This window comes from Homo sapiens, chromosome 13, assembly GCF_000001405.40.
Source record: "Homo sapiens chromosome 13, GRCh38.p14 Primary Assembly".
NCBI classification, from domain to species: Eukaryota; Metazoa; Chordata; class Mammalia; order Primates; family Hominidae; genus Homo; species Homo sapiens.
Window position 1 is genome coordinate 65,546,722 of NC_000013.11, and position 72,089 is coordinate 65,618,810.

General features: G+C 34.8%; 2 annotated features.

Moving 5' to 3' along the window:
* Positions 37,150-37,956: an enhancer, noted in NCBI's record as "OCT4-NANOG hESC enhancer chr13:66158003-66158809 (GRCh37/hg19 assembly coordinates)". NCBI's record gives its function as "activates a minimal SCP1, AML or CMV promoter by ChIP-STARR-seq in primed H9 embryonic stem cells {active_cell/tissue: H9 hESC(primed)}" and the evidence as "EXISTENCE:reporter gene assay evidence [ECO:0000049][PMID:30033119]".
* Positions 38,727-39,288: an enhancer, noted in NCBI's record as "H3K4me1 hESC enhancer chr13:66159580-66160141 (GRCh37/hg19 assembly coordinates)". NCBI's record gives its function as "activates a minimal SCP1, AML or CMV promoter by ChIP-STARR-seq in naive H9 embryonic stem cells {active_cell/tissue: H9 hESC(naive)}" and the evidence as "EXISTENCE:reporter gene assay evidence [ECO:0000049][PMID:30033119]".

Here is a 72,089-nt window from a genome sequence, read left to right on the forward strand (position 1 = left end):
AGTTGGTAAATAATGTTTAAAACAACTTATAGCTAACATCATAATTGTGAGACACTGGGCTCTTTTTCCCTAAGGTTAAGAAAAAGGCAAGCATGTTATATCTCTCTGCTGTTATTCACCTTGTACCAAAATTATAACTAGAATAATAAGATTAGAAAAAGCAATAAAACTTACACAGATTAGAAATGAAGTATCAAAATTGTCTTTATGCTCAGATGACATTACAGTCTATGTAGAAAAATCAAAGAATCTCCCAAAACCTCCTGGAATTAGTAACAAGCTTTAATATAATACTTTCTGACAACTTTGTACTTCTGTAAATGTGTCCTGGCTATTCTTCGACATTAGTATTTTTCTCATTTCTACTAAGAGAAATTTACTCATTTCTACTACTTAATTAAATGTTCTCATTTAATTAAGAACATATTGATTCTATGTGTGAGCTGATATCTCTACATTAATTCATTTAATTCATAAACAGTATATCTCAACAATGGTTAATAGTTTTCTGTGCTGCTATATCTAAATAATGGGTGATAACTTTTTTGTGTATCTTTTGTCAGATTTATTTCTAGATGGTTAGTGTTTTTGATATCACTGCTTAACGACGTATGATAAAACATAACATCTATGTAAGCAACATCAAGATGAGGATGTAATGGAGTACCAGGATCTGGAGCTACCAAAATATCCTTTTCACTCATTATTTCATACTTCGTTCTCAAAGTAAACATTGTTCTTACTTTTAATCATAATTATTTGATTTTTAAATACTATTACCAAATAAGCATGTATCCCTAAACACTATGGTTTAATTAGTCCTATAGTTTGCATTTGTATAAATGAAATTCTTTATTTTTTTTAGATTTTAAAAATTTAACTTTTATTTTAAGTTCAGAAGTACATGTGCAGGTTTTTTATTTAGGTAAACTTGTGTCATGGGGGTTTGCTGTACAGATTATTTTGTCACTGAGGTATTAAGCCTAGTACCCATCAGTTATTTTTCTTGATCTTCTTCCTCCTCCCACCCTCCACCCATAATAGGCCGCAGTGTGTGTTCTTCCCCTCTATGTGTCCATGTGTTCTCATCATTTAGTTCCCACTTATAAGTGAGAACATGCATTATTTGATTTTCTCTTCCTGTGTTAGTTTGTTAAGGATAATGGCCCCCAGCTCCATCCATGTTCCTGCAAATGAGATGATATCATTCTTTTTTATGGCTGCATAGTATTCCAAGTTGTCTATGTACCATATTTTCTTTATGCAGTCTACCACTGATGGGCATTTAGGTTAATTCCATGTCTTTGCTATTTTGAATAGTGCTGCAAAGAACATATGTGTGCATGTGTCTTTATAATAGAACAATTTATATTCTTCTGAGTATATGCTCAGTAATGGGATTCCTGGGTCTAATGGTATTTCTGTCTTTAGATTTTTGAGGAATCTCCACACTGTCTTCCACAATGGTTGAACTAATTCACACTCCCACCAGCAGTGTATAAGCATTCTTTTTTCTCCACCACCTCACCAACATCTGTTATTTTTTGACTTTTTAATCAGCCATTCTGACTGGTGTGAGACAGCATCTCACTCTGGTTTTGATTTGCATTTCTCTAATGATTAGTGATGTTGAGTTTCTTTTCATATGCTTGTTGGTCGCATGTATGCCTTCTTTAGAAAAGTGTCTGTTAATGTCCTTTGCCCACATTTTAATGAGGTTGTTTGTTTTTTTTTCATGTAAATTGTTTAAGTTCCTTACAGATGCTGGATGTTAGACCTTTGTCAGATGGATAGTTTGCAAACATTTTCTCCTATTTGGTAGGTTGCTTACTCTGTTGCTAGTTTCCTTTGTTATGCAGAAGCTCTTTAGTTTTTAATTAGATCCCATTTTCCAATTTTTGCTTTTATTGCAAATAGTTTTTGTTATCTTTGGCGAGAAATATTTGCCCACATCTTAGTCCTGAGTGGTATTGCCTAGGTTTTCTTCTTAGGGTTTTTATAGTTTGCAGTTTCACATTTCAGCCTTTAATCCATCTTGAACTGATTTTCATATAAGGCGTAAAAATGGGTCCAGTTTCAATTTTCTGCATATGGCTGACCAGTTATCCCAGCTCTGTTTATAGAATAGGGAGTCATTTCCCAATTGCTTGTTTTTGTCAGGATTGTCAAAGATCAGATAGTTGTAGGTATGCAGACTTATTTCTGAGTTCTCTACTCTCTTCCATTGAGCTTTACGTATCTCTTTTTTGTACCAGTACCATGCTGTTTTGGCTACTGTAGCCTGTACTATAGTTTGAAGTCAGGTAGCATGACACCTGCAGTTTTGTTCTTTTTGCTTAGGATTGTCTTGGCCATTCAGGGTCTTGTTTAGTTACATATGAATTTTAAAATGGTATTTTTCTGGTTCTGTGAAGAATGTCAACGGCAGTTTCATAGGAATAGCATTCAGTCTACAAATTACTTTTGGCAGTATGGCCATTTTGAAAATATCGATTCCTCCTCTCCATGAGCATGGGATGTTTTTTTCATTTGTTTGTGTGTCATCTCTGATTTCTTTGAACAGTGTTTTGCAGTTGCCTTGTAGAGATCTTTCACCTCCCTGGTTAGCTGTATTTCTACATATTTTTGTGCATTTGTGAGGACTGTGAATGGGATTGCATTCCTGATTTGGCTCTCAGCTTGACTGTTGATGGTATATGGGAATGTTAGTGATTTCTGCACATTGATTTTGTATCCTCAGACTTTGCTGAAGTTGTTTATTGGATTAAGGAACTTTTTGGCTGAGACAATGGGGTTTTTTATATATAGGATTATATTGTCTGCAAAAAGGGATAGTTTGACTTTCTCTCTTCTTATTTGGATGTCCTTTATTTGGATGTCTCTTATCCAATTGTCCTTTCCAGGACTTATAGTACTATACTGAATAAGAGTGGTGAGAGAAGGTATCCTTGTCTTGTGCTGGTTTTCAAGGGGAATGCTTCTAGCTTTTGCCCATTCAGTATGATGCTGGCTGTGGGTTTGTCATATATGGCTCTTATTATTTTGAGAAAATCATGTGGTTTTTGCCTTTAGTTCGGTTGATGTAATTAATTTCATTTATTGATTTGTGTATGCTGGAACAAACTTGCATTCCAGATTACTTGATTGTGATGGGTACGCTTTTCAGTGTGCTGCTGGAATCAGTATATTGTTGAGGATTTTTGCATCTGCATTCATGAAGAATATTGGCCTGAAGTTTTCTTTTTTGTTGTTGTGGCTCTGTCAGGTTTTCTTATCAGGATGATGCTGGCCCTGTAGAATGAGTTAAGGAAGCATCCCTCCTCCTCAATGTTTTGGAACAGTTTCAGCAGCAATAATACCAGCTCTTCTTTGTACATCTGGTAAAATCCAGAAGGAATTTGTCTAGTCCCAGGCTTTTTTTCGTTGGTAAGTTATTTATTATGGGTTCAATTTCAGAGCTCATTATTTGTCTCCTTATTGGTGTCATTATTGTATGTGTTCAGGAATTTATCCATTTCTTCTAATTTTTTCTAGTTTATATGCCTAGAGGTATTATAGTATTCTCATTCTCTGATGGTTGTATTTCTGTGAGGTAGTGATAATACCCCCCTTATCATTTCTGATTGTGTTGATTTGAATCTTCTCTCTTTTGTTATTATTAGTCTAGCTAGCTAGTGGTCTATTTTTTTTTTTCAAAAAATTTCAAAACCTGGCTCCTGAATTTGTTGGTCTTTTGAATAGATTTTTGTGTCTCAGTCTCATTTAGTTCAGTTCTAAATTTGGCTATTTCTTGTCTTCTGCTAGCTTTGGGATTTGTTTGCTCTTGGTTATTTAGCTCTTTTAGTTGTGGTGTTAAGTTGTTAAATTAAGATCGTTCTTTTTGATATGGCCATTCAGAGCCATAAATTTCCCTCTTAACACTGTCTTAGCTGTGTTCCAGAGATTCTGGTATGTTGTATCTTTGTTCTCCTTAGTTTCAAAGAACTTCTTGATATCTGCCTTAATTTAATTTTTTACCCAGGAGTCATTCAGGATCAGATCACTCAATTTCCATGTAATGGAATGATTTTGAATGAATATCTTAGCCTTGATTTCTAATTTGATTGTGCTGTGGTCTGAGTGATTGTTTGTTATTATTTCAGTTTTTTTGAAATTGCTGAGGAGTGTTTTACTTCCAATTATGTGATTGATTTTAGAGTATGTACCATATGGAGATGAGAAGAATGTATATTCTGTTGTTTTTGGGTGGAAAGTTGTGTAGCTATCTATCAGGTTCATTTGATACAGTGCTGAGTTCAGGTCCTAATATCATCAGTGGCCTGTTAAAATCTCCAGATATTATTGTGTGGGAGTCTAAGTCAATTTGAAGGTCTCTAAAAACTTGCAATGTGAATCTGGGTACTCCTGTGTTGGGTACATACATATTTAGGATAGTTAGATCTTCTTTTTGTATTGAACCCTTTACCATTATGTAATTCCCTTCTTCGTCTTTTTTGATCTTTCTTGGCTTAAAGTCTGTTTTGTCTGAAACTATGATTCCAACCCCTGCTTTTTTGTTTTCCATTTGCTTGGTAGATTTTTCTGCATCCCTTTATTTTGAGCTTATGTGTGTCATTTCATGTAAGATGAGTCTCCTGAAGACAGCATAACAATAGGTCTTGGTTCTTTATCTAGTTGCCACTCTGTCTTTTAATTGAAGCAGTTAGCCCATTTACATTCAAGGTTAGTATTGATATGTGTAGATTTGATCCTACCATCATGATGTTAGATGGTTATTTTGCAGACTTGTTTACATGGTTGCTTTATAGTGTCAGTGGTCTGTGGACTTCAGTGTGTTTTTATAGTGGCTGGTAATGGTATTTCATTTCCATATTTAGTACTTTGTTCAGAAGGTCTTGTAAGGCAGGTCTGGTGGTAACAAATTCCCTCAGAATTTGCTTGCCTGAGAAGGATTTTATTTATCCTTTGCTTATGAAGCCTAGTTTAGCTGAATATGAAATTCTGGGTTGGAATTTCTTTTACTTAAGAATGTTGAATATCGACACCCCCCCATGTTTTCTGGCTTGTACAATTTCTGCTGAAAGATCTGCTGTTAGTCTGATGGGTTTCCCTTTATATGTGACCTGACTTTTCTCTCTACCTGAGTTTAACATCTTTCTTTCATTTCCACCTTGGAGAATCTGATGAATATGTGTCTTGGGGATGATCATCGTGTGAAGTATCTTACTGGAGTTTTCTGCATTTACTGAATTTGAATGTTTGCCTCTCTAGTTAGGTTGGAGAAGTTCTCATGGATGATACCCTGAAATATGTTTTCCAAGTTAGTTCCATTCTCCCCATCATTTTCAGGTACAACAGTGAGTTGTAGATTTGATCTCCTTACATAAAACCATATTTATTGGAAGTTTTTTTTTCATGATTTTTCTTTCTTTTTTCTTTACTCTTGTCTGACTGTCTTATTTCAGGAAGTCAGTCTTCAAGCTCTGAGTCTTTTCTCTGCATAATCTTTTCTGTTATTAATACTTATTGCATTATAAAATTATTATAGTGTGATTTCAGCTCTACCAATTTGGTTACATTATTTTCTATTCTGGCTGGCTCATCTGTCAGCTCCTGCATTGTTTTATTATGATTTTTTGCTTCCTTGGATTGGGATTCAATGCACTCCCACAGCTCAGTGACCTTTGTTCTTATCCATACTCTGAATTCTACTTCTGTCATTTCGGCCACCTCAGTCCAATTCAGAACCCTTTCTGGAGAGGTGATAAAGTCATTTGGGGGAAGGAAGGTACTCTGGCTCTTTAGTTGTCAGGGTTTTTGTGCTGATTCTTTCTCATCTTTGTGGGCTTATCTACCTTCAATCTTTGAAGTTGCTGGCCTTTGGATTTTTTTTTTCCTATTTGATGACCTTGAGAGTTTGATTGTGGTATAAGTAGATTCGACCAACTGGCCTCATTTCTGGAAGATTTTAGGGGAACCACGCTCAGCTCCCCACATCAAGACTGCATGCTCTAGCTCTGGAGGACTTTTATTGAGACCTGACTTCGTCTTCTGGCTCTTCGAGGTTAGGAATCCACTGTGCTTGGTGGGCTTAAGTGCTCCCAGATAACTGGTCACTCCAGTGGTCACTCCAGTGGTGCTCTCAGACCACTGGCCACTCCAATGGGTGGTGTCAGCCAAAGTGTTTTGCAATGAGGTGACTGGAGATCCATCCTCATTTACACGTACCAGTAGCAATGGCAACAGCAGCTGTGGTAGAGTGCTAGCATGTGCTGAGGTTCCTTCCTCCCTGTGGGAAATCACTACAGTGGCAGAAGAAATACAACTGGGGGCGGCGGGGGGGGTGGGGGAGCGGTGGGCTGCTTCGACTGTGTATGTAGCCACACTAGAAGTGGTGATGATTTAGGGGTGAGGCACGGGCAGACACAGGTTTGGATGTCTTCTCCATGTCCTGCAATCAGGAGTGATTGCTTAGAGCAGGGGAGGATATGCTGTTGTCTGTTCAGTGTTAGCACAAGGGGAGAGTGCTGGTTGGGGAGGGCCTTGCTGGCTCTGTGCCCTTCAATGGTGGTCGGTAGGGAGAGGGGGATGAACTGCATTCCAGAGAGCTGGTGAGGCAAGAAAAGTAAACAGTGGCACAAACACACACCAGCAAAGTGAAGCAGGGCAGCCCTGGGGGAAGCTGCAGTATGGGGACAGAGCATGTGCACTGGTGTGTGGCCATAGTGGCTGCCCGCCTGGAGCTTTCTACCAGTCAGGCATGGTCCACCAGTGCAGAGGCTATGGTGTGGCCCCCAGGACACCCAAGGCTGCCTGAAAGCAGATGTGTCCAGGGTGGGGCACCAGAAGAGGCAGCAGACCAATGAGTGCTCAGGTCAGACCAGCCCCGTCTGATGGGCGAGACTGCCCTGCAGAGTTTATGTCTGAAAATTTTCCTAGGGCTAAAGTCTCCTATGGAAGCAAGTCAACCATGGAGGAATGGCTTTCTGTGGCCATGCTCTGCTATAGGTGCTCCAGCACCAAACCCTCTGGGCTCCACATCAGCTGGCTTGCAGCCCCTACCACTTCTTTAAGCAGCTTTCCCTGCCAAATTGAGTGTCTGTTGTGGTTGAGGGGTCTCCCCCTACCAGGGTTCCAGAGGCCTGTGGTGAGAATATATTACTCCTTGCCAGTTCAGCTCATCTGTTGCCCCTGAAGCAGTTGGGAATCACGAATGAGTTCTGGTGTACAGCAGCCACATGCTGGGTTCCCTCCTGTCTCTCCCTTGAGCCTAGCTTCTGTGTCTTTCCTTTGTCCACTCTTGGTTCTTTCCCTCTGAAGATATTTTAGGAGCACTCCAGTAACCTCAGTTGCTCGATGGAGCTGTTCCACCTGGCTACAGAATGGAATGGAATTCTAAATGTGAATTATTTTGTTCAATTTTGTGTTGAGTTCCCATCTATGATTTTGTGTGTTCATGTAGTTTCTTCATTTTGTTGCTATTTAGTTTGCAGTGCAGTTTCATTCTTCAGGCATGTTTTCTGCTTAGGGATAATATAAACAATAATGTTTTGTACTTGATTTGTATGTCTTTTGATGCACATATACATGCATATTGAGTATACACTGAGGAGTGGAATTTCTCTAACACAGTGAATCCTTATCTTCATTTAAGTAAATGTAAATTAGTTTTCCTCTATGGTTGTGCATTCTTTCTGTTAGTTTTAAGGTTTCCATTTCTCCACAATTTCACTGGCTCCTGCTACTGCTATTGTGGGAGAGGGCGTTATAAAATATGGTTTTGATTTGGGTTTCCTTGTGGACTACTAGAGTGAGAATAGAATGTGCTCATTGATCTTTTGACTATGTTATTTTTAAAGTGTCTAAGTCATTTGTCTATGGTGTTATTTGTTTGTAATTCATTATCTTATTGAATTTTAACATTTTAACATATATTTTCAGAATATCAGGCTTTATTATCTTTGCGTCTTGTGAATAACTTTTCTCACTATGTTCTTTGTCTTTTTTTTCTCTCTGAATAATGAGTTATGGTGCTATGAGTTTCTCAGTTTAATAGTCCAATGTATCAAGACACTTGTTTATAGTTAGTATTTTTATTGTAAGAAACTCATCTTTCAAAAGATAAGAAATATTCAACTATATTATACACTCAATGCTTAATTGTTTTGACTTTCACATTGAGGCTTATAGTCTAACAGGATTTGATTTTGTATATAGTATGAAATAGAGGCCAAATATTTTATATTCTATAAGAGTATAGAATTGACCCATGCTGTTTTTTGAAGACAATGACTTTAACCACTTATGTGCAGTAAATATTTGTTTATATTTTTATAAATCAAATATGCAATCATCCACTTGACCTCTACTTTGCATTAATGGTCTTTCTACCCATCCTTGTTCCAAAACTATGTTGTCTTAATTGCTGACACTTTGTAAGAAATTTTGATATTTGGTTAAATTAAAAATTCCATCATTTCCTGAACAATTGCCTGGGCTATTCTTTGTCCATTAGATTTACATATAATGTATAATATCATTTTTCCATTTTAACACAAACACACACATACAAAGACTTCCGTAAATGTCATGACACTTCCCAAGATGTATAAATTTGTCGGGGCCAAATTGAAAACTTTACAATGTTAAGTGTTCCAAACAATGGACATGATATGTTCCTCCATTATTTACATGTTCTAATAATTATTTTAATAATATTTTACAGATTCTTATGTAAGATCATACTCATTTTCATTTATATTTATTTTTAGATATTTGATATGTCTTAATGCTATTTACAGTGGTTTGTTTTCACTTTAGTTTTCTCAATTTTTGTTGTTATTGCTTAAAATAAAATTGATGACTTTCTTGAAACAAAGTTTTAGCTCTCTTCCACATATGTATTCCATGTGTCTGCAATCATATAATTTTATCATGGATATGGCAATGGAAAACAGTGAAATGATAAATACACCAATTAATAAGTGTTTTTCAGGTCTGATTGTGTCATTATTGACAAGTTCCCACTAGGCAAAGTAAGTCACACAGAAGAGCCCTCCCACTTTCTAAATCAAACACTTCGTAAGAATCAAGGATTCAGTGCAATTCATCTACCACAATTTACTTTCTGGCAACAATTACTTACATCCATCCCATATGTAGTATATATTAACAGTCATCCAAGGGCTACAGAAGTCTCATAAAAGCAAAGCACTAGGACTTGTGAATCCAAGATCTTGTAATTTACATTTGGTTCAGATGTGGCACCACGCATGGTGTTCCTGTTGATCTGGATACTTATGAATTTATAAGACCAATTATCTGCTCCCCACAGACACAAAGAGCAATGGGGACTAAGGGAGAAGATAATTACATAAACACTCTGATTGAAAAGGGAAAAATGGGAGACAAATAGTATTACTGGCACAGAGCCATTCTGCAAACCAGCAGGCACATATTGGCAGATACCCAAACTACATGGGCAGTGAATGCTCCTTAATTTGGTTCTGCCCCTCAAAAGCAGACTCTCCAGACCACTTTTCTTTATAATTTTTGCTTCTGTTCTCTGAGGTGTCCTTTTTGTTAACCCTTCTTGGACACTTAAAAAAATAATTTTAACTTTTATTTTAGATACAGCGTGGGTGTATACATGCAGGTTTGTTACATGGGTATATTGATTGATGCTGAGCTTTGGAATATGGATCCTGTCACCCAGGAAGTGAGCATAATACTCAATAGGTAGTTTTTCAGTGCATGCCAGACTCCCCTTCTCTAGTAGTCCACAGAATCTATAGTTCTCATATTTATGTCCATGAGTACCTGATGTTTAGCTCCCACTTATAAGTGAGAACATGCGGTATTCGGTTTCTACTTTTGTGTTAATTCACTTACAATGATGGCTTCCAGCTGAATCCCTGTTACTTCAGTGGACATGTTTTCATTCTTTTTTTTATGTTTGTATAGTATTCCATGGTGTGTATTTATCACATTTTCTTTATCCAATTCACCATTGATTAACATCTTGGTTGACTTCACATCTTTGCTATTGTGAATAGTCCTGCAACGAACATATGACTTGCATGTGCCTGTTTGGCAGAATAATTTATTCTCTTTTGGCTATATGCCCAGTAATTGTATTGGTGGGTTGAATGGTAGCTCTGTTTTAAGTTCTTTGAGAAATCTCCAAACTGCTTTCCACAGTGGCTGAACTAATTTACATTCCCGCCAACAGTGTATTAGGCTTCCTTTTACTCTGCAGCCTCCCCAACATCTGTCATTATTTGACTTTTTAATAGCAGCCATACTGACTGATGAGATGTAGCATTTCAAGGTGGCTTTGCTTTGTACCTCTCTGATAATGAGTGATGATGAGCATTTTTTATATGTTTTTTGGCCACTTACATGTCTTTTTTTGAGAAATGTATCTTCATGTACTATGCTTGGCCACTTTCGAATAAGGCATTGAGTTATATGGTCTTTGAACAATATTTTCAGCCTATTTACAGATGGGTGAAATGTGGGGGCCTAAGGCAAAGTCCATTTTGAATAGTTTTAGCCCATTTTAGTCCAATCTGGCAGACTTTTGCTAAGACAGTCTGCTTGAAAATGTGAGTTTTCTATAAATCTGAATTTATTTCATTCCATGTGTCAAAAGCCTCACTCACAAACTTTTAAAGTCATGCCTGCCAATCTGTATATAGCTACTGCTACTCTGATCTTGTGATACTTCTGTGACACAGTGTACTTAAGTTTCCTAGAAGCCTTTGCCTGAGAGGGCATATCACCTTAACTTTTTCAATGGCATTAATGAAGGAACTTACATCTATGCCTTTGATCTGGTCTTTGTCCCAAGTATATTTCACTTTGAGAAATCATTTTTTCTTGGAAAGAACTGGAGATAAGAAAGAAGAAGTCTTATTTTTTTAGTACTGGTAGTCTTGAGCTCTTTATATTTTTCTAAATTTTGCTAGCAATCTTTTCCATTCTCTCTTTAGTTTTCTCTTTCTTCTGGTATCTTATGGCATGCAGCTAGTAAAACCTATATGATATGTCAACATTCTGCTTGGAAATTTTGCTGCTCAAATCTTAAAGTTCATTAAGTGTCCTTTTTTCCTACCCTCCAAGGAACCACAAGTGACAGCCTTATCATTCATTTCACAACTATATCCTATGGGTTACTATTTATCCAGCTTTATAACAGTTTTCTCACTATTTTTATGCTCTGCAAATAGATTCCTCAATACTTTGCCAGATTCTATGAGTGACCTGGTTTCAAAACATAGATCAAATGATTTTCCTTTTTTCCAGTAGTACCACACTTCTATTACAAATTTAGTTCTCACTTACCTTTTGCAGGTTAAAAGAACACCTCAGAATTCCTTTTTATAATGTGTGTGTTCATGTCTGTATTAGTCTCTTCCCATGCTGCTGATAAAGACATACCTGAGACTGAGCAATTTACAAAAGAATCAGGTTTATTGGACTTACAGTTTCATGTGGCTAGGAGACCTCACAATCATGGCAGAAGGTGAAAGGCACATCTCAAATGACAGCAGACAAGAGAAGAGAGCTTGTGGAAAAAAACTCCCATTTTTGAAACCATTAGATCTCATGAGACTCATTCCCTATCCTGAGAACAGCCCAGGAAAGACCCACCCCCATAATTCAATCACCTCCCACCACATGTGGGAATTGGGGGAGTTACAATTCAAGATGAGATTTGGGTGGGGACAAAGCCAAACCATATTATTCCACCTCTGACCCCTCCCAAATCTCATGTCCTCACATTTCAAACCTATCATGACTTCCCAGCAGTCCCCAAAAGTCTAAACTCATTTCAACATTAACTCAAAAGTCCACAGTCCAATGTCTCATCTGAGACAAGACAAATCCCCTCTGCCTATGAGCCTGTAACAGCAAAAGAAAGTTAGTTACTTCCTAGATACAATGGGGTACAAGACATTGGGTAAATGCAGCCATTCCAAATGGGAGATATTGGCCAAAATAAAGGGGCTACAGGCCCCATGCAAGTCCAAAATCCAGTGAGGCAGTCAAATCTTAAAAGTTCCAAAATGATCTTCTTTGACTCCACATCTCACATCCAGGTCACACTGATGCAAGAGGTGGGTTCCCATGGCCTTGGGCAGTTCTGCCCCTGTGGCTTTGCAGGTTACAGCCTCCCTCCCAACTACTTTAACAGTGTGGTGTTGAGTGTCTGCAGCTATTCCAGGTGCAAAGTCCAAGCTGTCAGTGGAGCTACCATTCCAGGGTCTGGAGGACAGTGACCCTCTTCTCACAGTTTCACTAGGTGGTGCTGCAGTAGGGACTCTGTGTGGGGCTCTGACCCCACATTTCTCTTCCACATTGTCCTAGCAGAGGTTCTCCATGAGTGCCCCACTCCTGCAGCAAACCTCTGCCTGGGCATCCAGACATTTCCATACAACTTCTGAAATATAGGCAGAGGTTCCCAAACCTCAGTTATTGATTCTGTGCACCTGCAGGCTCAAAACAATATGGAAGCTGCCAAGGCTTGAGGCGTGCACCCTCTGAAGCAAGAGCCTGATCTGTACCTTGGCCCGTTTTAGTCATGACTGAAGTGGCTGGGATGCAGGGCACCAAATACCTAGACTGCACACAGCAGAGGAACCCTGGGCCCAGCCCACAAAATCATTTTTCCTCCTAAACCTCTGGGCCTGTGATGGGAGGGGTTGCCATGAAGACCTCTAACATGCCCTGGAGACAGTTTCCCCATTGTCTTGGTGAGTAACATTCAACTCCTCATTTCTTACGCAAATTTCTGCAGCAGGCTTGAATTTTTCCATCAAAAATAGGATTTTCTTTTCTATTGCATTATCAGGTTGCAAATTTTCCAAACTTTTATGCTCTGCTTCCCATATGAAACTGAATGCCTTTAACAACATCCAAGTCACCTATTGATTGCTTTGTTGCTTAGGATTTTCTTCCACCAGATACCCTAAATCATCTCTCTCAAGTTAAATGTTTCACAAATCTCTAGGGCAGGGCAAAATGCCAAGAGTCTGTTTGCTAAAACAACAAGAGTCACCTTTGCTCCAGTTCCCAACAAGTTCCTCATCTCTCTCTGAGACCACCTCAACCTGGACTTTATTGTCTATATCACTATCAGCATTTTGGGCAAAGGCATTCAACAAGTCTCCAGGAAGTTCCAAACTTTCCCACATTTTCCTGTCTCCTGAGACCTCCAAACTTTTCCAGCCTCTGCCTGTTACCTAGCTCCAAAGTCGCTTCTACATTTTCAGGTATCTTTTCAGCAATGCCCCACTCTACTGGTACCAATTTACTGTATTAGTCTGTTCTCACACTGTGATAAAGACATACCTGAGACTGCGCAATTTACAAAAGAAAGAGGTTTATTGGACTTACAGTTCCATATGTCTGGGGAGACCTCACCATCATAGCAGGAGGTGAAAGGTACATCTCACAGGGCAGCAAGTAAAAGAGAGCTTGTGCACAAAAACTCCCATTTTTAAAACCATCAGATCTCATAAGGCTCATTCACTATCACGAGAACAGCCCAGGAAAGACCTGCCCCATAATTCAATCACCTCCCACCAAGTTCCTCCCAAGACACATGGGAATTATGGGAGTTACAATTCAAGATGAGATTTGAGTGGGGACACAGCCAAACCATATCAGTCTCTACAATAGCAGTTCTCAAAGTACAGTCTAGACACTTTTGAGATTCCCAGTACCAGTGGTGTCTGTAATGTCAAAATTATTTCCACCATAATTCTAAAATATAATTTGCTCTTTTCTCTCTGAATATCTAAAAAGTATAATTTTACAGAGGTCATGTGGCATGTAATGATACACTTCTTCTAAATGCTAATGGAATGTGTAGGTGTGTATTCATGCTTTTCCATAATTTTCTAAGTAGAGTCAGAGTATAAATCTGTGCATTTTCAGAGACCGAGTCAGTGTTAGTACTTCTATTGTCCTCTTATAAGCAATGTTTGCTTTACTTGCTATAACCTCTGTAAATGTGTTATAGTCCAAAAATTTTGTATTTTTAAATTGCCAATTTCCCATAGGAATAAAACATAAAATAAATATGCTATTTTTGTCCTCTTATATTTTTCAATGACACATTAAATATTTATATTTTCTATTATAATATTTGTTATGTTTTATAATAATATTTCATAATATTTTAAACATTTCTTAAAAAGTCTTTTCATTCAGAGTTTTTTAAAACATTTAAAATGAATCTAACATGTATCTTAAATTGCTTATTTTAGAATTCAACTATATTATTTTGGTTTAATTTCAATTGATTACCTTATTTTAAAATTTAATAATCTAATTAAATTATTTATTTTAATTATTAATTAAAATTTAAATATTTAATTAAATTATTTTATTTTAGAATTTAATAATCTCTTGATCATATCAGCCTTCTCTGTAGCTTAGCCCACTCACAGTTTCAGGAATATCCTTATCCAAAGACAGCAGATCCATGGAGAAATATCCTGTGTTTCTGAATCCCGCTAATACTCATGGAAAGCCATCAAAACCACTGGAAAACAAATTAATTTTCATACATCTTTGCCTAGTCCATCTTTTAAATATGAGATTGAGAAATACTTTGTATTGATAATAAATATATTGTTGGAAATGTTTTTCACCTTTTTTTGGTTGGGAAAGGTAAAAGCACCTAAATGCAATTTTTAGTTCATTGACAAGGCTTTTGTAGTTACAACTTTAAAATTCATTTTCCATTTTCTTTAAGTAGCACTTATTTTTGCATCTCTGTGAATAATGTACATTAGCAAAAAAGATAGTAAGACAGGAGATAGAATATAAAAGCTGAAATATATTATTCTCCAAATATGTGATCTGTTTGGTTGATTCTATCTATTAAATTTTATCCTTAGTATATTTGAAAATGTATGAGACTTTATTTGCTTTTTAAATATGCCCATCAAAGATCCTGAGAAGAATAAATCTTTTACTAATGGATACCAAAGTATACTTATTATTTCACTATATGCCACTAGAATAATGCTGCTAGCTCTTATTTTATGATTTGACCATAAAAATACTTTGCAACTCCAAGTATAAAATGACATTGAAATGCACATTATATAACTTTTATAAGATTTGTAACATGGGAATTATCTGAAAATGATTCACTTCTTCATGGAAATTAATATGAGTTTGGGTGTTGAAATTAGCTCATAAAGAACTGGCTTATAGTCAGAAGGATGTTCATGTCAAATTTCTCATCAACTCTTTAATACATCCGGTTCTCTCCCTCCACTTCTATCTTCATAGCCTAAGTAACCCTAATTTCTCACCTAACCAATTGTAAGAGCACTATTAACCAGTTTTCCTAAATCTATTCTTACTCCATTCTAGTATTTTTCTATAGATCAGAGTGATATTTGCAAACTGCATTTTTTTTCATCTCAGTGCTCCCACTTTCCCCATTTTACTTTAATTGGTTTATATAGCAATAAAAATTAGGTTTGGCCAAATATAGCCACAGAAATAAGAATTGTCATGTCTAAAATGAAATGCAATATTAGTTTTTTTCTCATAAAGTAAGTTTTGAGGTAAGAATATAGGCCTGATTTGATAACTTCATGGTGTCATCGAGAAACCAAGTTTTAATTTCGACTCTACCATCTTCAGTACTGACTGCCTTCTCTAAAACCATTTAATAATACAAAACCGCTGCTATACCATTAGCAATTACATCTATATTCTAGGCAGCTGGTAGAAGAAAGTGTGCTCTTCAGAGCTGAGTCAGCTCCTTTTAAACAGATATTCTGAATTTTGCACCAATACTTTTTCTTACCTCCATTGACCAACACTTAGTCATATGATCACTTAATATTACAAGCAACATTGGGTGAAATCTTCAATCTGTTTCATTAAGACACAAGATGAGAATGGATAATTACTAGGCAATTATTGAAAGCTGCCACAGTTCATGTTTTTTCTAAAATAGGATCAAAATTTCTAATTGTCTGTGAAGCCCTGTAGTTCTAGATCCTGCCTTATTTCACACATCATTCCTCCAATTTCCCTCTGTATTTAAGGTATATTGGCTTTCCTTAAGATTCCCAGGATGACACATTCACTCCTCTCATCATATGTTTCCAGATATTCTTTTAAGATACTTACACACTTTTTATTTTCCACTTAATTTAAAGATTTCAGCCAAGCCCGTTTTTCAAGGGAGTGTTCCTTGATATGCTTATAATTAACTCTCCTTGTTGAATATTCTCACTGTACTACCTAAATGTTCTTCATATCACATATTATATATTAATTATATTATAACTTTTGTGATTATTTAATCAAAGGGGAATTGGTTGTCAGCTAGCAATGTGGTTGATTTCTTCACAGGAGAATAGCAATCAATTAGATCATCCTTTATATGTGTTTACAAGGGGATTCTCTCAATCTCTTCCACTAGTCCTTAATATTTTCCCCGAAAACTACTTATGGCCAGTGCAAATGTCTCTTAAATTAGGGCAGAATAACGTATTAACTCACAATTTTCTCCAATGTAATTATATATCCAAAGTCAAAACTATGGCTCTTTTTATCTTTCATCCAAATTTTGTCAAACCACATTGTCCAATATATTTAATCAAAGGATTTGCAAAACATCAAATGCAATGTTAAGTTATTCCAATAATAAAATGTCATCCATAGGTTATTGTCACGTTTTAATATAAGACTTCTAATCAAATTCCTGGGAAGGAGGAGTCTAAAAATTCAATTATTTTGCAGATGAAAATATAATAATAACAAAATATGAATAAATTAAAATTCAAAATTAATATTGAGCCTTATTTGAGTTAAAATGTCAAAGAAATTGGAATCTATTAGAATGTCATACTCTGCTCACTCTTATTCTGAGAACCTCTTGTTGGCGATCACAAAACAGGTTACTTCAGAAGCTGCTTCTCAGGCTACTTTATTTATTTATTTATTTATTTATTATATTTTAAGTTCTAGGGTACATGTGCACAACGTGCAGGTTTATTACATATGTATACATGTGCTATATTGGTGTGCTGCACCCATTAACTCGTCATTTACATTAGGTATATCTCCTAAAGAAATGGGGAAAAGATTCCCTATTTAATAAATTGTGCTGGGAAAACTAGCTAGCCATATGTAGAAAGCTGAAACTGGATCCCTTCCTTACACCTTATACAAAAATGAATTCAAGATGGATTAAAGACTAAAATGTCAGACCTAAAACCATAAAAACCTTAGAGGAAAACCTAGGCAATACCATTCAGGACATAGGCATGGGCAAGGACTTCATGTCTAAAACACCAAAGGCAATGGCATCAAAAGCCAAAATAGACAAATGGGATCTAATTAAACTAAAGAGCTTCTGCACAGCAAAAGAAACTACCATCAGAGTGAACAGGCAACCTACAGAATGGGAGAAAATTTTTGCAATCTACCCATCTCACAAAGGGCTAATATCCAGAATCTACAAAGAACTTAAACAAATTTACAAGAAAAAATCAAACAACCCCATCAAAAAGTGGGCAAAGGATATGAATAGACACTTTTCAAAAGAAGACATATATGCAGCCAACAGACACATGAAAAAAATGCTCATCATCACTCGTCATCAGAGAAATACAAATCAAAACCACAATGAGATACCATCTCACGCCAGTTAGGATGGTGATCCTTAAAAAGTCAGGAAACAACAGGTGCTGGAGAGGATGTGGAGAAATAGGAACACTTTTACACTGTTGGTGGGACTGTAAACTAGTTCAATCATTGTGGAAGACAGTGTGGCGATTCTTCAAGGATCTAGAACTAGAAATACGATTTGACCCAGTGATCCCATTACTGGGTATATACCCAAAGGATTATAAATCATGCTGCTATAAAGACACATGCACACGTGTTTATTGTGGCACTATTCACAAGAGCAGAGACTTGGAACCAACCCAAATTTCCATCAATGATAGACTGGATTAAGAAAACGTGGCACATATACCCCATGGAATACTATACAGCCATGAAAAAGGATGAGTTCATGTCCTTTGTAGGGACACGGATGAAGCTGGAAACCATCATTCTGAGCAAACTATCACAAGGACAGAAAACCAAACACCACGTGTTCTCACTCATAGGTGGGAATTGAACAATGAGAACACTTGGACACAGGGTGGGGAATATCACACATTGGGGCCTGTTGTGGGGTGGGGGAGGGGGAAAGGGGGAGGGATAGCATCAGGCTACTTCTTTAAGAATTGATATAGTTCCCCCAGAATCTCAGAAGTTGACTGAGTTTAAAGTGCCTGATAAGCCTCATGTTTGAAAAAGCTCAAAGAGTTAATAGAATACACTTGACTTTTCAAGCTATGGCACTGCCACTGCCAAGTATGAAAAACAAGACAGTTTCAAACCCCCATGCAGTTGTTCCAAGCAGAAGTTTCCTCTCTGTCCAAAAAACATAAACCCAGTATTCCAACCTAGTATTAACCCAACGATCATAAAAGAGACTCAAGATCTGAAAGAAAAGAGTGGACTTCAAGAATCAAGTCAGTATATGCCAGTGTGAATTCAAAGTTACATGGAGAAATATCTAAGCAAATAAATAATTTTAACATTGTACATTTCTGATTACGGCGTTAGGTGTTTATTTTTCTGTACTGCCTTTCTTCCTTCAGAGACGGACATTAAAAATATTGCTACTTTTTCACAAGTATTAGAAGTGAGTACTAGTGATAATCTTAGCCAATACATTTGAATGGTTTTTAATTTACATCCAATGTATTCAAATCTTAATTTTTATTCCCTCCTTCCTGTCCATGTTTTTGCAATCCTGATTCTAAACTGTGGACTTCAGATAATGTCATAGCATCTGCACTTCCATGTGAACATACCTGTTTATTTTTTCCTCTAGTGGTTTATGCTCCTCTCTAGCTATGAATTTGGTTATTTTTTAACTTTCTTTTCAAATTAACATTATTTTAAATTGACAAATAGTCACCTCAAATCTGTTAGAATGGCTTTTATCAAAAATAAAAAAGATAAAAAGTGTTGACAATGATGCGGCAAAAAAAGAAACCCTTGTAAATTGTTGGTAGAAATCTAAATTAATACAGCCATTATGGAAACCAGTATGGTGGTTCCTCAAAAAACTTAAAATAGAACCTCAAAATGATCTAGCATCTTATTTCTGGAAATATATCCAAATGGATTAAAATTAGTATATCAAAGGGATATCTGCATGCCTTTGTTCATTAAAACATTATCACAATAGCCAAAATATGAGTTTGTTTAGGATTAAAATGACTTCCTTTATTCTGCTTATGCTACTAAGCAATATAGCCAATTTAAGCAGATAGAATGGAGCTGTTCAGCCTGAGAATCCTGTTAGTTCCTACCTTGGCCCAAACAAAATAAAATTTGAGCAATTAATGATACTACCTAGGCTCAAAATATACGTTTTCAAGAAGAGTTTTCCTAGTGTTCCTCAATACTCGTCCTAGTATTCTAGAAAATTCAGCTGTTTTCAAGGCTAAAGGTAACGATTACAGCTGCCAACTAATACGTAAATTTGTCTCAGTCAGCCTTAGCTTAGTCTACAATGTTAAGCCAACTTGTAGTTCAAGATCAGCAGCCTGAGAATTAAGATTGTCCTTGTCTGCTCAAAATCCATGCTAAGAATACAGTTGTTGGCCAGGCACGGTGGCTCATGCCTGTAATCCCAGCACTTTGGGAGGCCGAGGGGGGCAGATCACCTGAGGTCAGGAGTTTGAGACCAGCGTACCCAACATGGCGAAACTCTGTCTCTACAAAAAATTAGCCAGGCTTGGTGGCGGGTGCCTGTAATCCCAGCTACTCGGGAGGCTGAGGCAGGAGAATCGCTTGAACCCAGGAGGTGAAGGTTGTAGTGAGCCAAGATCATGCCACTGCACTCCAGCCTGGGCCATAAGAGTGAAACTCTGTCTCAAAAAAAAAAATATATATATACAGTTGTTCCTCAGTAACCATGGAGGTTTCATTCCACCATCTCCCCCAGGGGTAACAACATCTGCATATTCTGAAGTTCTTAATATAAAATGGTATAGTATTTGCCTATAACCTATGTATATCGTCCTATAAACTTTAAATCATTTCTAGACTAGTTATACTGCATAACACAATGTAAATGTGATTTAAGTAGTATTATGCTGTATTGTTTAGGGAATAATGACAAGAAGAAAAAAAACCTGTACATGTTCAGTCAAACACAATTAAAAAAAATATCTTGCAACTGCAGTTGGTTGAATTCATGGATATGGAATCCATGGAGGTAACAGATTTGCTGTTGTATCACTAGTGGGCTCATTCTACTTTTCTCTATGCTAATACATAAAGAATCACGTCTTCTTAATAACACAGAATGTTTAAATTTGGGGGAAAGTAAAACCCTTGAATTAAATCTGTTGTATGTTAGCTTTATCTTATATTTTTACACTGGATGACACCTTGAATATAAATTTAACCCGTATTTTCTTGTTGACAGGGATACAATACCCATGTGGCATAAGCTTTGGGGAAGTAAACAAACTGTCAGTATCTCAATGTTCTCATATAATTATCTACATCATATCATCGTTGTGAGAATTAACCTTGGTTTATTACTGGCAGATTTTTTAAAATTTCTGTCATTATACTTATCTTTAACAGTGTATGTTGCAAAGTGCTGAACTTAGGGTCAATAAAAGTAAAAACCTTTCTCAAAACAATATTTAAATTAAATTAAGTTAAATATTTTAAATATTTATTATTTTAATCTCCTTTGAAGAAGGCAAAATTATTGATACTGAAATTCATGAAATAAGATATTTAGTTAACTTCACATTACTGGTGAAACTGAGGTTTTCTGACGTATGTGGGAGATTTAATTTTGCAAAAATAAAAGAAAATAATGCTATATTTAAAGAACTTTCTCTGGTTAGAGAGATTGTGCTACTCTAGACTTTTTACCATAGCTTCTTACATATGAAACTTTACCATCTACAAATTTACAGAGTACTTTTTCTGAGATCCTGTCTTGCATTTTTCTTTGTACATTCCTGTTTCAGGAGATCTGTTTGTCTGGTTTCCTACTAGAACGCAGAACTCTTAATTATGCTGCTCCTTTGTCTCTTCTTCTCAACAGTGCCCATGTCATGGGAGAGCCATGGGAAGAAAGAGATACAGGGAAAAAAGCAATAGGTGTATGCTTCATCCTTCTGGGATCACATCTTCTTTGAAAGTAGGAAGAGATGTCCCTTCCTTAGAGTTTTTAGGGCCCTGAAGACCACATGATTGCTTGGGAGCTGAGGTTAATGAAATGGGAGCTTTTTGTTTAAATAAAGAAAAATATGGCTGATTTCTATACCCTCTCTGTGACCTCTTTGTCCCTTCTTAAAGCAGAACCATTGGGCTTCTCCTGGCGCCATTTCTGTTTATGATAATCTCACTTTTGAATTTTATAGATCCAATCAATTCAGCTCGGGGATTGCTAGAGGGGGAGAAATGATAAACTCAACAATTTTTCATTGTTACTTTGAATGATGGTCATTTTTTCTATAATTTGTCATCACTTTTTTTTTTTTTTACTTTTAAGAGGCTTCAAATAGCCATTCTATTTATTCTGTTCAGGTTTTATAGCTGCACTTAGTTAGAGGCAGTGTACTGTGTAATAAGTCCATCTTATCTGGAACGGAACTTCACTGTAACAATTTTGAAAGTAAAAAATAATATTTATTAAAAATTAATCGGCCGGGCGCGGTGGCTCACGCCTGTAATCCCAGCACTTTGGGAGGCCGAGGCGGGCGGATCACGAGGTCAGGAGATCGAGACCATCCTGGCTAACACGGTGAAACCCCGTCTCTACTAAAAATACAAAAAATTGGCCGGGCGTGGTAGCGGGCGCCTGTAGTCCCAGCTACTCGGGAGGCTGAGGCAGGAGAATGGCGTGAACCCGGGAGGCGGAGCTTGCAGTGAGCCGAGATCGCGCCACTGCACTCCAGCCTGGGCCACAGAGCGAGACTCCGTCTCAAAAAAAAAAAAAAAAAAAAAAATAATTAATCCAGGCAACAGGTGCAACCTAGAAATAGCTCAGATAAAAATGGATATATAAACACTCTACCTGAACAACATTTCTTTAAACAATTTTCTATATTCTTTGTCTCTCTCCTTTGGCTTCTATTTATATATCAGCTTCTTAAATCTCATTTTTAATCCATAAAATTCCACTGAGGCATTCATGAAAAATCTTATTTAACTTCTGGACAAAATTTTACATGACTATTTATTCTTTGACCCGGTATGTTTTTTTGACTTCAGGGTGTGAGACACAGACAGTTTTCCACCTAATTCTCTGGCACATCTTCTCAGGTATTTTGAGAATCTTCTTCTCTTCCTTCCTTCAGTATGACTCATATTACATTTCTCACTCTGCCTAACATTCCTACATGATTTTATTTGCTCCCATAGTTTTAATTACTAGTTGGCTCTTAATGACTCCAAAATCAACATCATCCACCATCAGTAGTTCCCGTTTTAATTCATTACAATATATTGAATTATGAATAGATATTTTGATTAAAATTCAACAATGAAAAATTTGAAATATTCCGACCTAGATTTATAATCATTGTTCCCAAACGTTTTCTTTCTCTGTCTTTCCTGACTTAATAAAAAGTATTACTACCAGCAACTAGATGTCCAAGTCAGAAACCTAATTGTCATTTTGAGTTTCATTTTTCTCGACTTTCACTCTACATTCAATAATTAACCTTTAGATTCTAACTCCCAAATATATCTCAATTATTATTTTTTAACTTCTCTAAAAAAATAATAATGCTTCTCTGAGACAAGCCGCCATAATGTCCACCAGGATAATTATAATAATCTAAGTGGCATGTCCAACAGTGGTCTTGATTTTTTCCAATCACTTCTCTCACTGAAGACAGACTAATTTTCTAAGGTGTGAATATGATCACCTGCTTACAATTCTTTATCAGTTATTCATTTTCTTTATAACAAAGTAAAAAATATTTAGCAGAGATTAAATATCTCTTCATTCAATGGCCCCTGCTTATGTATCCAGTCACATCTCTTAATTCTGCCTTTAACCTGAATCTTAACACATTTTTAAACCCTTACCTGTGCTCATAATATTATTCAAGGATATCAACACAAGTTGTTACTTCTGAATCTTTATGTATACATTTTTCTTGGTTCCAGAATAAGGAAATGTTTTTCAGGGTTTAGTTTCAATATCAGTTTTTCCATGAATATTACATTATTCCTGCTAAAGCTATTTTAGAAGTATTGTCTATGTTATATAGTACTATATATTTCTACTACTCTAAATTTCATATATCTTTTTGAAAAAATAGATTATTTATTTCTATTGGGTTATCAAAAAAATCTAAACTCCATCAAAGTCAAGATTCATGCTATATTGTTCACTGTTACTATCTTCATCATCAATTGCAATGCCTGGCAATTATAATTTAAATGGAGAGATTAATAAATTAACACAAAAGGAACTATTCTCAAAACCCCAAAAAAGATGGCAAAAATATGTCCTTTCATCAATAGCAAACTTATGATTTGGCAAACTAAAAAACGAAAAAAAATCATAATTTACACTTGGTTCTTTCCAGAAAGCAATAAAGACTTTACCAGCCTGGAAATATATCATTTCACAGAAGAGTCAAGAATATGCAACTTCTAAATAATGTCAGTCCATGCTAAGAGAAAAAATAGTTTTCCAGATATTAAAACTTGTAACAAAGTTCAAACCACATCAGAATTATTTTTTCTCATTTTCCACACGTGTTTCAGTTGTTGAAAGTACCGAGGGATATAACAAGGGAGACAACAGCTCATTGTTAGTGAGAACTTGCTATATAATGTGTACTTTCATGTAAAATAGATATATAAACTTATAGAGCAACTGTATTTGTTAGATAATGAGGGGCTAAGCGACATGGTGATTCAATGCATAGTTAGAGCCAGACTGCTCTAATTGAATCTAGACTTTGTAATTTAAGAGCTGTATAATCACTCTCTGCCTCAGTTTCCTCATCTATAAAAGGGGCATAACAATATTACCTACCTCCTATGTTTGATTTTTAAGGATTAAGTGAGTTAACATATTCAGAATACTTAGAGCATTGCCTTCTTTAGTAAGTACTATATAGTTAGTAAGTACTATATATTTAGTAAGTAATATTTATATACAATATACAATTATTATTCCTATTTTACATATGAGAAATATAAAATTCAGAGATGTTCAGTAATGTCCCTATTATCACACAACTGGTTAACAGCTGGTAAGTAGAGAAGCCCAGCCATAAATCTTTTTCTTTTTGATTCCAAAGTTCATGATATATCTACATTCCATGAGCAAACCCAGTAGGTATGCCAACATTTATATATTAGAAAATTTTATACTAGGTATATTTAAAATGAAAAGTCTAAGCCGAGCACAATGGCTTGTGCCTGTAATTCCAGCACTTTGGGAGGTTGAGTTGAGAAGATCTTTTAAGCCAATAAGTTTGAGACCATCCTGGGCAATATAGTGAGACTGTTTCTATTTTAAAAAATACAAAAAATTACCCAGGTGTGGTGGCTCACACTTGTAGTCCTAGGTACTCAGGTGACTTAGGTGGGAGGATTGCTTGAGGTCAGGAGTTTGAGGCTGCAGTGAGCCATGATTGTACCACTGGACTCCAGCCTGGGTGACAAAGCAAGACCTGTCTCTAAAATAAAGAAAAGAAAAACCTACATTAGTATAATAAACTTTTATTTAACCATCATTACTTTAAACTATGGTCAACATAGTATCAGTCTTATGTAATTTACAATCTTACTCAATCCTAAGACTTAGATTATTTTAAAGAAAATCCAAAATGTCATATTCTTTCTACACAATTTTCATTTTTAAGTATTCTTGAAAGGACTAATTTTTAACATGACCATGATAATATTATAAAACATAAAAGTTATTAATAGTAATCCTTGAATACATATCCAGTGTTCAAATATTCTTGATTACTATATTGCCACTTATTTGCATGCTATTTGTCAATAATTACTTTGTAAATTAAATTTTGAATGTCACAGTTCCTCTAAATTCTGCTCTATCATCTCCTTTTGAGGTTTCATTCACTTCTGTGACTTCAATGGCCACATAAATTAGATTTATTAATAAATACATAAAGATGATACAAATAATCATTTATTTTATTTTTATTTTACCCAGCATTCTATTTCATAATGATACTTTATTCTTAAAATATTATTTTCAATGTATTATAGATAAAAATACATCTTTATGAAGCCAGTGATTTCTAATCTGCTCTTATGAGTATGTCCAGTTTTACACTGAATTGTAGAAATAGTATTAAAATGAGAGATTCAGCATCTTACTGATTTAAATATAACAATAACAAACAAGAGTCATTGAAAGGATAGTCTGAGAGACTTTTTACCTTGGTACTACTTAGTGTTGCAATGAAAATGTCAATAGATACTTACAGTCACATTTGAAATTGTCCTACTAGTGTATGGAAAAAATAAATTACATGGTAATAGAGTTGCTAGAAACGTTAGAGTAAGAAAACATTAGTCAGCTTTCATGTGATATTTTAGGAGTAAGAAAGAATGAAATAAAATAGAAATATGGATTAAAATCACAAGTGTTAAAGATAACTGAATTTGTCTCTGTGCCTAGATGAAAATACCAGCCTGAGACAGAGAACTAGATATGAAAGATGAAAAAAAAATCCCAGCTGCACTGTAACCATCAAAATTGAGCAGTATTCTACCTTATAATTGAGTCTCGGTGGCACAATTCTTACATCATTCACTATGACTGTTCCAATAAGCCCCTGTTAAAGTTAACAGACTTGAACTCCACTGAAAATTCATCATCTAAACGTAAGCATTGGCTTATTAGAATGGAACAGACGGATTTTTATGTGGGAAAGGGACAGTCAATTCTACAAATTTTAATTAATCAGAAAGTTTTATGTCAGCACATTGTCTAGGATGTGTTCTAAAGAAAATTAGTGTGACAATATACATATATGAAAAAATGTAAAAAGAGAAATAACCCAACTATTCAGAAATTCTTTTGTAGTATTTATTCATAATACATAATTCACAAAACATAAGCAAATATGAAGGAGTATTTGAAACTAATGAAATTTCAGCATTTTTTTATGGTCAGTAGAATTCAGTGGTTATTGCTAAACGTTTTTTTTGAGACAGTCTCCCTCTTTCGCCCAGGCTGGAGTGCAGTGGTGCGATCTAGGCTCACTGCAAGCTCCGCCTCCTGGGTTCACACCGTTCTCCTGCCTCAGCCTCCAGAGTAGCTGGGACTACAGGCACCTGCCACCACGCCTGGCTAATGTTTTGTATTTTTAGTAGAGACGGGGTTTCACCGTGTTAGCCAGGATGGTCTCGATCTCCTGACCTCGTGATCCACCCTCCTTAGTCTCCCGAAGTGCTGGGATTACAGGCGTGAGCCACCGCGCCCGGCCATCGCTAAACTTTTTATATCTTTGATTAGAATACTTTTCAGGAAAAATTGAGAATAAAAGTTTAAATTAAATTGAGAATAAAAGATGTAAATTTGATACAAGTTTTTAAATTATAAAATATTCATATGGGTTTTATTAATTGAAATTACAATATATATTCATACAATATAGAAATAGCAAAAAATGCAAATAAGCACTTTCATATCTGGTGAATATAGATTAAAATTTCCAGTTAACCTAGTAGTTACTTATTTTGCTCTATCTTATATGATTTTCCTGCTGAAAATAACATTGAAAATAATGGCTATTGATTTGCTCTCAAATTCTAAATTCTGCTGCTCGAATTAATATTTCATATGTGTAAGTGTACATTCATATATGCACGCATTTACATATCTTATATGTAATTAATCTTATAATTTATATTGAGACTTTTTAATAATAATAACTTTGTATTGCTATGATCATAGTCTTTGACATAATGTTTTCTCAGACAAACACAATAATTAACTTAGAGAAAACTAAACATTAGAATAAAATCTTCCGGATACTGGAAGTTTTAATCATACCGAGAACATTGCAAAAGCCCCTCTTTCTTTATTGACCACATTTGATATAAAGATAAGGAGATTATGAAAAAGGTTACCAGAAAAAAAAAACTTTAAGGGAGGACAACCTAAGAAACTGAAAGAAGAAAAACAAATGAGAGGAAAATATGAAAGGAAAAAGAGTATATGGAAGGTGATAAGGTGTTTGTTTCTCCTTGGGAAAGATGGAAATAATTTTTAAATTCTTGAGTAAAACTAAATAAATGCCTTCTCTTACTAATCTATAGCAGTATCGATGTCATGCATGTGATAATAGCTGCACAGTCATGGAATGCAGCAGGGAGTTATGGAACTAGGAGAAGGTAACATTAAGGTGGAGCAATCTTAGACCCTGGGGAAAGTTAGTGACACAAACTAGAAAATGCATATGGCAGGTGAATGCCCCTCATGCTCATTGCTGTGATTCAAAGTGGGATTATCAGATTTGTGGGCCAAAATATCAGTTTAAATAGTCTATCCAGAAACATCCAGTCTCTAAGAGGTTAAATAAACCAAGGAGTAATAATGTAGATGAAAGAAAACCAACATACTGATATGCATAACATGATGATAAAAAATGATCCATAAAAAGTCTTCAACACCTCAGACAATGTTTACAACATGCAATCAATCTTTTATTGGTGAATTAAAATAAACCACAATTACCAAGTATACCACTTTCTGATCATTGCCTTCTGTTCTATAAATGCTCTCTGTACTGTAATATTTAAATAGGGATAAAAATATCATTACAATTTTCATTGGTGAGAATGAACTCACAGCCTGGAGAATCAAAAGAAGATCAAAATAATTGGTATAGTAAGGCTAAAAAAAAAAGAATCAAATACATATGTAGAGAAACACGGCCTTGTGTTTTTACTTTTTGAATCCTGAACTACTAGATGACATGTAAAACCCATATATTCATGCAATTAAATATTAAAAGCATATTATATTTTTTGACCAGCATCTCCCTTAAACAGCATTTCTCCAGTTATTGTAGTTGCTGTTTTTTAAGATCTATGAGCTGAGCCCCAATAAGAGAAACAGTTAAAGAGAGTGAAGGAGACTAAAAGAGTAACATCCGTACTCGGATGGAAGAGTCTATGGATAAATTAGGAAGCTCCCCTTTGAGGGCTACTTATTTCACCAAAAACAAACCCATGCTTGCTTAATTTTCTGTAGATAATTTTGAGAGAAAGACAAGAGGGAAAAATCTAACTCATAAAAATAGATGTAGTCATAGGGCAAGAACAATTCTGAAAGGTTAAACTTTACTTACAAATCTTTAGTATTTAGCCCTCCAGTAAAAACCTAAAGTTATAGTTAAAATGTTCAAATAAATTTATTGGAGACTCAAGGAGGACTACCTATATCATTTTGGGGAGAAACTTCCCTTATTCAAATGGAGATTTAAATAAAAATATTTTGATTAATAAGCAGAAAATAAACAAAAACCAGGTGAATAATACATTTTGGAAGGAGAATATTCCAGGAAACAACAATAAAAAAATTCAATATCCCTAAAAAATTAAAATGGCAAGTATAAACTGAAATAAAGGACCATAAAAGTAATTAATAAAACAGCACAAATTAACAAGATTATTCTCTTCCATTTCCAGAGAAAGATTACAAGGGAAAATATGAAAATTAAAAATATATAAAATATTAGATTTTAAAAATGTAATAAATAGACATCAAACATACTACATCAAAGAAAAAATTAAATTATAAATAAACTTAAGTCATAAAATAAATTTTATATTTGAATATATTTACTTATTTCACCTTTCACTACCACTAACTTTTCTTTCTTAGGAGATAAATCCAAAGATTTACTAATAAAGTTTACTAGCATTTTACAATTTCGTTATTGATAATATTCATATATTTTCATATATAAAACTTGAAGTATATAAATGAGGTGTGTATTCAACTCAATAAGCTGAAAAGAAACAGAATGTGTGACTTATTTGGACTAAACTCTGTGTTTAATTAATGAATATAGAAAGGAAGCTCAACCTCACAGTGGCTCAGGGTTATGATTTCCGTACCTCAACAAATTATGGTTTAATAACTAGTCCAGATGTTTGATACTCTATGACTGTAATCTCCATGATGGCAGTTTAAAGTTTTTTTATAATTGTATATTTTTCACTTGGCATCAGGTTGTTATTTTCTATGTTTATTTCTTTATTTTTCAAAATTTTAGCTACAGCTAAAATAACAGCTTTAAAAATTGCTTATCCAACATTACATCACCCATCATCTTATCACTGATTCATTGACTGTTTTATAATATTGTTAGGAATATGTTTTCATATATTTAGTGGCTTCACACATGGTTTGTATTTAAAGGTATTTTGGATTGTGTAAGTAGTAAGCTGTTCTTTTCTGATTATTTGACAGTGATTTCCCTCTTTGTCTAAATCCTTTTGTCCTCGATGACTTGGCATGCTCTTTATTTATGCCTGTTACCCCAGATGTATAAAACATACACATTACTTACATAAGAAACAAAATAGCCATGCATATATCATCACTCCCAGAATTCTTATATCATTTGAAATAAATTCATCCAGCTGTAACTTTTATAAAACACATAGCCTTTTTACACTGTATATTTTCTCTTGTAGTAGTGATGGTTGTGATAGTGGTTTAACTTTTAATTTTTCACCTTGCCTCTTCAAACAAACTCTAACAACCTCAAAAGCATTCAGCATTTCTAAATACATCTGGATTTTTTTCTTCCTCTGAGACGTGGAAATAGCTATTCTCTAATAGGTGTCAAAAATGCTGCTGGTTTGGGGTCATTCATTATTTTGGATATCTATCTATCTATTAATCTGTCTATCTAGTAGTCATATATTCTTTTAAAGAAAAAAATTACTTGGTGACACTTGTTAAGCCACTTTAAGAAATACTTCATTCAGTACCATTGTGTTAGATATAGGGACCAAGGCAATGGTATTTTTTACAGTGGAGCAGAGTTTGGGCTCTACTTGAATACAACAAGAGCTAGTGGCAATCTATAGCCAAGGACCAGGGTGATCAGTGGATTTCCAAAGAGGAAACATTAGGGTTGAGGGAATTCTAGTTACTCTGAACTAACCAGATTCTTACTGAAGACAGGCCAGGGTGATCAGAGAGCGGAGGCCTGGAGGATGGCGTAGGATGAGGAACTTGATCAGATATTGACACTGATCAGGAAATGAGGCTGGGAGTGCTTGCCATAGTGACTTAACCGGGTTATTTGCTAAGACTGGATTATACATGGAAGTATTCACATGGTTCTTGAAGAAGTTTCAGAAGCCTGACTAAAGTTTCTCCAAGCACAAAATCTTTGTCAGTTCATACTGATTTTTCAAAAATAAAACCTTATATTGCTGCATCATATTTTTATCTCAGAATATTGTTTAATACATCTCTAAGAAATTTTATTATATTTGCTATACTTTTCTATAAAGAAAATACAGTTTTCTTGCATTTTCTATACTTGCCTGTAGAAAAAGTGGTAGACTTGAATTGATGAGAAAACTAGGGAAAATATAATGTAAATTAATTTGAGGAGGATATAGCCACGGAAAACCTTAACATACTATTATCAAGTAAAACAGGAAGGAGTGAGTAAATAAATAATGGTTTACGAAAAAAATGAGGCAATAGGCCACTTAAATTCTCTGTGTATGAGTGGCTAGGAGTGAAAATGTTGAATTTCTGTTCATCTATTTCCTTGAGATGCTATGTTAGGTTGTTAATGTGTGATCTTTATATTTTTTTTATGTAGGCATTTAATGCCATAAAATTCCCTCTTAGCACTGCTTTTGCTGTATCCCACAGGTTTCAGTATGTTGTGTGTCTATTTGTTTCAAAACATTTTTAAATTCTCTTTTTAATTGCTTCATTGACCCAGTTCAGGAACTTTTTGGTCAGTTTCCATGTATTTGTATAGTTTCCAAATTTCTTCTTGGTATTGATTTCTAGTTTTATTCTGCTATGATCTGAGAAGATATTTGATATGAGTTTGATTTTTAAAAATTTGTTGAGACTTGTTTTGTGGCCCATAATATAGTCTAATATATATTCTATCAATGGTGAAATAATAATACATAGATATCAATACTAAACAATGTCCATATCCATTGTTAATGGAAAGGCAAAAAACAAATCAGTTTTAAAACATTAGAAATGGTTTCTATAAAATAATCATCATCATCATGTTAAAAACAGAATCTTGATAGAAAATAGTAAATATGTGCAAATATAAATCAAATTGTTTTTCTCTGATAAGAGCCTCTTAGACTTGAATGGAATTTTTACTTTCTATCTATGATAGTTCTATTTGCTTTTTAAAAAATTGTGTATCTTATTCTATAATTAAGCATTTGATCTAATATAATTTTCAAAAATATTATAAAACAAGTTATGAAACGAGCTAGATTATAAAAGGAAATGAAAATGTTTTACATAAAACCTTTAATAGATCATAGTGGGAGATTATGAAGATGTGAGAAGGAGTAAAATAACTTTGTCAGATTTCAAAGTAATTTTTTGAGATGTCTCATCCTCTTGCTGCCCTTTTCCTACTTTCCAGCATCTTTATAATACAGGCTACATATTTTACTCCAACTATGGACAGCCTATGTTCTGGTTGTAGTCACAACATTTATGCTTCATATCTGAAAGCAGTGAAGTGAATCTAAGAGAAGCAAGAAGAAGCTAAAGAGCAAGCTTCTCAAAATGTGTCTGCAGCCTTTGGGAAGTTGACATGAAGAAAGGTACATGAAGTAGAGGGATACATGACTTTTTTTCAGTAAATGAAAAGGTTATAGTCCTTGAATCAGAGCATATGATTTGACAGCAGCTGTTATAATTTTAATTTTTTTGAGACATGATCGCTTTGGGTAAAAACTAATTATGTTTAAGAAACTTAATTATAAGTTTCTAATTTATTTTCCAGTTTTTCTGGAATAAAAGACTCCTTACAATCAGTCTATTAAACACTTTTAGATTCATATTTTGAACAAATTTATATTATATGAAAAAGTAGAATATCACCTGTGTATCCACTGAAGCTTCAGTTTGTTGTGGCCAATGTTCCTATCTTTGATACAGAAATAAAAGTTTACTCTGTCCATCTTAATTTGATTAGTTCTTGCAAAGTTAATCTTATTTCCATCACTCTCAAATTATTGGGAAGTACCCCATTATTTTCCAAATCACAGCCTGTAAATCATGTGACATACATTTATCGGCAAATCAAAAGTACAGAATAGCTTTGGTAATTGTGACATTAATAAACCATTTACTATTAAATAATATGTATATGTTATTATCTTTAAAATAGTCCGGGAGTGAATTTAAAACTACTCTTTTCTTTGCATTTGGTAAATATGCTCTACACAATGTGATTTCTTTTTTGGCCATTGTCTATATATTTTTTTCTCAATTTGAATTATACCCTCTCTTTAGGCTTGAGATACACTTATTTTAGTATTGAGACATACTAATTTTTCAGCTTCAAGCAAGAACCATACTATTTCTCACATTTGTGTAAATTGTTCTTCCATAGCCTTCAGTAGATTTGTTTCCCGTTCCATAACCATGTATAGCACTTTACATGTAATTGAAGCAGTCGTAAGGCTGATTTATTTGTGAATTTTCCGTACTTGTTTTATTTGTGAATTTTCCCTAGTATTTACATGTGATGAGTGTTTGTCCATCACTGTATCCCCAATCAGAAGCTAACATATAGCAGACATAAAAATATATAAAAATAAAATAATATATAGGGTGAAACACTCAAAATTATCAAGAAGGAAAGATAAATATTTTAACATCTATTTTTCTAATGTATTTAATGGCCAATATTTAGTTATTTATATTTTTAAAAGAATATATTGCTTCCAATAAGATAGTGCATCAATAACTAGGATTGATTCTCTTTTTTAAAAAGTGAATACTACTTACAATAGATTTTATAAAATTAGAATCATCAATGATCTTGAAAGAAAGTTAAGAATGATGAAGAGAGGTTTAAGCAAAGGTTTAAATTTGCATATGTAAGAGGAAAATGACATAAAACTTGCACACTGAGAATATTTGCTGAACTCAATGAACTCTAGACTTGAGACCTCATTGAGCATGGGGTAAAAATATAAATTCAAGAGCTCACTGAAAATAGGAAAGCTAATAAGATATTCTCTCCTGTAAAGATATCAGTACAAGGGTACAATGAGAACAGTGATCATCTGCAGGCTATGAGAAAACTTATATATATATATATGTATATTTATATATATAAATATATATAATTTAGCACTGAACATATAGCGAAATTTGCTTAACTATATAATCTGATTTTATACTTTTTGGTGGCTTGGTACCTCTGGTAGAAATTCAGCTTAACATAATCCCAGCATAGTATCTCACCAAAATAAATTAGAAGAAATAAAAACAATCTTTTCTCAGGAAATACTTTTACGTAGTAAAGATTTTAATGAATAAAATTCCCAGAAAAATTAGCGGTGCATGAAAAGAATGCATCTATATATTTCCATATGTATATTTCCATATACGTGGAAATAAGGTACTATGATCTAGAACCAAGATAAACAATAAACAAAGAAAATAGATTTAAATGTATTTTAAGTGATGACATTAGCAGACACAGATTACAAATAAATAAAATATGAATTTTTTTAAAAATAAACATGCTTGACCATATTCACAGGGAAGCAAAAACTGCAAATAATGACAAGCATAATTTGAAAAAACACTGGAGAAACATGCAATAATAAACAAAAAATATATTATTTGATATGAAGAGTCTACAAATTGACCTAATTGATGTATTATGTACAACATCTGGCAAACATACTGAAAACATAATTGGAGGAAAATTACACAGAAGAAATTACACAGAATGAAACCAGAGAGAAAAATAAGAGAAGAAGATATGAATAATTGATTAAGATACATAGAGTATGGAGGGAGAAGACATAACATAAATTTTATCTAGAGTTCCAGAAGGGAAGGAGAGAGAGAAAGAGAAGAGGGAACAAAAAAAATTGAAAACATAATATCAGGAAAATTCATGAAAAAAAAATGAAACCACGGATTCATGAAGCTGAACCAGTTCCAGAAAGAAAAATAGAAAAGGAATATAAATCACACTAAAAATAATTACTGCATCTCTAACAAGGTAGTGCCTATACTGCTGGTCTGGAGATGACACTTTAAGAACCACAAACATAAAGAAGATATAGCATGGAAGAGACAAAGAGAAGATCTAAAATCAGCTTCATGTAGAGGAAAATGGTTTCAGAAAAATAAGATATAAAGTACACTGGAGAAAAAGAACAAAAAGAGTGCTAAATGTATAGGTAAAACTAAATGAACATTGCCTGTATAAATTGCTAATAATCACTTACTGAGGATCTTAAAATTAAACAACCTAACATGAAAACATACAATAAGAGAATATGTTAGAAAACTCATAAATTCAGATATTGTTTTATATTGTTCATAAAGAGGATAATCATTTACATTGTACTCTAATTAGATCAACATACTTGCTGTAATTATTTAGCTATTTACTAAAGAAATTGTCTTAGAGAATGTAACTCAAAAGAGTAGTAGGAATAATTGAATAATTAAATGTATAATTTTTCAAAATGAGTGCAAGAAAGAAAAATATATATGAAACAAGAAGACAGGTATATAAAATATGATGCCAACTAAACAAAATAACGTATTAATAATTATAATTAATTGGATGTACTCAATGCTTCAGTAGAGAACAAATTTAATGAACTACCTTAAAAATTCAACTATTAAAGGCACAAATGAAGCCTAAGTGTAAACAGTTTGAATTCAAAGCATTAGATCAAATTGCACCATTCTAAACCAAATTCTAACCAAAAAAGGACTGGTGGGTTAAGTGTATCCTAAAGTTACCTCCTTACATATTTTAAGCTGAGCCTAAAGGTTTCTTGGTACAAAGTAAGCTGAAACCTGAGTGTGTAAACAGGAGGTAACCTACTCTTATGAGGATCACCAAGTTTTGACCAATCAAAGTGGCCAACTATTTAAACCACGTTCAAATAAGGCAAATACCAAGTGGTAAGCCATCTAGCTGTTTCTGTACCTCAATTGTATTTTCTGTGTGTCACTTTCCTTTTTCTGTCTATAAATCTTCTACCATGTGGCTGTGCTGGAGTTTTTCTGAACCTACTCTTGTAACTGAGTTCCTCCATTTTTCTAAGAGATAGTTTTGTTGTTGTTGTTGTTTTTCTTCTTCTTCTCTTCTTTTCTCCTTTCTCTTTTCTCTCTAATTTCCACTTTGTCCTTTTTGAAATGCAACATAACCTCTCACTTCCCCCTCACCAGACATTCCCTATAGGGCAAGTTCCTCTGTGTGTTTCCAGAGGGATCTCTTCCTCAGAGTTGACAGTGATTTGCAGATCAAAGAATGTCCCCAGGGAACCCCCACCTCCAGAGGGCTGCCCCAGGAGGACCTACTGAAAGCATGCTCACCAGTTCACTTTTACAACTTACTTCTGCCCAGGAAGGCACCAACTCAACTCTCATGTCCAGTAGATAAAGCAGGGGCTAGCAGAGGATCCCTGCCCTTGCTCATTTCCTCCCCTACATTATAAAATGCCTGCTTTTTCTCCAAAGGGGAAGCAGCACATTTAAAGCAAGACCTTCTGTGCCCCTTCTTCAAGCTAGCTTTGGAAATAAATTCACTTTTCTTGTACCAGTCTCCACTGTTTTTAATGGGACTCTACATGTGGCAAGCGACTAACCTGCTTTTCAGTTACACTCTGGCTCTACGCCCACCCAATTCATGAGTTGTTCTTTGCCCAGTTAAACTCTGTTTAATTCAGTTTGTCTATGTGTTTTTTTTTAAATAAAAGATGGTACTATATTAAACTAAAATAAAATAGACTTCTAGTTATAAAATATTGTTAGAAAAATAATATAATAAAATATCCTACTAAAATAATAATTTAGAATGTATAACATAATTTCAAAACATATTGAATTAAATAAAAATATTTTACCCCAAAATATATTTCTTCGACATTATTTTAAAATGGCTAACACAGGGCCAGATTCTTCTGTAGAGAATCTCCATTAATGTAGCCAGGAATTCCCTATCTAGGCCTTTCCAGGATCTAGAAAACTTTACTGGAGTATGATATCTTTAAAAGTCCAAAACGAAACATTTACCATCTATTCTCTCTGAGAGTTGCTATCTATGAGGCTTCATCTACATAACACCACCCCTTTGCTAATCAAGCCTCTTCTCTTCTCCCTCTCTTAACCTGTCTTGCCACTAGAACCTGATTTATCAACATAACACGGTTTTGGCTATGCTCTGAGCCTGCATTATTTCTGTAACCTCAAGATGGTATATAAGCTTCTGTACTTTACTGAGGAGTTGGATCATCATTCTGAAAGCTTTGTGTATACATGTTAAATAGATTTACATGGTTTTTCTTCTATTAATCAATCTGCCTAATGTCAGTGATTTTTCATTGAACCTTTAGGGAGCCAACAGCCTTGGCCCCCACGATACACAGGATATATTCTATATCCTGATAGAATTGCTGGAGAAAAATACAAACATCTATAATCGGAGTAAAAGATATTGACATAACTCTCTCCCAGTAACTGATAGAAAAAGGACACAAAATTTCAGTGAGAGTAAAGATAATTTGCATAATAGGAATAAAGGAATAACATTTGTTTAAAATGTTTATGTGCAGAACACTGTACTCCCAAAATAGCAGAATAAACACTGTTTTCATGTATGCATAAGGAATTTACCAAAATTTACCAAGTATTTGGACATAAATTTTGACCAAACAAATGTCAAAGGATTTACACAAAAAATGAACGTATTTATGACAGGAATAAAAGTTTGCTAAAAATTAATTGCAGAATGTTAACTAGAAAATTATTTGTTTGAAAATAAGTAATGCCACAAAGAAAAACTCATAATGTAATGGGAAAATGTTTAGGACTTAACAATAATGAGGATACTATAAATCAAAAACCTATGAGATACAGCTAAGGGTACTTACAGGGAAAGTTACTCTTTTGTGCAATGGTGAGGGGTCTCTTTGGCTTCCTCAAAGAACATCTTTTGCAGCTTCTCCAGCCATTTCCCAGTGAATTATCTACTTCAATATTGCAGTTCAACTTTGACTATCAGATAAGCAATAGTTTCCTGAAGCTTGCTAACCTGGGCAAGGACCAAGCCGGCTTTAAGATTCCTCCTCTACTTAGATAGATTTCTTCCTGATTCTAGGCTTCTAACCTCACTTTTCTTAGAGCACTTATCTCAGAAAATGTGTATTTGAAGATTCTTTCTCTGACTCTTTGAAATGTAAATTTTCTACAATCCAGGAATGTCTTTCTCAAGGACCTGGGAGCCATCCCTTTGAAATATAATCATCAAGACAGATAGTGCCCTGTCTCTCAGTCTCTGTGGGAGGGTAGAAACCTAACTTTGAAGAGGAACAATTAGCGAACAGGGATGGCCTAATCACATTGACCAACTTAAATGTCCTACAGTACTTTGCCATGAGCTAATCCCAGCATTTAACTATCCACCTGCCTTTTGTTTCAGGGAAGTTGAGTTCAATGCCTCTCCCTTATGTGCAAAGTCTTGAATAATAGTCTCGAAAAATTGTCCAGTTCTATTCAACTTTCAGTGTGATTTTTTTCTTCTGACAGTAGCAGCAACAACTTCCTGAAATTCTGAACCACAGTTGCAGTCATGGCCTTTCTTGAATATTACCCCTCTAGCTCATTAGATAATTTTATAATTATCTTATTCTCTACATAAAAATCTATTCATCTTTGAAAGACCTAGAGTTCTGTTTAACAACAGCAAAAAAAAAAAAAAAAAGAATTTAAATAAAAAAGAGGAAATCTAGATCTTCCAAAGAAGAGTCGACTTAGAATTTTTAAATGAAAGCCACTTTAACCTTAACACAATTTTTAAAAATTCCTCTTTTAGCCATACTAGGAAAAATGGAGACCAGGGTGAGCATTACTTAATATAATAGGAAGCTCTTGAGTTGGTAAAGCAATGAGAGACCAAATGATAGTTTTTCTCCCTTCATTTTCACATGTCACAGTAAAAATCAGAATGTTTAATTAAAAAAAATCATCTGGGTAAAATCAATTATTCTTTGGTACATCAAGACTTAAAGACTCTCAATATTGGAAGCTGTTCATCTTAGAATACGTGGATAAAGATGCTCAAATTAGAGGGATCATTCCAAGATGGCCACATAGGAACAGCTCCGTTCTACAGCTCCCAGAGTGATCGACACAGAAGAGGGGTGATTTCTGCATTTCCAACTGAGGTACCTGGTTCATCTCACTGAGACTTGTTGGACAGTGGGTGCAGCCCACGGAGGGCAAGCTGAAGCAGGGCGGGGCATCGCCTCACCCAGGAAGCTCAAGTGGTCGCGGGATTTCCCTTTCCTAGCCAAGGGAAGCCATACAGGGTACCCGGAATATTGAAACAATCCCGCCTTAATACTGTGCTTTTCCAAACGTCTTAACAAATGGCAAACCAGGAGATTATATCTGCACTTGGCTTGGGGGGTCCCGGTCCCACGAATCCTTGCTCACTTCTAGCACAGCAGTCCAAGGTCGAACTCTGCACCAAGGCTGGGGGAGGGGCGTCTACCATTGCTGAGGCTTGACTAGGTAAATAAAGCTGCCAGGAAGCTCGAACTGGGTGGAGCCCACTGCAGCTCAATGGGGCCTGCCTGCCTCTGTAGACTCCACCTCTGGGAGCAGGGCACAGCTGAACAAAAGGCAGCAGAAAGCAGAAACTTCTGCAGACTTAAACGTCCCTATCTGACAGCTCTGAAGAGAGCAGTGGTTCTCCCAGCATGGAGTTTGAGCTCTGAGAATGGACAGGCTGCCTCTTCAAGTGGGTCCCCGACCCCGAGTAGCCTAACTGGGAGACACCTCCAGTAGGGGCCAGCTGATGCCTTACACAGCCAGGTGCCCTTCTGAGATGAAGCTTCTAGAGGAAGGATCAGGCAGCAATATTTGCTGTTCTGCAATATTTGCTGTTCTGCAGCCTCCACTGGTGATACCCAGGCAAACAGGTCTGGAGTGGACCTCCAGCAAACTCCAAAAGACCTGCAGCTGAGGTTCCTGACTGTTAGAAGGAAAAGTAACAAACAGAAAGGAATAGCATCAACATAAACAAAAACGACATCCACACCAAAACCCTATCTGTAGGTCACCAACATCAAAGACCAAAAGTAGATAAAACCACAAAGACGGAGAGAAGTCAGAGCAGAAAAGCTGAAAATTCTAAAAACCAGAGCGCCTCTTCTCTTCCAAAGGATCGCAGCTCCTTGCCAGCAACGGAACAAAGCTGGACTGAGAAGGACTTTGACAAGTTCACAGCAGTAGGCTTCAGAAGGTCGGTAATAACAAACATCTCCGAGCTAAAGGAGGATGTTCGAACCCATCGCAAGGAAGCTAAAAACCTTGAAAAAAGATTAGATGAATGGCTAACTAGAACAAACAGCATAGAGAAGACCTTAAATGACCTGATGGAACTGAAAACCATGACACTAGAACTACGTGACACATGCACAAGCTTCAGTAGCCGATTCGATCAAGTGGAAGAAAGGGTACCAGTGATTGAAGATGAAATGAATGAAATGAAGTGAGAAGTTTAGAGAAAAAAGAATAAAAAGAAATGAACAAGGCCTCCAAGAAATATGGGACTATGTGAAAAGACCAAATCTATGTTTGATTGGTGTACCTCAAAGTGACAGGGAGAATGGAACCAAGTTAGAAAACACTCTTCAGGATATTATCCAGGAGAACTTCCCCAGCTGTGGAAGGCAGGCCAACATTCAAATTCAGGAAATACAGAGAACACCACAAAGATACTCCTTGAGGAGAACAACCCCAAGACACATAATCTTCAGATTCACCAAGGTTGAAATGAAGGAAAAAGTGTTAAGGGCAGCCAGAGAGAAAGGTCAAGTTACCCACAAAGGGAAGCCCATTAGACTAACAGTGGATCTCTTGGGAGAAACCCTACATGCCAGAAGGGAGTGGGGGCCAATATTCAACATTCTTAAAGGAAAGAATTTTCAACCCAGAATTTCATATACAGCCAAACTAAGCTTCATAAGTGAAGGAGAAATAAAATCCCTTACAGACAAGCAAATGCTGAGAGATTTTGTCACCACCATGTCTGCCCTAGAAGAGGTCCTGAAGGAAGCACTAAACATGGAAAGGAACAACCGGTACCAGCCACTGCAAAAACATGCCAAATTGTAAAGATCATCAATGCTAGGAAAAAACTGCATCAACTAACGAGCAAAATAACCAGCTAACATCATAATGACAGGATCAAATTCACACATAACAATATTAACCTTAAGTGTAAATGGGCTAAATGCCCCAGTGGAAAGGCACAGACTGGCAAATTGGATAAAGAGTCAAGACCCATCAGTGTGCTATATTCAGGAGACCCATCCCATGTGCAGAGACACACATAGGCTAAAAATAAAGGGATGGAGGAAGATCTACCAAGCAAATGGAAAACAAAAATAAGCAGGGGTTGTAATCCTACTCTGTTATAAAACAGACTTTAAACCAACAAAGATCAAAAGAGACAAAGTAGGCCATTACATAATAGTAAAGGGATAAATTCAACAAGAAGAGCTAACTATCCTAAATATATATGCACACAATACAGGAGCACCCAGATTCATAGAACAAGTCCTTGGAGACCTAAAAAGAGACTTAAACTCCCACAAAATAATAATGGGAGATTTTAACACCCCACTGTCAACATTAGACAGGTCAACGAGACAGAAAGTTAACAAGGATATCCAGGACTTGAACTCAGCTTTGCACCAAGCAGACCTAACAGACATCTACAGAACTTGCCACCCCAAGTCAACAGAATATACATTCTTCTCAGCACCGCATCACACTTATTCCAAAATTGACCATAAAGTTGGAAGTAAAGCACTCCTCAGCAAATGTAAAATGTAAAAGAAAAGGAATCACAACAAACTGTTTCTCAGACCACAGTGCAGTCAAACTAGAACTCAGGATTAAGAAACTCACTCAAAACTGCACAACTACATGGAAACCGAACAACCTGCTCCAGAATGACTACTGGGTAAATAAAGAAATAAAGGCAGAAATAAAGATGTTCTTTGAAACCAATGAGAACAAAGATACAACGTAACATTATCTCTGGGACACATTTAAAAGAATGTGTAGAGGGAAATTTATAGCACTAAATGCCCACAAGAGAAAGCAGGAAAGATCTAAAATCGATACCCTAGCATCACAATTAAAAGAACTAGAGAAGCAAGAGCAAACAAATTCAAAAACTAGCAGAAGGCAAGAAATAATTAAGATCAGAGCAGAACTGAAGGAGATAGAGACATAAAAAACCCTTCAAAAAAATCAAAGAATCCAGGAGCTGGTGTTTTGAAAAGATAATCAAAATAGAGAGACCGCTAGCAAGACTAATAAAGAAGAGAAGAGAGAAGATTCAAATAGAAGCGTTAAAAAACGATAAGGGGAATGTCACCACCGATCCCACAGAAATACAAACTACCATCAGAGAATACTATAAACACCTCTATGCGAATAAACTAGAAAATCTAGAAAAAATGGACAAATTCCTGGACACATACACCCCCCCAAGACTAAACCAGGAAGAAGTTGAATCCCTGAATACACCAATAACAGGCTCTGAAATTGAGGCAATAATTAATAGCCTACCAACCAAAAAAAGTCCAGGACCAGACAGATTCACAGCGGAATTCTACCAGAGGTACAAAGAGGAGCTGTTACCATTCCTTCGGAAACTATGCCAATCAATAGAAAAAGAGGGAATCCTCCCTAACTGATTTTATGAGGCCAGCATCATCCTGATACCAAAGCCTGGCAGAGACACAACAAAAAAAGAGAATTTTAGACTAACATCCCTGATGAACAATGATGCGAAACTCCTCAATAAACTACTGGCAAACCAATTCCAGCAGCACATCAAAAAGCTTATCCACCATGATCAAGTTGGCTTCATCCTAGGGATGCAAGGCTGGTTCAACATACTTAAATCAGTAAATATAATCCATCACATAAACAGAACCAAAGACAAAAACCACACGATTATCTTAATAGATGCAGAAAAGCCCTTTGACAAAATTCAAGACTCCTTCATGGTAAAAATTCTCAATAAACCAGATATTGATGGGACGTATCTCAAAATAATAAGAGCTATTTATGACAAACCCACAGCCAATATCATACTGAATGGCAAAAAACTGGAAGCATTCCCTTTGAAAACTGGCACAAGACAGGGATTCCCTCTGTCACCACTCTTATTCAACCTAGTGCTGGAAGTTCTGGCCAGGGCAATCAGGCAGGAGAAAGAAATAAAGGTATTCAATTAGGAAAACAAGTCAAATTGTCCCTGTTTGCAGATGACATGATTGTATACTGAGAAAATCTCATCGTCTCAGCTCGAAATCTCCTTAAGCAATTTCAGCAAAGTCTCAGGATACAAAATCAATGTGAAAAATCACAAGCATTCCTATAGACCAATAACAGAAAAACAGAGAGCCAAATCATGAGTGAACTCCCATTCACAATTGCTACAAAGAGAATAAAATACCTAGGAATCCAACTTACAGGGGATGTGAAGTACCTCTTCAAGGAGAACTACAAACCACTGCTCAATGAAATAAAAGAAGACACAAACAAATGGAAGCACATTCCAGGCTCATGGATAGGAAGAATCAATACTGTGAAAATGGCCATACTGCCCAAGGTAATTTATAGATTTCATGCCATCCCCATCAAGCTACCAATGACTTTCTTCACAGAATTGGAAAAAAATAAAACTACTTTAAAGTTCATATGGAACCAAAAAAGAGCCTGCATTAACAAGACAATCCTAAGCAAAAAGAACAAAGCTGGAGTCGTTATGCTACCTGACTTCAAACTATACTACAAGGCTACAGTAACCAAAACAGCATGGTACTGGTACCAAAACAGAGATATATACCAATGGAACAGAACAGAGCCCTCAGAAATAATACCACATGTCTACAACCCCCTGATCTTTGACAAACCTGACAAAAGCAAGAAATGTGGAAAGGATTTCCTATTTAATAAATGGTGACTGGAACACTGCTAGCCTTATGTAGAAAGCTGAAACTGGATCCCTTCCTTACACCTTATACAAAAATGAATTCAAGATGGATTAAAAACTTAAATGTTAGAACTAAAACCATAAAAACCCTAGAAGAAAACCTAGGCAATACCATTCAGGACATAGGCATGGGCAAGGACTTCATGACTAAAACACCAAAAGCAATGGCAACAAAAGCCAAAATAGACAAATGGGATCTAATTAAACTAAAGAGCTTCTGCATAGCAAAAGAAACTACCATCAGAGTGAACAGGCAACCTACAGAATGGGAGAAAACTTTTGCAATCTACCCATCTCACAAAGGGCTAATATCCAGAATCTACAGAGAACTTAAACAAATTTACAAGAAAAAATCAAACAACCCCATGAACAAGTGGGTGAAGGATATAAACAGACACTTTTCAAAAGAAGACATTTATGCAGCCAACAGACACATGAAAAAATGCTCATCATCACTCATCATCAGAGAAATACAAATCAAAACCACAATGAGATATCATCTTACACCAGTTAGGATGGTGATCCTTAAAAAGTCAGGAAACAACAGGTGCTGGAGAAGATGTGGAGAAATAGGAACACTTTTACACTGTTGGTGGGACTGTAAACTAGCTCAACCATTGTGGAAGACAGTGTGGCGATTCCTCAAGGATCTAGAACTAGAAATACCATTTGACCCAGTGATCCCATTACTGGGTATATACACAAAGGATTATAAATCATGCAACTATAAAGACACATGCACACGTATGTTTATTGCAGCACTAGTCACAACAGCAAAGACTTGAAACTAACGCAAATGTCCGTCAGTGATAGACTGGATTAAGAAAATGTGGCACATATACACCATGGAATACTATGCAGCCATGAAAAAGGATGAGTTCATGTCCTTTGTAGGGACATGGATGAAGCTGGAAACCATCATTCTGAGTATACTTTTGCAAGGACAGAATACCAAACACCTCATGTTCTCACTCATAGGTGGGAATTGAACAATGAGAACACTTGGACACAGGGTGGGGAACATCACACACTGGGCCCTGTCGTGTGGTGGGGGGAAGGGGGAGGGATAGCATTAGGATAAATACCTAATGTAAATGACGAGCTAATGGGTGCAGCACACCAACATGGCACATGTATACTGTGTAACAAACCTGCACATTTTGCACATATAACCTAGAACTTAAAGTATAATAAAAAAAATCTGAAAGAAAAAGGTCCTCAAATTAGGAAAGAAGAATATAATTCAAGGGATAATTCCTAGTAAGTATGAATGAGAGTCATCTTTCTTATTTAAAATAGAAAACTGCTAATAAATCCACTTTCCTAACTCATTATTTTAACTAAATGAAATATTTGACAATTTTTCCCCATCACGTTGTTTAAGGAATAATGTTTTCCCTGTGAAATTTTCATTTATTTATCTTAATAAATTATTATTTTATCATTAGGAAGCGTGCAGAAAACTTAAACAATGAAACAATAAGATTCATATGACCAGTAGTGAATCATAAGACTATTTTTGAGGTCAGAAAATAGTCAATACTACCCAAAAGTTGATTTTCTTTATCTGGGTTTAACATATACTCAAATTTGCCTGGGGTCCAGAATGCTTAAATAAGGAATTCTTCTTTACATAGGTATTAATCTACACAAATGAAATGTCAGCTGTTATTGCATGCTTTTTGCTTTAAATTGCTTATTACATGCTAATCTCCATAAGCAATTATGGACCAATCCTTTATTCAATAAGCAGATGTTTATTAGTAATTTCATGTGCAAGTCACTTTACTAAGTCTTTTGCAAGATTCATAAAGATGTAAAATTAAATAGGAATAGCAGTTTTAGGTCCATTTACTTTTGAGCCAAGCATTGTAGAAAGCAATTATGAATTGTTAAAAGGGGATTACATACAATAAGCAGAAGCAGAAAAAAAGTAAAGAGAAAGATATTTAAAAGAAAAACAATCCACTTTATTTTAGCATAACGTATTTATATTTAAAATAGTGAAGAATATGTTAAAAATGACAGTTTTCTGGTAAAACAGCTTGAATGAGAACTTGAATGACAATTAAAATAGCATTAAGGCAATTAATGAGCATTTACTGTATGTCAGATATGTTGCTAGATACTTTTGATTAGAGATGGTGAATAATATATGTTAACTAAACAGAACCATGATCTAATGAAAGAGAGATACTCATAAACAAACAACTTTAACATGAAGTGACATGTATCTTAATAAAGTTATTTATAAATAGAGAACACAATTTGATCTTGGAGCTTCAAAATGATATGTTAACAATTTAATATTTAAAGTGGGCCTTTAGGTATGAGTACAAGAATGAAAGGAAGTTGAAATATGATATAAAGTTAGAAACTGGGGTGTGGTGAATGTTTTAAATGTATAGTAAAAAATTGAATAAATATTTCATACATCTGGAAGTGTATTGGTTGAAAGAGGTGAATTTTAGCTTACATAATTATCCTATATATTTTCGGTATGCTTTAATTCTGAAACATGTTACTTTTGGTGGAGTTACAGCTAATATTTTGTTACCAAGTCATATCAACTTTTAACACATACAGAATCCACTGGACTCTTTGTCAATACTCAGAGTCTCCATTCTTGTGTATAAACTAGAACAGCTATTCTGATTTTAGCAAAGGGATAAAATACTCAGCCAAACTTTGAATGAGAAACGACATTTAGTTTGGGTGAGCACATGAATAAGACCTTTTCATTTAGCTGGAATCACTTTGCAGTTTAAGATAAAATAAAAGGTCAGCAACAAAGGGCACATATGGAATCCTTCATGCAGACACCACCCAAGTAATCACAGAAATAGAAAAAGAAAAATGTGGGGGCCAGTTTGCATCCTGCAGCAACAGGAATGTGTACATTTCCATGACCTCTACTTTCACAACCAACTTCTAGTGTAATTATGAAACCAATTTGTCTTTGGAATTCTTACATTTAATTTCTTCTATTATTTGAGGTAGCACATTTTCTATTTCCAAATATTTCCCATTCTCATTGTTAACCCTCCACTGAACATTTTTCATGACTCTTTATTCTTTAGATGTCTCATTTTTACGTACTCTTCAGATCATTAAACAGCTACCCTCTCAATTAGGGCTAAGGATAGACCTGCTAGTCTCTCTCTCTTATCTCTAAGTTTTCAGTTTGTGATACAATTAACTAGAAAGAACATTTCTGCTTTTAAAGGAGCATTTCTTTGAAGTGAGGCATGATAAATATTTTTGACATACTCTTAGGAAAATAAGCTGCTTTTCTGTATCAGTAACTTTCATCAAATTGAATTAGTGCTGTATTGCATTAGTTCTCTTTCCCACTATTATAACATGTGAGTTCTTAATAAGACAATTTTGTTCTGTATTAGGCAAATTTAATATTCATGCATTATGAAGAAACATTGCTAATATGATAGAAAACTGCTAGGAAAAGCAAACGATTTCATTAAAACTTAAATAAAGCTCACTTTACATTTTCTCCCTCCTTGAATACCTGTCTATACTAATCAGCTGGTAGAAAAGGCAGATGAGGCCCTAGAGACCAGGCGATACATAATCCTCATTCTCAGCACAATCTGATGTCACCTTTTGGACTCAAAATCATTCTCCTGGATTGTAGTTGGAATTTTTAAGTGCAGAATATTTAGGATGTTTTAATTTAAAATGATCATGACTTGCTCTACTTTGTCCTGGCCTTGCTAATTGATGTCTATCATAACTGCAGGAAGAAGACATTTGTGAGCAGTGCAATAACTCGCTGAATCTTCATAAACTCTGAGTCAATAAAATAATGACACAAATTTCACATTCTTTTAATGCGGCATCTGCTTCATCAGTTGAAATAATTACAACCCTTGCTTTGAAGAAGTCTTAATGACACAGACCAAATCTTAATAGATAAGTAACTAAGATGAACACACTGTTCCTTTTCATGCATAAAAATAACACTATTTTAATTGGAACTGAATTAGAGTGTATGTTGGATTTTGCAGATCCTCAAATACTTTATTTAATTTGGACTTAATAAAATTACACAATTCTAAAAATGAAAAAAATAAGGCAAAATTATTAGAAAACCAAAATGAGTAAGTACATTAATTTGTTCCAGATTTAAATATAGAAAATCAAAGATTAAATCATCTTTCTATCCAAAATATTTTGAAGGTTACTTACTCAGTGTGATTCAGCTACTGCACAGTCAAAATGCAGAAAAATAAATCAAATGTAAATTCTAGTTGCTATCTACCACAGAGACAGATATTAAGACAAAAATGCAGCTGGGAATACATCCAAAGGGCAATTGGTCATTTGTCTGTTGGAGTATAGAAAACTTTCAGTAGAGAATAAATTAGAAAAAAGCAGAATTGTGCTACATCTGGGAACTGTGCCTAATAGTTAGACTTGTGGAAAGTATAAAATCATTAATGCATGGTGCTTTTCCAAAATTTAAAGCTATTCAAATTTATTTCTCAACTATAATTTTGTATAAACATACAGTCATGCTGCCAAGGTTACCAATCAGCAGAGATCAGAGGAAAAGCTCTATGAACTATGTCGTGTTCACAGTGGTTCTGATCATTTTTAGGTCCTTGGGAACTCATTCAAGATGAGGCTTACAACTTTATAAGACTTGAGCTCTCAGAATAATTCTCCTTTAAACAAAGAAAAAAAAAGAAAAACAAGTCAAATACATTAGCACAACATACAGCTTAGAAGTACCGCTGCAAAAGGAACATATTGCTAATTAAGTACTGGTGCCAAATCATTACCAATTACACATATATGACATACTGACACTTGTTCATATTTTGATGACCGATCACTCAAATTTTTAAAAAGATTCTGACAGTAATGGAAATTCAGAGAAAACATTTCTATTGCTATGTTATTGCTACTTAAGTCTCGCTCCGGACTTTCTTCAGTGAAGGGCATTTAAGCTATTCATGTATTCTAGCCAAGGGTAAAGTTAAGGTGATTGCAGTGAGAAATAGAACATTACTACCTAAATATTTTTTAAAGGTTTTCATGTGTTATTTGATTTTTTAGTTTTCACAAGTTATTAATTTAAAATATTCTAGAGTTAAGGCAAATCAGATATTGTCTATACTCTAAATATTCATACACACAATTTTACTGAAGAACACAGCAAATTAATTCAACATTGATGCATGATATCTAATCTGCTTGCTCTTTTACTTTCAATGTCCTTATGTGCCTAAAAAAAACCAACGAGGGTTTATAAGCCAAAGAATGCACAAAAATATTTATTTTGAGCTGTAGAAAAATATTCTAAACAAATTACGGAATTAATTGCATTTATCTGTTTTAATGTTGAGATCAACAAAATAAAATTTAATTAAATTTTAGAAATATATCAAATATGGAAAAGAAATGATTGTAGAAATAGAAGACAATGAACAGAAGTAACAAATTTAACATTTATAAAACCAGAAACATGGTCGAACATTAGAGTGTTGTGATGTGAAGTTATAAATCAGTTGGTTGATAACTATGTAAAAGCAGATAACTCTGTTAAAGCTACATTGCCAGATCTTTTGAAATTTCATTGTTGGGATAAAGTTTGAAGTAAATTATACAGTTTATAAAAATAATGAGGTCAGGAGACGAATCTAGCTGGTTATCTTCCTATTATTTGAAGTATGTTGTCTCATTGATTTGGGTAATCACTTTGTAATATTTTCAGTTCAACCTCTGTAACAGGCATATAGTTTATGCATATATTTTTATTTTTATTATTTATTTGTGGTAAGCTGCTCCAATTATAGCAAACTGTAGCATCTGTGGTTTCATTTATGGTGCTGAAGGAAAGTGATTACTGTATTATGAGGCGACCATACTCTAGAGTATAACAAAACATGAAATATGACTCAGCTGAGGACATTCTTATTTTCCAGCGATATAGTTATCTCTGAGGAGCCACATCTTGTAGTTACCAGATGTTCCACAATAACAGTAACTCTGGAGTTGCTTACTTGTTATAACAAGAAGATTTTACTACATAGGAAAAGATTGGCATTTTCTCTGCTGGAAGAAAATGAAATTGGCAATATAGAAAGGCAATTTCAACTGAGCTATGTGGTTTACATTGATTAATCTATCTCATTAGAATATTAGCCAGCCAATCAGAACCCATTTCTATCCATTTTCTAATCTATGCCATATGTCTAGGTTATAAAAAAGCATTTTCCTTAATTTCAGCTACTATTGAATCTACAATTACAAAAGAAGCTGACCTTTTCTCTTAACCACCAAAAGTTTGGAAAATAAGTTTTGTTATTTTACGAAATATTTTTGTTCTGATTTGGAGTACCTAGGAATACAAAAATGAAGACAATTGTGGAAAACCATTTAATTTTTCTGTCTTATTTTCTCTATCATTTCTTCTTATTCCTTGGTGGAAGTTTGAAATAATATAAGTTGTTCATCAACATCAGTATGGCCTGTTTTATATATAGTCATCATACAAATTTAAATTCTTATCACATCAAAAACTATGAGTTAAAGAAATTACTAATCAATTAATCTACAGAGAAAATATGTTATATGATTTATGTAGTAGACACATGTCATAGACACAAAACAAAGAATTTTCATATTCCATTACTGTAAAAACTTTGCTTTAGTAAGCTTGTATAGCCACATTTATTGCCTTGGGATAAAATAGGTTAGAAAAGGCCAGAGAAGACTTTCAATGTGGACATTCAGAGAAGTTTCTCCTACTGTTTGATACATATGTCATGTTCCAGTCATTTTGTAAAGAACACTGGCAATATCCAAGCCACAAAGACATATACACATTGATCCATCAAAAATCTTTCCAAATAGATCTCATAAAATAAATAAAACTGAAAATGCATATAATTTATTATAAATATGTTTGCCAAGTTTTTTGCTATTCACAAAAACTGGAAAGGAAACAAATGCCCATCAAGAGGGAAATGATTGATGTTTTTTCGTCTCATGGAATATTACATATTTTTTAAAATGAATGGGTTAGAATTATGTGATTTTAGCTAGAGTGATTTGTCCACAATAATTTTTAACAATATTCAGATACATAGAAGTAATACAATCATTTTTAAATGCACTAGAGAGATAGACACACATATATATGATTGATATAGATAGATAGATGGATAGATAGATAGATAGATAGATAGATAGATAGATAGATAGATACTGTAAAAGCACACACAAAAAAGTGAACAGTTGCTATATGATAGCGGCCAAAGTTAAACCAAGGTGGGAGACAAGCAGGAAGAAACAAATAAAGGTAAACATTTTTAAAAGGATATACATATATATATATATATATATATATATATATAACTTAATAGATCGCCTGAATGCATTTGTTACCTCATGACAATAAGTGTCAGGACATATATATGCAGGAGTAAATAAATTGAGTGAAAGAATGCATTATATAATAATTTCTAAATGGAGTTCTTCATTGACTATGCTGTCTAAAATTATCCTCTTCCACTAGTCTTTCCCAACATCCAGATCTTTTCTTTTACAGCAGCCTTCACAACTTTTATCTGTATTAGATTGTTATTTGTCTTTCTCCCTCATTACAGTCTGTGATCCAAAAAGGCAGTGACAGTTTTGTTTAGTCCAGCACCCAGTGCAGATTAATAAACATGATTTCATGAATACTGTATGAGTGAGTGAATGAATGAATAAAATGAAATGTAGCCATTTTTATATTATGAATGGTAGATAAATAGTTAATAATATCATTGTATGTCATGAGGAAACTAAGTAATAGGAGATCAAGAAAAAGAAGTTCCTGAAAGGCCTTATGGAAAAATACAGAAGAGTGTGGTGTAATGGAAGCTTAGAAAGCAAACAGCTTCAGGACAGAGGGGTGGCTAGCCACTTTCAACAAATACTATTAAAAGAACAGATTAGATAGGGAAATACAACTTCCCATAAAATTTAGCCTCATGGATAAAACTGATGACATGAACACAAGCCAAAGAAATATTTAGCATACTTAACAACAGATTAGCAATATCACATATCAATCAAAATAGATACTGTGTTAGTCCCAAGGCAGGGTCTTGGAGGCCCCCTGCTATGCCAAGGATTATCCCAATAAGTGCTAGATTTGGAGGAGGTCTGATATGTTGAAAAAAGGACTTGGACAGCCCACACAGTGAGTAGGAACACAACAGCTCATAGCAGCAAATATTTACCAGTATGTAAGTCTCTTAATACTTCAGCCAAGTGTTAGGAATTTAGCAAAGTGTTTGTGGTAGCTGAATAACAAGTTTGGAATTAAGCAAACTCAGGAGAATGAAGGAGGTAGAAGCCAGATGAAAGTTAGTTACAGAGTGAATGAAATTTCATTTTCTGACAATATAGCAGACTAGATGGCATACAGATTATTAACAATATAAACATCATGTAACCATCTCCCAGATTACGAAATAGAACATTACCAATAGTTATGAAACTGTCCACTTGGCTACAAATATCACATATTCCTCCCCTTTCCACAATCTTTTTCTGAGTTGTGTGTTTCTTTTCCACATTCCCTTTTTAAATGTACTGTTTAATTTGTGTATATCCCTAAATAATAGTTTTTTAAAAATAATTCTGGGAGTAGAAAGAATACAGATTTTTAAGGCTTAATACAAACACAGTTATAATGTGTAATTCTTTTAAAAAATTGTGTTACTTGAATTGACTTTCATTCTTCTTTGCTCAGGATAATATTAGATTTGTCACACTATAACAGAGTAGATAATTCTTTTTTAATGTGACAATACTATACCCAAGTGGGCAAAAATTAGTTCTTGGGATAGAAAAAAATATTCTTCTTGTAATTAAAACACAGTATATGTATAGTATTAAATTTTCATATTGGAGGAAATTAGAAAAAAATATGCTAAGGCTTCTTAGGTAAAAATGAGAAAAGTTTGAGACAATGAAGTAGATGAATAAAAGTAGGCAAATCAAAATTTAAGAAAAATACATGTGAGTTTGGAAATGGTATTTTAAAATGAAAAGGAAATAAGAAAGGAAAATCAGGAAAAACCAGGAGTGAAAGCTGTGTTGCAGGCCTAGTGGTCAGCCTCTTTGGACTAGAGTAAGGGGAAAGAACTGAGGATATCTGCCACTAAGACAAATAAAAGCAAAAAATGGCCTTAATGACAAAATATATAAAGAGAAGAGAGTTAAGAAGAATTAATGTTACACATTTAGGAAAATTTACAACTTAAAACGTGAAGCCAAACTAATACAAAGTGAATCAGGCAAGAGTTGAGGAATTACAGCATTTACAAATACTACTGGAAGAAAACAAAACAAAACAACTTAACTAGATGACACCATCTGGAAAAGAAAATATTAATCTAAATGAAGAGTTGCATAGTATGCCAGCACTGGTAAAAGAAGGAGTAGCAATCTTTAAATTTATTTATATATACAACTGAGGCTAAACCAAATTGTGGACAAATAACCAGAAAGTATTGTTATAAAATCTAAGATACACAAAAATATTCTAACAAATATCCAAGGTTTAAAAAACTAGATGGCAAGAAGTGTAATCTCACTATTTCCTAAATATTCAGTTAATAAGACAATTCCTATAATTTATTTTTAAATACATAATTATTTTTAAAAAATCAATGTTTCTTCTATCTCTCTAAGTATCTCTATTACAAGTTCTGTTATAACGCCAGAAAGATTCAATGTTATCTTCCACTATGACATCTGAAACCTTGAGAGGTGGCCTAGGTGCAAGCTCACCTCTCCCATGCAGTCTTGTGGATGAAGAACCCGAGCCAAACAACCCTCCTTTTTATGAGGACCAAGCAGAGTGCCTGTTCACTGTGAAAAAGTGGGCCTCCTGAATATAGCACACTGATGGGTCTTGACTCTTTATCCAATTTGCCAGTCTGTGTCTTTTAATTGGAGCATTTAGCCCATTTACATTTAAGGTTAATATTGTTATGTGTGAATTTGATCCTGTCATTATGATGTTAGCTGGTTATTTTGCTCGTTAGTTGATGCAGTTTCTTCCTAGCATTGATGGTCTTTACAATTTGGCATGTTTTTGCAGTGGCTGGTACCGGTTGTTCCTTTCCATGTTTAGTGCTTCCTTCAGGAGCTCTTGGAGGGTAGACGTGGTGGTGACAAAATCTCTCAGCATTTGCTTGTCTGTAAAGGATTTTATTTCTCCTTCACTTACGAAGCTTAGTTTGGCTGGATATGAAATTCTCATAGGTGGGAACTGAACAATGAGAACACCTGGTCACAGGAAGGGGAACATCACACACGGGGGCCTGTTGTGGGGTGGGAGGAGGGGGGAGGGATGGCATTAGGAGATATAAATAATGTAAATGACGAGTTAATGTGTGCAGCACACCAACATGGCACATGTATACATATGTAACAAACCTGCAGGTTGTGCACATGTACCCTAGAACTTAAAGTATTTTATATATATATATATATATGAAAAAGTGGGCCTCAGCTCTCTGCCAGCCTGCTGAATTATTCCAAAAAGTCAATCATATTTTGAGGGGACAGGGAAACATCTAACTTCTTGTTACTATAAAGTTCCTGGCAGTCCACTCTGTTGCAGGCTGCAACTCCCATGTGGCCCTGCATGGCCATAACATCCTTCACTGCCTCCCCTAAGTCTAGGGCAGAAGTTCTGCCCTCTTTAACACGGTGAAGAGACGATAATCTAAACACAAGTTATGACTAATCAAATCGTCATGTTCATTCTATGCACTGGAGATAAACATCTGTTTTGTTTATTGGCAAGATTTAAAGTACACGTCACATGTCTATTTCCCTCAAAATTGGAATAATGATGTCTTTATGAGAAAAAATGTCTTTTATTCTCTTTTTGCCTAAGTGCTGAATATGAATAGCTAAGTGACTAAAAATATGATCTCATAATGTGGCCAGAAAGAAGTTTTTTCATTTCTTTTTATTAAGCCAGATTTTAATCCAAACATTAATTAGTTAAATAATTCTTTTTATTTTCTTGAGACAGGGTTTTGCTCTGTCTCTCAGGCTGGAGTGGAGTGACATGATCTCATCCCACTGCAGCCTCGATAGCCCTGTATCAAGTGGTCCTCCTGCCTCAGCTCCCCAAGTAGCTAGGGCTGCAGTCACACACCACTGTGGCAGACTAAAGTTTTTTTTTTTTTTTTTTTTTTAAGAGACAGGGTTTCACCGTGTTGCTCTGTCTGGTCTCGAACTCCTTGGCTCAAACTATCAGCCCGCCTCAGCCACCCAAAGTGCTGGGATTACAGGGGTGAACCACTGCGCCTGGCCCAACTAAATAATTTTTTAAAACATCCTTTTAGAAGTTGGTCTGTATAAAATGAGTTTATGTACAAAACATTTATTTCATTTTCTCCTAAAGCTTCATTTTATCTTAAATTATTAACAAAGTCCATAATTTTAATTTGAAATGGAATTAAAAGAAATGTCAGGCTAATAATTGTAATTATATATTTTCTATTTTATTGAAAGAGAAAAATATAGGTCTCTTTTCATGATAGGGTAGGGAGCAGATACTAAGAGACTGGGAAAGAGCAGAGGAGATTCCACATTATTGCAATTTTATTCATGAATTTCAAAAACCAAAACTAATAGAAAGGTTAAAGTGATTTCTTTCTAACAAGATTTTCTATTTGTGAGAGTCACTAAAGAAATGTTTCAATCTTAAGTAAGGACATTTTACAAAGAGTACAGAATTGATTTACTATGTGCCATTGATCTTGCTGTCAGTCAATCCTTTCACAAAACACAGAAGAAACAGGCCTTGTGAGACATACCAGTAGCAAATAAATTGATAATTAAAGTGTGGTTGGACACATAGGACCTCCAAATGTAAGTGGGGTCACCAAGAGAACAATAGAGAGTGATTGATATCGTTTGCATTAGCATGCAATTTAGAAGGAAGAGGTTTGAATAAGGCATGCCCACAAGAATATAAATAGACAGATGTTAAAAAGGAGACACTAATCTTACAGACTCCATGCATTCCATAATTTAAATGAAGGACAATAATTTATAATATTATGTAGAGACAGGATTTCACAAGAAAGAAAAAAAATACTATGAAAATCAAATTGGTACATGCCAGACAACTGATATTATACTTCATATCCCAAACTGCAGAACTGTCTGTACTGCAAACTTATTCTGGGGTATTTCTGTACATTTACCATGGAATGTATGGAAAAACAGGTACTTGTTTTCCTACAGAGTGAGAATGGCATATGTAAATCCCAATTTACATAATGTAAAAAAAAGTTGAAGACTGACAAGAGAGCAGCTAACTCTAATCGTAAGAGCATTTTGTTCATGAGTATTTTTGTACCTATACTTTTATTGTAAAGTCTTGTAAAGACTTTACAATATTATTGACCAACATAACTAACGATCAGGGAAATGCAAATCAAAACCACAATGTGATATCATCTTACTTCTGCAAGACTGGCCATAATCAAAAAATCAAAAAACAGTAGATGTTGGCATGGATGTGGTTATCAGGGAACACTTCTACACTGCTGGTGGGAATGTAAACTAGTGCAACCACTATGGAAAACAGTGTGGCGATTCCTCAAAGAACTAAAAGTAGAACCACCATTTGATCCAGCAATCCCACCACTGGGTATCTACCCAGAGGAAAAGATGTCATTTTTATTTTTTTCTATTGAGGTTTGCTATAATACTATGAGGTATCTTACCTTATATGTACTGGAATGTATCTTACCCTTTGGAGTGTGCCAGAGTATATAGCCCAAGTAGAATGGTTGCTTGTATCACAACATGGACTTGGCACAGTGCCCCTTGCTGTAATAGGTAAAACTGGAAGTTAGCAAGTTTGCTTGTCACTTTGTATTTATAACTAGATCAGAACAGTTTTATTATGTTCTGTGAAATATGCTGTGTCCAGAAGTCAAAGAGAACTTTCAGGTGTTGCTGTAAATACTTAGAGTCAAGTATAATAATCTGTTCTTTTTTATTAAGACAAAATTTAAATGATCATTTTGAATTTTTGGCATATATTTCTGTGAATTTTAACATTTGTGTAAGAAATACTGAAATCAGGATACAGAAAAATTCCATCACCCACCCCAAATTTCTTCATGCTATTTCTCATCTCTTTCCCTGATTCATAATCTTTAGCAACCACTTATCTGTTCTCCATCACTACGGGTTTCTTAAAATTGATAATGACATATAAAAGAATCATACAGTATGTAACCTTTTGCAACTGGCTTCTTTTACTCAGGATAATGTCTTTTATATTCATCCAAGTAGTCGAGTGCATCAATAGTTTAATTCGTTTTATTGCCAAGAAAAGTTCCATTGCATGGCTATATCAAAGGTAGATTATTCTTCATCAATTGAAAAACATTTGGGCAATTTGCAGTGCATATTTTACAGTTTTGAATACAGTTGTTCTAAACATTTGTATACAGGTATTTGTGTGAATATAAATTTTCATTTTTCTACATTAAATACTCATAAATGGGGAGGGCGCGGTGGCTCACGCCTGTAATCCCAGCACTTTGGGAGCCCAAGGCCGGCAGATCACCTGAGGTCAGGAGTTTGAGACCAGCCTCAACATGGAGAAACCCTGTCTCTACTGAAAATACAAAAGTTAGCCGGGAGTGGTGGTGCGTGCCTGTAATCCCAGCTACTCGGGAGGCTGAGTCAGGAGAATTGCTTGAACCTGGGAGGCGGAAGTTGTGGTGAGCCGAGATCGTGCCATTGTACTCCAGCCTGGGCAACAAAAGTGAAACTCCGCCTCAAAAAAAAAAAAAAAAAGTCATAAATGGGATTGCTGAGTCATAAAGTAAAAGTATTTATCTTCACAAGAAACATAAGGCATTTTTGAGAGTGGTTGTACCTATTTGCATACCCCACTGCAGTGTATGATATTCCTGGTTCTTCTGCATCCTTATCAGCATTTGGTTGGTTCTTTGCTTCAAGTGAATGTGTGCCATGGCCTAAACTACTAGCCTCATCTGTAACATTTCACTAATATGGCAAAATCTTGACTCTTTATGAATCTCTCTTATTTTTGGAGACAGGGGTTGGAGAGACGGGGTTTCACTGTTGCCAAGGCTTGAATGAAGTGATACGATCATAGCTCATTGCACCCCTGAACACCTGAGCTCCAACAATCCACCTTCCTCAACCTCCTGGCTAGTGGGACTACAGGAATGTCCCACCACATCAAGCTAATTTTTAATTTATTGTGTAGAGATGAGGTTTCGCTATATTGCCAGTGCTCTGAATCTTTTTTATTTTTTATACTCCAGAACATACAATTTTTGAAAAGCCTTCCAATGAACTTTTCACTTTTGGCCAATTAACATGGTGTCGTAAGACTCTCCAGACATTCAAATCCTTTTGAACCATATTTTGCAGAGCATAGGGCAGTTAACATAAACCTGAGTCAGGACTATAATATATACTGTCTTTTGTTAATGTAAATTGCTTCTGGTCTTTGTTCCTGGTGAAATATTATAGAACACATTTGTTTGATAAATGACCTGTTACATATGTTTGAGTCCATGTTCTTCTGTTCTAGCAAATGTGTTATTACAGCTGCAATTAGGACTACTATTTGTTCATTTTTTCAGAAGTCTTATGTCATCTTCTAGTATCCATCTTGGGTTTTGGGGACAACAGACAGGGATTAAATGGAGTCCTAATGGTTATCATGAATCCTGCCTCTGATGGATATATAAGGAGCCAATCATCACTGCCATTTATCCTGAGACATTACCTTTGTTTACTATCTTGACCAGGATGAGAGAAGTATCATAAACTTTCATGTTGCCTTCCTACAACATGAATTCTTACTCTACAAGCCAAGTAATCACGATGGAAACACGCATACTCCAAGTATATGCGCCACGCTTATACATTTGTGGACCACAAAGCTGAATACTGGCTGAGTTTCCAGAACCAGATAATCTCCTATGAGCTTCACCTTAACCCGGATATGTTCCCAATCTAACATGGAGATTGGATATCTTTATATTAGGACAGTGAGGATAACAGAGAGAGTGTTTAATGTGTACTGTTTCAGTAACATTTGTTACAAACTGTCATCTCGTGCACATCTCAGATTCTTATTAAAGAGCTTCAATGGCACCTTGAGAATAAGGATGACTCCAGATTTGTATAAAATCATTTATGATTGCATAATTTAAATTAGTTGTCAAACTTCTCCAATGACAACCTTCATTTACTTTTAGTCACTGTTGCTATTTCATGTCTAAATTTTAGGTTTATGCTTCAATTAGTTGTTTTTATTCTCTAAGTTTTCTATCTAGTTTCACTTTATATTCTTCACTTTCATTTTAAGCATATTGCAAAACCATGAGTAATCAAAATTTAAAAGATGTCACTGCTACTGGTATAATTATGAGAGTACACAGATGGCTTGCTAAGTAAAGAAAAGAAAAGAAAAAAAAATATTCCAGTAAAGCTACAAATGCTAACTTTCAACCTGGGAATCTTTTCCTCTGTAACATAAGTTCATTGCCAGAGAGTTGTATATGCAGAAATCATAATAACATCTGTAAAGGAGAATCAGAGGATTTTAACAAGAGACTGATATCCATAAGGTGTTGATACTCAAGTATAGTCATAGATCTCTTCTCCACTGAGGTAATTTCAAAAGTTTCCATTTGACATTAAAGTACATTTTATAGGAATCAATGTATTAAGCAGCAGGAACCAAACAGTACTGTTTTTAGCAGATAGTCTCAAGAAATATTTGGGATAATACAGCACAAATAGATTTGATTTTTAATTCTGAAATCATAATAATAATGACCGTAGATACAATGTCCTATGGAGCATTTAATGTATATGATCTTTGAAAAGGTTTTATAGTCTAACTTCAATAAATGTTTACTGTCTAGAGTCATGAGGGCTGAGTTCTACGTTTTTTATCAAACTTGACCAAGCATATGCAAAAGCAATCTTTTGAGCTAGTTGATTTGGTCCTAAATTGCCTTCCTTTCCAATAATACACTCGTAAACCAAAATCATAAATGATCTTCACAAGTGCAAATGTTATTTCAAAGAATAAACATTTACTCTTTAAAATTTAATCTTCTACCGTCTTCTTCTGCCATTTTTTAAAATTAAGTAGAAATAAGACGTGAGATGGATTTTGAAGTGAGATATGAAAGGCAAGGAGTTTTGATGTATGTGGGAAGTAGAGGAATGAAAGTAAATAATAATATGACTGACAAGCATTATATTTTATAGCATTGTAAATGATAAACCATTTTCATAAAAGGTTTCATATTTACATAAAACCTATATATATATTCAAAATTGAGACCTATATATATATGAATTCAAAATTCACCTATATATATATAATATGTAGGTGAAATATATATATATATATATATATATATATATTCCCTAGGTGAATTTTGAATTGTGCCTTCTCTCTTCTTTAATGGTAATTCAAATACAGATAGAAGCACAATAGAGATCCATCAGATGGTTGCCTCATAGCTAGTGAGTGTCATGGAATTTCGCCAAACCACTTTACATTTTTATGTAGCACAGATTGGTTTCACATAGTACTACATTAACTGTGTTAGTGATTATACGGAAAATGAAGTCATTCTGAACAAGTTACTCTAAAATAGCATAATAGTGTTTTGTGTATGCCCTTTCCCATGGCATATTTATGAGTGAGATGATTTTCTGATAAAGCAAATATGCACCACTATTAAACAACTGAGGTTTCAGTGAAGATTCAAAAAGGAAGACTCCCCATTTTTTTTTTGTTTGTTTGTTTTGTTTTTTGTTTTTCTCTGCTAACTTGGCCATTACATCCGGTGGCTGCCATAAGGTATTTTGTAGTGCTTCATCAGAGTAGAATCAACCCAATACTTATACAATTTTCAAATCTCTCAAAAGAGGACCCAATCTTCTACTTCCAGATATATATTTTGGAGATACTGAGAAAAATGTACAGCCTATCAAACCCAGAAAAGTACGGGTTTAAGAAGAGTGATTATCTTGTATTTTTTATTTATTTATTTATTTTTTTTACATGTTGCTAGACATATCCTGGAAGGTTGGGAAAAAGAATCTTGGGTTTATGTTTTATGAAGGGCCAAGACAATTTTCTTTGTCTGATCAAGTAACTTCTGATGAATGGCCTCAACAAAAATGCTTTCTTTTTTTAATAAGAAATCCATTTTAAATTACATGAATTCCTTGAAAAGTAAACTTTTCAATCTTAATTTAGGTGTGATCACTTAGAAAAATGACCATGTAATGATAACAATCTATAAGTAGCTAAAAATTTACCAGACACCCTCAAGAGTAAATTAGAATTCATTTGTTGAATAGTGTAAATGACCTTCGCAAGTAATTAGCTCCATCATACACATTCTTTATTCTAAAACATATTGGCCAATATTTGCATACATTTTTATAATCCTTCTTTTACCAGTGTTATGTTTAATATAGTCTTTTCCTAGTGTTTTAATATCACAGATAACCATATTCACATTGAATTTTGAATCCTCCAGTTTTATTCCATTATCGCCATAATATATCTCATACCCTTCAGCATTTCTCACTTATTTCCGTGCTCCCTAACTTTGTTTAACCATGATATTACAAATGTCTCACAATTTTCTCTAGCTTTGTTATTATTCCTCACCTTCTTTATGCTAAAATCACACACCCTTTCCAATTGTTCTATTTCATATGTTAGCCTTCCCATTTTTTCCCATTGTTCCCTGCATTCTTTTTGTTGCAATTATTCATTTGCTTTGCCAGGGACTATCTCCATGAAAAGATTTAGGTTATGGCATCCTACATTTTTAGAAAGCTTTCTCCAATCATCGTTCTTCTGATAATTAGTACAAAACACTTACCAGCAACTTTCTCTGCTTTCTTGAGTCCTCAAAATGAATAATTTATGCAGCAGACATAGGAAGATTTTTGGGTTTTATCTAGCTCTTTTATGAACCAGAACTGCTATTCAGATACTACATTAACTACCTAGTTAGAAATTTACCGCATAATTGAAAAGTGAAATGGAATCTCACAGGAAAAAATAATTTTTTTCCAAAGAATATTACATGATCAAACAAGAATTAAAGAAGACAAAAATTATAGGTATAGCCAAGTTAGCTTTATACTTTTTAAAGAACAACAGTGTTCCCTATTTTTAAAAGAAGCTATCTGCTACTGTTATGGAGAGGTTGCTTAAACTAATTATGTCTCTGGAAAAATAATGTGTATAGTCGGCTATATGTGGTGTTCTACCTATATCTGTTTCTTTTGCAACATATTCCCTTTCCTTTATAAGTCAGGTTTCAAATTCCACAAGATCATTCCTAAAAGATCACCCCTGAAGGAACCAAGCTCCGTGTGCTTCTAACAACGATAACCAGGGACTGGAGAACAGAAACATATAACAGAAGGAGAGAGTGTAACTTTGTTCATCGCTACCGCCACCCCATATGTGTGTATACATCCTCACATGCTCATACACAATACTACCAAACATTAATTGGATGTAGAGAATTTTAAAAATTCGGTTAAGCTACAATTATCTTAGTACTTAAGAAGTAAGTAATAGTAATTGAACTTGAGTTTTCATTATATGTTTTGCAGGTAAATATATGCTAGGACAGGTTGGACTAAATATTTAAAAGGACAAGAAACAAAAATGAAATTATGCATTCTTAATTTTGAAAAATATATAAAAGTGTATGCAAATATTTGACATAATTATATATATAATTTGTGTATGTATACATAGATATATAGAGAGAGATATATACACACACACATTAATTAAAATGGCCATTAAAAATAAAACACAGTAAGTAAACAAGTGGCAACTACCAAGTGAACACAAGGAGGCAGAAAACATTGCAAGCAGCAATGTTTAGAATAATAGTTAAGAATATGGATTTCTAACCATACTGGTGGTCTTTTTGAGTGCTGAGTCACTAACTTTATTTCGAACCGATTTTATCAACATAAATTAACTTAGTAATTTTATCTTTAAAATGGAGATTTATAATAGCAATCAATTCATACTGCTCTTTTGAGCATTATATTTTTGTCATAATAACAATAAGAAAGCATTTAGCCTGCTTTCTGAATAAAGACAAAACCATTTTATTATTAATAATATTTCTTGGGCCTTCTCTAAGCTGTCAGTCAAAATGATAATCATTATACAAAATTAAAATAAGGCATTGAGTTTTCTCAAAGAAATAGAGGGTTTAAAGATGAAGCACTATATTGTACAAGGTCTTTCACCTCAGAGAAGTGCCTTTGTCTTTTCCAGCAACCGGTGGAATCTAACACAATACATCACATGCAGTGGTACTACATCATTTCTTGTAGCATGAATGAACTCTTTCATATGAAAGCCAACCCAGGTTACAAAGATTTATGCTTAATAGGAAGTGCTTTGAATAACAGGTTATCTGAAACAATGCAATTCAATAAAACTGCGTATTTTAAAAGGCATGAAATTTTATTGAAAACTGTGAATTAAGAGAGGGATGAGCACACATTAATAGGAAAAATACGCCATTCAACTCAGATTTTGGCCGTTGTTAAAAATATAACACTAAAAACAATGTTACTCTAAGTTTTAAATAGTGGATAGAAAATCATGACAACCTGAACAAAAATGGGTAAAATGTATAAACTATGCTTTTTCTTCCAATAAAATTTATAATCTGATACATGTTGATATTCACAATTCTAGACATTGTACGCAGTAATTAAAAAACATGGTAAGCATTTTCAAATAAATGACTGTGGTCAATGTTGACTTACATAACCAGATCTAATTTTAGTTGACTTTCTAGTATTCCAATTATATCGTAATTGACATTTCCTCAGATGTTGCATAGTGATTATTATTATGTTCCTACTACTTCCCGTCTTCGATCTAAATGCAGACATATTCACAAATAAATCTACTTTTGTGTACAGAATTATTGATTTTAATTCCCTATTTGGTCCTCTCGGCTCATATTCCATGGTTTAGGGCTCTGGGATATATCATGACATTTATGTGTTCAAGCCCTTCCTTCTCTTCCAGGAGTCCTTGAGCAAGTATTTCTAACCTGGCCTCCCACCTTGGTGTCCAGATCTAGAACTCTTTAGATTTACCTTGTTAGAAGAAATGAAGGAGAAATCAAATCATAGCATGATTATTGTGTTTTCAGCGAAGGAGAGCAGCTTCAGTACAAATCAGTGTTTATTGTTTGGGAAAGAAACTCATGACATGAGATTGCACAAAAGAGATAAATCAATGCAGGTGAAGAGGAAGAAAAAGAATATTGTGCTAAAGGAGGTATACCCCCTTTTTCTTCAAATATCTGGATGTTTTACTATCATGACCAGTATAGGGCATTGTCCTACATTAGTAAAATTGGATAGCTATTACCATAATCTCTCTCTCCTCACAGGCACAATACATTTCCTGACATTAATTGAGACTTTTAAAATGTTTCAAAATGTTTAATTTTCAAACAAGAAAAAGAAATTGAAGTTAAAATATTTGTGGTCATTAACAGATGTAAGTTTTTTATTTTTCAAAACATAAACCTATATAACACCTTTAAAAATATAGTTTACATATCTACAACACTCTTATATAACAAACAATTAAATGATGTTTATTATATTCTCAGAGTTGTGCATCCATCACCATAATCATTTCTGGGACATTTTTACGACCCTAAATAAAAGCCCCATATCCAACAGTCAATCTCCATTCCAACCAACTACCTAATTCTAGGTAATTATTTATCTATTTTTTCTCTATATAGATTTTTCTACTCTGGATATTTAATATAAATTAAATTGCACCATATGAAATATTCTGTGACTGGCTTCTTTTATGTATCATAATGTATTGAGTGCTCATCCCTATTGTAGTATGTATCAATACTTTATTTATTTTTATTGTTGAAAGATATCCTATTGGATGTATATTCACAATATTATTTACCCATTCATCACTTGATGGGGAATTGATACATTTATATTACGTGGCTGTTATGAGCAATGCTGCTACGAACACTCACCTACAAGTTTTGTGAGACATGTTTTCCTTTGTCTTGGGAATTGTTTTACTGCTCACCGAGTGGTCAGGCTGTGCTGAAGGATAAAGTATAACATGAGTGCAGCCATAGTTAAAAGGCAGATAACTGCCACTCTGGGTAGAAACCAGTACATGATTTATGGTCACTGATAATAGACAACATGGCTTAGAGTAAGAGAGGAGAGAGAGTGTACAAGATCCGACTCTTTGCAGGCTGTTGGGCCCCCAGGGTCAGTAGACTGACTCTTCAGCCTACACAGGAAGCACAGCTACACACATCCTACTTTGTGATGAAGTAGAAGGAAATAGACCACTCTCCCATGTGGTCTGAGATATGAAAATCTGGGGATGTGCCTGAAGGCCATTGACAGGTGGACATAAACAGGACAAAGAAGTACACACTGAGTCTGAAACAGGAAAAGATATTCCCACACAAGATGATAAACTCAGCACAATCTGTGTGGACTATCTATCTTGGTAAGGAAGTATTTCAGGCCGAAAATCCATTCTTATGTGGCCAAGCAGGAGTCAAAATACTGCATGCATAAAATTCTCTGCTGACAAGAAAATACATAGAAGTAAAATTGTTGCAACAATTTTACTCATTTGGTATATCATATGGTAAACTATGTTCAACAATTTGAGAAATTGCAAACAAATAAACAGAGAGACAGAATGCTTTACCTTAAGAACACAAAAAAAGAGGAGGATAGCCTCTTTGAATAGAAGTTTACTTTTATTTAACAGGGTAGTGGAGATTCTCACCAGGGCAACTGGGCAAAAAATACAAATACATGAGATCCAGACTGGAAAAGAAGAATTAACATTATCTCCATTTACGTTGACATGACCTTGTATGTAGAAAATTCTAAAGAATCAAGAAGGAAGGCAGTAAGACAGGAAGGCAGGCAGAAGGGAGGGAGGGAGGGAGGGAGGGAAGGGAGGGAGGAAGGGACAAAGGCAGACGATTAATGAATTCAACAAAGTTGAAGGGCAAAAATAAGTATAGTAAAATCAGTTGTATTTCCACATACCAAAATTGGACAAATGGAAAATGAAAGATCTTAGGATGAAAGCATTTCATTTTAATCATGAATTAGCTGTTGGTTTTTCATAGAAACCTTTACTGAGGTTGAGAAATTTTCCTTCTATTTCTAGTTTGTTCAGCGTCATGAATGGGTGTTCAAACTTGTCAAATATATTTTTGGCATCTGTTGAGATGATCGTGTGGTTTTGTTGTTTATTTTCTCTTTCTTTTTAATCCCACAGTTAACATCTTTATATTCACTTGATAGAATATATTATATTTACTGACAGATATTAATCTTACATTCCTGAAAGAAATCTTATTTGGTTATGGTGTACAATTCTTTTATACATTTTAATATTTGGCTTAATAGTATTTTATTGAGGATTTTTATATAGCTTCATAAGAAATATTGATGTTTAGTTTTTTTTTATTTGTTTGTTTTTATCTTTTTCTTTTTGGGGTGGGGGTTGCCATTGTCTGGTTTTGGTTTTCAAGGTAATATTCATGTGAAAGAATGAATTGGGAAATAGTTCTACTTATTTTATATTTTGGAAAAGTTTGCCAAGGATTACTAATGATTCTTTTAAAAATGTTTGGTGGAATCCACTAGTGAAACTCCCTAGGCCTGGCTTTTCTGCATGTGATGTTTTAAAATTACTACTTCAATATCTTTATTTTCACAGGTCTATTCAGATTTTCCATTTCTTCTTGAGTCAGTGTATTAGTGAGTTCAGAATGCTATGACAAAATATTATAGACTGAGTATCTTAAACAACTGAAATCTCTTTCTCACAGTTCTGGAGTTTCTGGGACATCTAAAACCAAGGTATTGAAGAGCTAGGTGAGGGTGCTATTCCTCACCCTGCCCTGGTGAGGGCACTATCCCTCATTTTCAAAAGGCTGTTTTCTCACTGTATTCTCTCTATCCTGTCTCTTCGTAGAAAGACACTAATCCCATTCATGAAAGCTCCACCTTTATGACCCAGTTACCTTCCAAAGATCCCTTCTCCAAATACCATCACATTAGGGATTTAGGCTTTGACACGAATGTTGGGAAGACACATGCATTCAGTCTATAGCACTCAGCTTGAGTAATTTGCTTGTAAAATTTGTTAATTTATCTAGGCTATCTAATAGGGTTTGACTCTGTGTCCCCATCCAAATATCATCCCGAATTGTAATCCCAACATGTCAAGGGAGGGACCTGTAACTCCCACGTGTTCCGGGAGGGAGGTGACTGGATGATAAGAGTGGTTTCCCCCATGCTGTTCTCATTATTAGTGTGTGAGTTTCCATGAGATCTGATGGTTATATTAAGTGTTTGGAAGGTTCCTCCTTCCTTCTTCTCTTTCCTGCTGCCTTGTGAAGAAGGTGCCTGCTTCCCCTTCACCTTCTGCCATGATTGCACGTTTCCTAAGGCCTCCCCAGCCATGTGGAACTGCGAGTCAATTAAAATTCTTTCCTTTATAAATTACCCAGTCTTGAGTATTTCTTTATAGCAATGTGAAAACAGACTAATACAGTATCTAATTTGTTGATATACAGTGGAATGTTCCTTTATAATTCTTTTTACTTTTATAACATCATTGATAATACCTCTTACTTCATTCCTAATTTTAGTAATTTCCATCTGCTCCCTTTTTCGCTTAGTCAGTGTAACTAAAGATTTGCTGATTTTGTTTATCTTTTTAAATAACCAACTTTTCATTTGTTGATATTCTCTATTGTTTTCTGTTGTCTCCCTTTTTGATTTCTATGCTAATATTTATTATTTTCTTCCATTTGCTTTCTTTAGGTTTAGTTTGCTCTTCTTTTTCCATTTTTTCCCTTTTTATCATTTTTTTATTTTTGTATTTTTTATTTTTTATTATTATTATACTTTAAGTTTTAGGGTACATGTGCACAATGTGCAGGTTAGTTACATATGTATACATGTGCCATGCTGGTGTGCTGCACCCATTAACTCGTCATTTAGCATTAGGCATATCTCCTAATGCCATCCCTCCCCTCTCCCCCCACCCCACAACAGTCCCCAGAGTGTAATGTTCCTCTTCCTGTGTCCATGTGTTCCCATTGTTCAATTCCCACCTATGAGTGAGAACATGCAGTGTTTGGTTTTTTGTCCTTGTGATAGTTTACTGAGAATGATGATTTCCAATTTCATCCATGCCCCTACAAAGGACATGAACTCATCATTTTTTATGGCTGCATAGTATTCCATGGTGTATATGTGCCACATTTTCTTAATCCAGTCTATCATTGTTGGACATTTGGATTGGTTCCAAGTCTTTGCTATTGTGAATAGTGCCACACTAAACATGCATGTGCATGTGTCTTTATAGCAGCATGATTTATAGTCCTTTGGGTAGATACCCAGTAATGGGATGGCTGGGTCAAATGGTATTTCTAGTTCTAGATCCCTGAGGTATCGCCACACTGACTTCCACAATGGTTGAACTAGTTTACAGTCCCACCAACAGTGTAAAAGTGTTCCCATTTCTCCACATCCTCTCCAGCACCTGTTGTTTCCTGACTTTTTAATGATTGCCATTCTAACTGGCGTGAGATGGTATCTCATTGTGGTTTTGATTTGCATTTCTCTGATGGCCAGTGATGGTGAGCATTTTTTCATGTGTTAGAAGTTTAAGATCTTTATTTGAGATTTGAGATACAAAGACATCCCCAGCTTGGACTGAGAGAATCAGAGACAGCACAATATGATGAGAGATCTTTGGATCCCCGGAATTCTATTGGCAGTCAGCAGGCTGAGACAGCTACTCAGTAGCAGATGCACGCTATTTTTTATTAAAAACGGAAAGGTGATGCAGAGGCTAGAAACAAGAGCCCAGATGGCAGAGTTTACAACCATGGAGAATTATTTTCAGATCTTGAAACTGAATCCAAGAACTATCAACATTTATAAGTCAGAATTTCTGTGGGCTACTTTCTCTCTTTGTTCTCTCAATTCTCCCCTTTTGGAACAAAGGTGTCTATAGTGCATGCTCACCTACTCCTATTCTTGCCCCTAGCTTTAGACATCCTTTGTCTACCCCAATATTATATGCTGGTGTTTCTTGGGGTGGGGATGGGGTGCTGATTATTTGTCTACTTTCACAGGTCTGAAGAAGTTGCACTTGCAGTATTATACTCAGGGAACTACATCTGTGTTTTTTTTTTTTTAGATCTGGACCTGATTTACATGATGAAATTGTGGACTTTGAACAGATGCCATAATGAGATGATAATTTAGAGGCACCTTGGAAGGGATAGAGTGCATGCTGCACAGTAGAGAAACATGACTTATTGGAAATCAAAGTGAAGTCCCCGATAGGCAGGCTCTAGGATGGCCTTCAGTGAACCTTGACTCCTGGCATTTGTGTTCTTATGTTGTAATTCCCTACACTTGAATGTGGGCTGTACTTTTTCACTTGCTGCTAGTGAGCAGGATATGGCAGAAGTGATGTGTGTTTTCCATCTTTGGAGATCCCTTTTGTTCACCTCTGTCTCTCTATGCCTCTCTCTCTCTCTCGCTCGCTCTCTCTCTGACACCTAGCTCTGGGAAATACAAGGTGCCACATTGTTTGTATCCCTATGAATATGACCACATGGTAAGAAACAGTTGTCTCTAGCTAACAGCCACTGAGACCTGAGGCTCAACAAGGCTTGAGTGTGCTTGCAAGCAGTTCCCCTTCTACATGAGCCTTGAAATGACTGCATTTCCAGGAGATATCTTGATTGTAGCCATATGAAAGTCCCTTAGTTAAGTCCACACAGATAAATTTTTCTAATATCCCAACTTACAGAAACTGTTAGATAATAGAAGGTCTTTGTTTTCAGCTGTCAAATTTTGGGGTACTTTTTTGCACAACAGTATATAATGCATACATTGGGTTATATAATGTCTTACTAAACCTGAACTCTGAATTTTATAAACATGGCATCTTACAGCCCCCAGAAACCATGGTTTTTGTTAACCATAATGCACTTATTTCACTATAACATAGAAAGACACCATATTCATTATTCATGACACACACATTATAGTAATATTGGTAAATGCTATAACAAATTTCAAACTTGCTATCTAAGAATCTGCCCAATGTCAACAAAGTTGTTCTTCAGTTTTCCCAGAGGAGATTGTAGAAAAGAAAAAGATTCAAGCATAAATAAATTTCTAACAATAATATAAATTACCTTTATATATATATGTGTGTGTGTGTGTGTGTTCTCTTTATAAGACCAAAATAATAACATATTCAAACTTTTAGCCTGAATTTCTGTCATCATCTGAGAGATTGAGTTGCATTTTCTGTCTTAAAATTTTGGCAACAATGTATTTCATTGTGTAATTGAACATAAACATTGAATCAGTGATAACCATTATATTTTAAAGTCATTGTAGCCTGAGCTACAAACTAAAATGCAAAATAGAATATACCATCTCAAATCTGATGAACTTAATATAAAAGTTAAAATAAAGCTGGAGTGCAGTGGCACGGTCTCGATTCACTGCCACCTCTGCCTCCTGTATTCAAGCAATTCTCCTGCTTCAGCTTCTTGAGTAGCTGGGATTATAGGCCTCTGCCACCAGGCCGAGATAATTTTTTGTATTTTTAGTGGAGACAATGTTTCACCACGTTGGCCAGGCCGGTCTTGAACTCCTTACCTTGTGATCCGCCTGCCTCGGCCTCCAAAAGTGCTGGATTACAGGCATGAGCCACTGAGTCCAGCTGCCTTTTCATAAGTTAATTTTGGTTCTAATAAAACTATTCTTTAGCATTGTGGTAAGAATACAATAAAAACACACCATCAGTAATATGAAGCTAAATTACTCGCTACTTAGGTTTTTATAGCTAAGTGTTAACTGGGAATATTAGCAATGCACCTGCTATTTCTCTACTAGTTTGTAGTTAATGTCTCTGCCTACTTTTTGGTATATTTTCAAATTAAGATATGGATAGATAGATAGATAGATTGATAGGGATTGATGTTTTATTTTTTCTCTGATAATCTGTTCTTATAGCATTGTCTTGTTATAGTAAACCATTTCTCATTGATATAGACATTTTTTACTGCTTGACTATATCAATAAATCATCAGGCTCAGTTATAACATTAATGAAATAATATAACTACAGATTCAGATAATGCCATCTTAGTACTGAATAAAAACCATCAAGAAGTAATGTCCTTGAGTTGAAGAAAGATGCAGTCTAAGAAATTATATAGGCAAGGAAATTATTAAATATACCAGAGAATTATTAGGTTGGTGCAAAGATAATTGTGGTTTTTTAAATTAAAATTAGTTGTAAAATCCTCAACTAAATTACATTTGCACCCATGTAATAAGTTTGTTGAAAAGGATTTTACAGTTTTGATGATGGATTATAAAATTTAAGTGAGTCATAGAGAGAAGTGAATAGAAGATGTCTTGATGAATGGTGAATAAATGGCAAGGTACATGGATTAGAGACAATGACAAAGTAAAAGAATTGTGGCCATTCAGATTCTCATTTTCAGCATGCATTTACTATGGAAGCATCATGACTGCAAGGTCTACCAAAATAAGGAAAGACTTCTTATTTATGAAAGATGACTTCTTATATGTGAGATATAATTTGATCCATGTTAATAAATAAAAGAAAAATTAAAATCGTAGTGTGAATCAGAAAATGGAAAGTGTTTGATTTTTTTCGATATGTTTCTAGGAAGAACCAGATAGCAAATCATTATAACGCCCCCCACCAACTTATAATAGTGAAGAGAGAAACTGTGGCTATAACACTATACTATGTGTTTGATTATATGATTCTAGAACTAAATTTCCTTGATTTTATAAAAGGATATTGAAACTAGTTTCATTATGTCCTACATAGTTGCATATTTTTGTCTCTGCCAGAAATCTTGAATACCTTTTTTCTCTTTTGTGAGCTCTGTCCTCCCCAAAACTTTTGACTGTGCTTTGTAGAGCTGTTGATTCATTATCAATTAAATTCTTCTTGTCTTCCACATTTCCTTAAATGTTTTCATTGGCCGTATTTCTTAACTGTAACCTAGTTTTCCCCTGAAACTTTTGCGATGAAGATTTTAAAATCTCCTATATCCCATGTACCTCACAGCCAACGTTGAAGAAGTTATCCTTTTTAGTTTCAGTTATTCTTCACCTTGATTCTGTAAAATTGTGATACTTGAAGCTCATGCTTTCAAACTCCATTTCCATGCCCTCTCCTCACTGCTGTAATATGCATACCTTCTGATTCATTGTAATCTTTATATTGAAAACTTGAGAATCTCTTATGTATTCATCCTCTTCTCCACTAAACCTATGATATCATTCTCAGTGTCTTCAACATTAATGTTGAGGATTCATACAAGAGTTTGTTTTTTTCAGTTCCAACATTTCCTCTACACTCTCTTGACTACCATGCCAAAGGACAAGCTACAGAATTCATGATCACTATTAACGATACCACCTCCAA